General features: G+C 39.4%; 4 protein-coding genes across 7 annotated transcripts; 2 read left to right on the top strand and 2 right to left on the bottom strand.

Annotated features, from left to right (window-relative positions):
- The first annotated feature begins 4,072 nt into the window (after positions 1 to 4,072).
- Positions 4,073 to 7,109, top strand: LOC122653275 (protein SOSEKI 3). Its single transcript, XM_043847249.1, has 6 exons — positions 4,073 to 4,559; positions 4,660 to 4,729; positions 4,838 to 4,953; positions 5,099 to 5,987; positions 6,566 to 6,871; positions 6,983 to 7,109. Exons 1-6 carry the CDS (start codon positions 4,373 to 4,375, stop codon positions 7,050 to 7,052), a joined length of 1,638 nt encoding a protein of 545 aa, XP_043703184.1. The 5' UTR covers positions 4,073 to 4,372; the 3' UTR covers positions 7,053 to 7,109.
- A 5,745-nt stretch (positions 7,110 to 12,854) lies between these two features.
- LOC122650087 lies at positions 12,855 to 14,962 on the bottom strand. The gene is made up of 2 exons (XM_043843388.1): positions 14,562 to 14,962; positions 12,855 to 12,992 (listed from the first exon to the last, which is right to left on the bottom strand). Exons 1-2 carry the CDS (start codon positions 14,861 to 14,863, stop codon positions 12,935 to 12,937), a joined length of 360 nt encoding a protein of 119 aa, XP_043699323.1. The 5' UTR covers positions 14,864 to 14,962; the 3' UTR covers positions 12,855 to 12,934.
- Positions 14,963 to 38,896: 23,934 nt separating this feature from the next.
- LOC122649807 (alpha carbonic anhydrase 7-like) lies at positions 38,897 to 53,436 on the top strand. 3 transcript variants are annotated; one of them, XM_043843046.1, is made up of 7 exons: positions 38,897 to 39,053; positions 39,191 to 39,408; positions 39,733 to 39,839; positions 39,961 to 40,063; positions 40,175 to 40,339; positions 51,552 to 51,605; positions 53,318 to 53,436. In XM_043843046.1, exons 1-7 carry the CDS (start codon positions 38,954 to 38,956, stop codon positions 53,411 to 53,413), a joined length of 843 nt encoding a protein of 280 aa, XP_043698981.1. In that variant the 5' UTR covers positions 38,897 to 38,953; the 3' UTR covers positions 53,414 to 53,436. The 3 variants fall into 3 exon arrangements, with proteins under 3 accessions (XP_043698981.1, XP_043698982.1, XP_043698983.1); XM_043843047.1 differs by lacking the exons at positions 39,733 to 39,839; positions 39,961 to 40,063; positions 40,175 to 40,339 and adding exons at positions 50,821 to 50,927; positions 51,027 to 51,129; positions 51,235 to 51,399 and having other exon boundaries at positions 53,318 to 53,430; XM_043843048.1 differs by lacking the exons at positions 51,552 to 51,605; positions 53,318 to 53,436 and adding exons at positions 41,318 to 41,371; positions 41,570 to 41,697.
- A 2,317-nt stretch (positions 53,437 to 55,753) lies between these two features.
- LOC122649484 (E3 ubiquitin-protein ligase RZFP34-like) lies at positions 55,754 to 58,637 on the bottom strand. 2 transcript variants are annotated; one of them, XM_043842666.1, is made up of 13 exons: positions 58,631 to 58,637; positions 58,295 to 58,404; positions 58,119 to 58,206; positions 57,915 to 57,974; positions 57,433 to 57,465; positions 57,263 to 57,340; positions 57,129 to 57,172; positions 56,996 to 57,036; positions 56,811 to 56,893; positions 56,544 to 56,635; positions 56,361 to 56,430; positions 56,225 to 56,266; positions 55,754 to 56,132 (listed from the first exon to the last, which is right to left on the bottom strand). In XM_043842666.1, exons 2-13 carry the CDS (start codon positions 58,393 to 58,395, stop codon positions 55,980 to 55,982), a joined length of 885 nt encoding a protein of 294 aa, XP_043698601.1. In that variant the 5' UTR covers positions 58,396 to 58,404; positions 58,631 to 58,637; the 3' UTR covers positions 55,754 to 55,979. The 2 variants fall into 2 exon arrangements, with proteins under 2 accessions (XP_043698601.1, XP_043698600.1); XM_043842665.1 differs by lacking the exon at positions 58,631 to 58,637 and having other exon boundaries at positions 58,295 to 58,487.
- Between the last annotated feature and the right edge of the window lie 2,311 nt (positions 58,638 to 60,948).

Below are 60,948 nucleotides of genomic sequence, written 5' to 3'. Positions count from 1 at the left end.
CTCTTTATAAAATAGCTAAAATTAGAAAAAGGAAGAATAGAGATTTCAACCAAGTGAGATGTATAAAAGGAGAGGATGGAAGAGTGTTTGTAAGGGATGAGGACATTGTGAGGAGATGAGATGAGTATATTTGTGAACTTCTAAATGGAGGAAGTTCGAATATAACAAAAGCGGTTAATTGCATTATTCATCAAGACACCATACATCATAGATATGTACGAAAGGTTGGTGTGGTGAAAATTAAAGAAGCCTTAAGAAAGATGAAAGTAGGCAAGACACTAGGCCTGGATGAGATCCCAATAGAAGTGTAGAAGGCCTTAGAAATATGTGGGGTTTATTGGTTAACCAAGTTATTTAACAAGATTATGATTACAAGGAAAATGCCAGATGATTGGAGAAGAAGCATTATAGTTCCACTCTACAAAAATAAGAGTTATGTCTAGCTGCAATAATTATAGAAGCATAACACTAATGAGTCCATACTATGAAATTTTAAGAGAAGGTTATTGAAGCCCGTCTAAGAAGAGAGACTCCTATCTTGAAGAATCAATTTGGTTTTATGCCAGGTAGATCCACGACAAAAGCTATCTACCTACTAAGACAGCTCATGGAAAGATGTAGAGCTAGCAAGAGGGATCTTTATATGGCCTTTATTGACTAGGAGAAAGCCTATGATAGAGTTCCTAGAGATTTAATCAGACATGTTCTTACGAAGAGAGGGGTGTTGAGTAAATTTTTAGAGATTATTAAAAGATATGTATGAGGGTGTAGTAACTAGTGCGAGATTTGTGGGAGGCCGGAGCAAGGAATTCTCAATTACGGTTGGGTTACATCAAGGATCAGCTATAACTTATTTGTTTATGCTTATCATACATGAATTAACTAAGAACATCCAAGACGAGGTACTGTGATGTATGCTCTTTGCTAATGATATTGTTTTGGTGGATGAGACAAAAGTAGAGATTAACGCTAAGTTAAAGATGTGGAGATCGATCTTGGAAACAAGAGGCTTTAAGATTAGTAGATTAGAGACGGAGTATATGATGTGTAACTTGTCACACTATGATGGATGATGACATAGTGAAAATAGAGGAGAGAGAGATACCTCGAAATGACTATTTTAGATATCTAGGGTCTATCATATATAGAGAAGGTGACATAAATGATGATGTTTCACAAAGAATTAAAGTGGGATGGATGAAGTGGAGAGGTGCGACCAGAGTACTGAGTGACCAACACATTCTTTTAAAGTTTAAAGGAAAGTTCTACAGGACCATTGTCCAACCTGCTATGATGTATGGGGCAGAATGTTGGGCAGTTAAAAAGTGTCATATAGAGAAACTATGTGTTGCAGAGATGAAGATGTTAAGATAGATGTATGACAAAATTAGGAAGGATAAAGTGAGGAACGAACGTATTATAGCTGATGTGGGAGTTGCCCCAATCAACGACAAGCTCCAAGAATGTTGACTGAGGTGGTTTGATCACGTGTAACGGAGGCTAGGGGACGCCCTAGTAAGGAGGAGTGATCTGATTCCGATTGAAGGAGCTAAAAGAGCTAGAGGCAGGCCTAAAATGGCCATAGGTGAGGTTGTGAAGAATGACATGCATAGTCTGGGTCCTGTGCCAAGTATGACCTTAGATAGACCCTATTGGAGGAAAAAGATCCACGCTATCTCATACTCTCTGTATTTGGGTACCATGCACTATTCTGTATCTCATGGATTTTCTACATATTTTGTTGAACTTCAGTATCAATATCAGATACACATTGCTACTTCTAAGAGGACAAACCAGCCCTAGTGAGGCTAATTTTGTGTTCATTTGAAACATAGGAGATCCTCGTACCTCTTTTGACGACCTTTCTTTAATGATGTTAGAGCAACCTGGTAAGGAACGCCACCTTTCTTCAAATCTGAATAGCTTCTTCCCCTTCTCCTTGAGAGGATAATCAAGAACAATGAGAGGAAAGTGATGTGACCCACAAGCTAGTTTGAAGAAAAATAAGAGTTAAACAAAGTCAAACCTAGGGGAGGGTAAACTAGTACTCTCTTTTCACCTCACATGAAATGACCTTGTTTTTTATTTTTTAGGGGGAGTGAATTTACTAATGATGATAGTCGTGTGTACAACCTATAGGGACCTTTATCACCTCCAGTTGGCTGCTCGGCCCAGTTCCCCAGTTCCTCTAACAAAGAGGGGCTGAAATGACCTCTCTACCCATGCCCAAACACTCTGCCCGGGTGGGGTCCACCATCCCCCTATTAGAGGAACTGGGGAACTGGGCCGGTCAGCAAACTGGAGGTGATAATTTTCCCAACCTATAGCTTCAAACTTACAAATTGACATGAAATGATCTTGTTGCCTTCTTAGGTATAAAACCTTCTCATTGTTCACCTAATGGATGATACAATCTTCTATGTTAGGGGAATGAGCATCAAATGTAACTCAAATCTAAAGGAAAAAGGACTTTGTTTGGGAGTGTAGCTCTAGTGTCCAGATACATGAGGGCATCGAATAACAGCCCCATCTCCCATGAAAAGTGAAAATCTTACTCTTGTTAATGTTTTTTAGTGCGCTCCCATCGGTCCCCATACTAGCGTAGGGGGACACCATGCTCTCGAACTAAAAACTCTTCCCTTAAATTTAAATAAGGAGTACTTTCTACCAAGAAAAAAGCCCAAGATAATGGATGTTTCATTGTAGGAGAAAGTTTTCCTCTACCAATGGATTAAGGTTCACCACCCATACCCTCCCTTTCTTATACCCATCCCATGATACACAAACCCATGAGCAAGGAATTCTTCATTCACTTGGGAGAAGAAAACTGCCTCCTTTCATTTTTTGAATCTTGAAAGAGAATGTGAGAGGGACCCTTAAAAAACTAACAATAATAATGGTGTTGGGGGTGTCGAATACTCCTAAGGTTCTCCAGGTTCCCAATCCAATGTAGTAAAAATAAGGTCAACTTTATAGATTGCCGCCCCCTGCGGAAACTAGAGGATGGGGATTGGAGACACCAAAGCCAAAGCCCCACAGTCCAAATTCAAAAAGGCTCCTCCCAAAACCACATAATAGTGCGCGTCTCACGGTCACCACATAAAGTCTGACCTAATCTCTTCTCTTCACTTAGCTCCGCTCTAACTACTAAAACAAGTGAGCCTTCAAGTCCCAAAATCGAGGTCATTCCTGAGTGGTGCGTGTGTGATTGACCTCTCTCTTCTTCTCTCTTCTCAAATCTCCTCAATCTCACCTATTCAGGCACTTTTTTTTGTTTTAGTCTTGTTAAAAAGGGTTACCATACCTCTTTGTCGTAACTTTGTCTTTGGTCTTTACTCTGATGTCGCATTCAAAGCCCACGGCTTTGCTTTTGGATCTTTTGCCTTTGATTTCATCTCAGTTTCGATCTTCTTGTCGTAATAGCCGTGTCTTTATTCTTTACTCTTTAATGTCGTTTCTTATAGTCATGGCTTTGCGTTTTGGATCTTTCGATTTGATTTCATCTGAAGTTTACGTCTCAGACAAGTTAATTAAAAAGCCCTGAATTCACTTTCTTCTTTCATAGAGTGTACTACTGTAGGTGAAAACTGGAGTGAAGTGACTACTTGAGACTTGAGAGACATACAGAGAGCGAAGGAGTGAAGAGGAGAGGCGAATCTGTGTCTCCTTACCTCTCGTCTCTTTCACCCCCCTCGGTGAGCTCTGCATTACTCTTCTTCAGCTCTGATTCTTTCACAGTAGGCAAAAAAGCTTCTTTTATTACAGAATAGTTACAGTACTTGGGTTTATCAATGCTTTAAATGCGGGGGTGGTTCATTTTCTTCATACTTCGTCGTTTTACCAACCATACCCACATATGAAATTGAAAGCAGCTCCTCCTTCCCTCCCTTCTCAGGTACATACATTCACTTCTTCTTCTTCTTCTGCATCGGTTGTTCAACAGTTGCATCCCTAAAAAATGAAAAAAAAATGAACTTTTCTCACTTTGTTGTGGATGTTGAGTTCTTGAACTGCTAAACCCAGTTGCAGAAATGGGGATTTTTGCTTCATTATCTTTTCTTTCCGTTAATCATTCTTCTGTCTCTGCAATCTGTGATTTTGGTTCTTCTTATGTTCAGGGGAATGTATCTGATTTGTTTTGTATTTCAGAATTGATGGTCGAGCGTGGGCTCAGATCTACCGGCTGCCCATAAGATTATTAGCTTTTATTGAACCATTTTGTGATGGTAGTTTATGAGGAACTATGAAATCCTTCGACTTGCTTCCGATTCCGCTTGGCCTCTGATTTCTTCTGCTGGAGGCCTGGAGCTCATGTGTTGAGGGTTTTCGTTTTGGATCCATTTTGGTCTGAGGTAATTCTTAAGAGTAGAAAATGGATGGCCGGATGAAGAAATACAGGCAGACGAGCCCAGAGAGGGCAAGAGTTTGGAAGGAGCCTTCACCTAAGCACCAAACTAGAAAAGTTCCTGTTGTTTACTATCTATGCAGAAATCGACATCTCGAACATCCCCATTTCATTGAGGTACCGCTCTCATCGCCTGAAGGACTTTACTTGAGAGGTAAGTAACAAAAGCATTTTCGTGTCATCCCTCTGCTCAACTCTCCTCTCGCTTTTGTTATTTTAGCAATTTTGTTTTTTTTAATAAATTTGTTCTGCAGATGTTATTGATAGGCTTAATGTTCTTAGAGGAAGAGGCATGGCTTCCATATACTCGTGGTCTTGTAAGAGGTGAATGCCCTGTCAAATATTGTTTTTCCTTGGCCTTGTCTCCACTTCACCTTTCTTTTTTCGGTTCTTCTTTATTCACATTCTTATTGGATGCTATACTTGATGAAGGAGCTACAAAAATGGTTTTGTTTGGCATGATCTCTGTGAAGATGACCTGATTCTTCCTGCTCATGGAAATGAATACGTTCTCAAAGGTTCTGAGCTCGTTGAAGAATCTAATTCAGGTAAACTAGTAAGGAATTCTCGTCCTGATGCTTAATCATTTATTTATAATATAATGGAGATCAAACAGAATGGATAACCTCAAAGAAAGATTTTTAACTCTTTCCCCCCCCCCCCCCCTCTTCTTCCCCCTGCCCTCGTTACCAGGTCGTTTCCATCCGACTGTTAATACAAGGTTGAAGAATCCAATGCTACTACAAGAACCCACGTCTTCCCGTAGCCTGGAGGCTTCTTCATCTTCTTCAGGCATGATGGTAGGGAAAGGGATAAAACCTTCCCAAGACGATGAAATCTCTCCTCCACTCCAACGCCCAAGCCCCCTTGTTATGTCTCCAGATTCTGTAGTTGGAAACAACCCCCCGTATTGTGGCTCTAGGAGCTTGACAGAGTACAAGGTTTGTAAGGGAGCCCAAGCAGCCGATGCTTCAACCCAAACTGAGGTAATAAGTGTACGGAGAGACAAGGCCGGAGAAACTTGTACAAGAGGTGTTTCAACTGATAATGGGTCAATAGAGCTTGAACGCAATGGGAGTCATGAGAACCAGATTCCACAAGCTAAAGAGAACTCTGAGCTATGTAGGGATGAGATTTCTCCACCGCCATCTTCTTCGAGCACTTCTTCTTCTGGCGGAAAGGCGGAGACTTTAGAGTCTCTAATCAGAGCTGATGCTAATAAGATAAATAGCTTCAGGATACTTGAAGAGGAAGGCGTTAGTTTGCCCTCCAATATGAAATTCAAACCTTCAAACATGTTGATGCAATTGATCTCCTGTGGGTCTATCTCAGTGAAAGATCACAGTTTTGGCCTTGTACCTACCTACAGACCTAGGTTTTCTCATTGTAAATTTCCCTCTCCATTGTTTTCTAAAACGATCATGCTGGGAGAGCTTGACTGCTTGTCAGAGAATCCAAGATCGAAGGGGTTGAGTTTGGAAGACAAAGACTATTTTAGTGGAAGCTTAATTGAGACTAACACTTACAGGGAGGGAGATGGACTGACTGTTCTCAAAAGGTCTTCCTCGTACAATGCTGACAGGTAATTCTGATTCCAGCTCTATATTGTAGTTCTTGGCATTTCTCTCGAGGGGATGAAGTTCCAGAAATGTTGCTTAAACCCAGGAAATGAATGTGATCACCCGATTTGGTGAATTCTGGCTAGATGTTTGAAGACCAACTTTCTTGATTAATTAGTGGGTTTGTCTCATTCAATAGTTTCTAGCTTTGTTCTACAACTTGGGTGGCAAATTCCCAATCATGGGCATCTTTATGCCATTTTATTTAAGTAAATATTCTGTTGAATAGTGTTCAAAGACATTAACAAAAATTTATGATAAGATGCCTCATGCAGAATCAGATAATTGCCTATTCCTTTGGAAGGGACCACTCTTGTGATCTGCTCTTGTTCTTCTATTTGAAATAGATGGTCTAGTCTTTTGTTTCTGTTTAATATTAATTGGGTGCTCTATTATGTGGATAAAGAGCCTGCAAACTTCTTCAGTCCCGCCATCCTCCTGCTACAATTCTTTCTAACTTGAAACATGTTTGTAGTTAGGATCCTATAAACTTCTGTATTGTCCTTTAAGAAGGTGACAACAATAACTTAAAAAAGTGCAGGACTTCTGAGACATTGGATTCAGCAGCAGGTGACAAAGAGAGGGAGACTGATGTTGTACGTTCGAAATGCATCCCTCGGTCAATCAAACCCTCATTGGGTAAATCCCCAAGGAATGAAACAATGAGATCCCCTGTTTCAGATGCACCCAGGAATTCTTCGGCAGCTGCAGAGGATTCACAACCCCTCTCTCATGGTGCATGCAATGGTGGCAGCAGGAGAATCACGGAGCCTTCCACTGGGAAGAGACCATCAAAGAGACTAGACTCTTACAGGGAAGAGGAGAAAGTGATCAAAATCGAAGAAAGTTAAGTTTTGATTCCTCCTCTCTTGCTATGTACTAAATTGGATGTCAGATCACATACATGTTGATGGTTTTGTTCTGGTTGATTGAAACTATGTTTTGCTTATTCATACAGGCTTGCTTCAGGAGCTCGGATTATAATTCAATCCAAGACCCCTTGTGATGAGAACAGAGGCACCTTATAGGGAGGTGGGATTGGGATGGTTTTCTGATTTGTTTCTTCTCTACAGATAGTTAAAAAGGAAAAGTAATGTTATACTAAATTGTGGGACAGTTAATGGGGGACTTCAATATTTAGTTAATGCAGGAGACTTGTATAGTCTGTGTTAGAGTAACCGTGGGTTTTGTTCCTTCTTTTATCTTTCAGCAGAAGGAAAATGGGGGGTTGGGGAAGTTTGCTGGTGACTGCAAATTCAGGAAAAAGGAAGAAAACTGTAGAAGCAGAAAAAATGTTTCAAGTTTTGAAGTGAGGCATTCCGATTGTGAGATTTGAATTTTTGTACTTTTTTTTTTTTTTTTTTTTGGTAACATTTGAATTTTTGTACTTGTTTGAAAGGATGTATTAGAATCTAATATATTGTACTTTGTTTCTGTTGTTACATGATCGTTCCTCATGTCCCCCTGTTTTGTTTCAGAAATCAACTGAAGTGAAAATTGAATGCAATCTGGTCATGTTTCTGGATGGTGAGATTTTTCAGGCATCCAATGTGGTCCCCCCCCTCCCCCCCCCTCCCCCTCCCCCTCCCCCCTTTCTTACACACACACTATGTGGGGTCACATGTCTAGGGTGGTGTTCATACAAAACATTGTAGAAAGGAACCTTTGCCCATTTTAACTGTCAAAATGGCAACTTTTTTTTGATGAAGACAAATGGCAACTTGGTTAGAAGTTAGAACATATCAGTAGATATCTACATCATCAGCTAGTAGTCATTATGAGATTGTTAAAAGGACAAAAGGTTAAAGCTCTCTGCCCAACACCTCCTTCCCCCCCCCCCCCTAATAAATAAATAAATAAATAAATAAATAAATAAGAAAGAGTGTTAAAAGCTCAGCTATAATGGTCCGTATTGTTGAAAGAGATTACAAAATTTGACTTTGTTTTGTCACCTGTATGATTGAAATAGATTACAAATATCCTACAATTGGAGTGCCAAATCATGTAGTTCAATTCTACCAAAACAAATCATGTGGCCCAAAAGTTTAAAAACAGAGCGTTTCAACATGTCCCTTTAATGGTTATCCAAGGGCTGGGCTGGCTGCCTATATGCCCACAAGATCCGGCTCCTCTCCAATGAGATTGCCAAATGAGTGTCCAATGAGGTATCCAATGGCTGGGCTGGCTGCTTGAGCGCTCACAGGATTCGACTCCTCTCCAATGAGGTGATTGCCCAATGAGGATCTGGGATGGGCATGTAGGCAGCCAGCCCAGCCATTGGATGCTCACTAGGCACTCCCTAGGTGATGCGCTCGCTTGAGAGGAGCCCAATCCGTGAGAACATAGATTAAGGCATCAATATGGTATCAGCTGGAGACTGATACGTATATGATAATGAGACCAATTGTTGGTATCGGCCGATACATGGTTTTTTATTTTCTCCTTTTCATTTTTGAAATTCCGGCCGATCCTGGTCTGATAAGGCTTCCTTCGTAGCCCATCATGGAGACCTTCACCCCAAATAGAAGGGATTTAGGAAAATAAAGTTGAAGGCAGATGCTACGTGGGTGGGAGACTACATTTGTGTCAAGTATACAAGTATATACAAGGTGCTACCTGAATGCATCATAGTTCTTGAAGAATCATAAATTACATGGAACATGTCATGATCCTTCCTGAATGTCATCTTGTTAAACCATGATTGACTTTGAGGTCTCAAACCAGAAGAGCTCAGTAAACTGAAACTGAAGGGTTATCAAAACATGATACAGCTATTCAGCAACGTTTATCAGAACAACTATAAACTAATTTTTGAAATGATGAATGTGGGAGCACCACCTCAGCACCACCTCAGTGATGTTGGTTGTTTGAATAAGGAAGGAGAGGGGGGGGGGGGGGGGCAGTAGGAGGAGTCTGGATCATCCTCTGTTTACGCTACATGAACAGCCAATAGCAATCCAGTTAGAATTGAGAACCCACAAGGTGCAAAATACTACAAATATCCTCCATAAACCCTGTATTTTGTTCATAACCCTGACAATTTCCATTCTGCATCCTGATTGGATTGCTACAAGGTTCTTCCATAGGTAACATCACAGGTGATCCAAACTACAGTTGAGGAGCATGCCTATTGATAAACTCATCAGACATTCCTATAATGTAAGTTCTTTTGGACCTTACTATTAAGCAGAAGTTTCATCTAAATATACACTAAGAAGGATCTGGCTCCTGTCCAGCCGTGGCGGGAGCTGGACGGTCTAGCCCCACTAAACGACAGCAAAATCAGGGGTGGGATAGTCATTTCACAGGTGGGTGGACCATCCAGCTCCCATCACCTGGGACCCACCTGTGAAATGACCATCCCACCCCTGATTTTGCTGTCGTTTAGTGGGGCTGGACCGTCCCTCCTTTTCCATCAGATCCTAAGAATACACTATTACTTAACAATCTTCTCATTTCTTCTTCCAACTTAAACCACCATTAATAATACCGTCTCTTTTCAGGAAAGCCACCTATAAGATAGCCCCTCCAGTACCATTATCCCTTCCAAATGTAGAAGTTTGGCTCACAATTAAGCCATGATGTGGCCCTTGTTTGGCCTTATAGCATGGCTAGAGAGCCAGCAATGGACCCTAAGTTTAACTTAGTCTTGAGTTCATATATTTGTACTACAGTTCAACCTAAACATTAAACCTATTGTTGAAACTGATAGTCATTCAATTGCAACAAAAGATTAGTGGCTTGTGCTGGCCTGCCCCATGACAATGTGCACCTTACTGTAGTATAAGTAGAAGCTGAGATACACTAATCAACATGGTTTTTTTATAACTCAGATAATAACTTACTGAATCAGCTGATTCGACTTAGACCTGACCAGGCTGAGTCCAGACAAGTCTAGCCAATTCCCAGTCGGTTCAAATCGAATCGGAATTGATGGAGACCGATCCCGTACCTGATTCCGAGCTTTTAAACCTTGCTAATTATAACCAACACTATCTTGATTCATGTGGGGGATGTACACAAAAAAAGGAGAGGGGGTGTTCTAGAACCAATTCACTTAGACATACTCAAAAAAGAATGGTTGGGGGTCAGCCGGTCAGGAGAGAAACAAAAATAGTAAAATGGGAGAGATTACTCACATCAAGAGTAGTTGTCAATTGTAGAACCGCAAAAGAGGTCACTCCACGGTACTTGCAAGTAGGGATGTAAACGGATCGAATTCGGTCGGATAATGACATTCTCATATTCGTATTCTATTATATTTGGATGGATTCGGATAATTTTCGGATAGTGCTTTTTTGAATACAGGTTCTCCTAAATGGATATGAATAGGGATCGAATACGATTTTTCGACTATCCATTGACATATTTACCATTTTTATGATGAGGGTTAGGGTTGAAACTTGAGAGTTCAGTAACTACCATTTCTTCTAGTCTTCTTAGTCTTTTAGTCTTTTACGTTTTTAACTTTTGATTTTTTAATAGATATGTAATTCCATGTATCACATTGCATAAAATAACATATATAAACCAATAGCAAATCCAGAAAAAGAATCACATTATCTTAACTTATAAATTTATAAAAATAAGCTAATAAAATCCAATAAGGTAATTTAAAATGATAGGCAAACACAGAGTTATATTTCAGATATTTTATTACCGTCGGACTGCTAAACGAATCGGATAATAATCGCTCGAATAAGGGGATTATCATATTCGTATCGGATTAGTTTCGGATGGATTCGAATTCTCCTAAACGGATACTAACGCGGATCGAATACGGATTTACGAATATCCATTTACATCCCTACTTGCAAGAAAGTAAACTCTTAAGCTCCAACGAACCACCCAATTGTCCATGGCCCATCTTGTATGGAATCAATCCTCTATGATCTGAGCAGTTACCAAACCCACCCCGGACTTCCCTGGGTCGTGCCTTAATATGATTCAATTCAGGTGCCCTAGAAGATGAAACAGAGCATCGGTGGCACTGCATTGTGTCATTACGAAACTTTTGTTAAAAAAAAAAAAGGCAAGAAAGCGACATGGAATCAAACCCAGAAGAAATTTCCTCCTGCCCCAACCTTAAAAAAATGGGTGAAGCGAGGAAATGAAGAGAAACAACACTATAAACACCTTCCACTGCAACTCCACTTAAACAACACAAAGTCCCCCATCCCATGAGGAGGGAAGAATAGTTGAGGATGCTCTACAGTAGAACCCAAAAAACAAAAAATTCATCAAAGGGGGAATTGAATTTTCAGAGAAGAAATAACAAGGCTCAGATGAAAATTTGAGAAAAGCTACAAAAAGCAGGGAAACATATAGGAAATGTACCTTTGAATATATTTCTACACCGCACTCTGACTCCAGTCCCTTTAACCCGCTCAAGCTTGTTATGATTCGATACGACATCTGCAAAATAGAACAATTCAGGAAACAAAAATCTAGACGTTGAGAGATACACTCATACACCCCATAGCATCAATTCTGAAACCATCCAATGAGCAGAGCCTTTCTCTGCAAATTTCCTCTTTAACTCCCAATTTGGCCAACTAGCTTCGCTCTTCCTGCGAGACAGAAAGGTGGTCTGTGTACACGAACAAAAATATAAAAAGGATGAGGTGGGAGAAAAGAGGACTGAGGACGCGCGGGAAATCTGATATGCTATTTTCCAATCCAGATCTTCTACGGCACGCTGTCCGTAGCAGCCTGAGCGGCGCACAAATAGGGCGTGGCGCAATGATCGCCTTACCCCTGCCTGAGCGCCTTGCCCGAGCAGGGGTAAGGGGGTTATTGCACCTCACCTTATTTGTGCACCGCTCAGGCCGCTATGGGCAACGCGCCATAGAAGATCATGATCCACTATTTTCGAGTAAGTGTGGCCGTGTGGCTGCTCTGTGGTCCCGGATCCTCTCTGGTGCAGCAGGGCGTCCAACGCATCGAATGGTCAAGAGCACTTGGGCACGCAGCCCACCCAACACACGGATGCTGGATGGGGCTACGTGCCCAGGTGCTCTGGCCATCTGATGTGTGCTGGACGCCCTGTCGTGCCACAGAGGAGCCCCATCCGTTGTCCTGGGGACCACTTTAAATTTATGCCCACTTGAATGCATAGTTTTAGGCTGTGTTTGGAAGAATAGAAATGAATAGAAAAGAAAATAAAAATCCTCTGCGTGTTGCGATGTCTGAGAAGACGACTTTTAACTCTACTTTGGTAGGTGAGACAATGACGGTGAGAAGTTTGGTTGTTAAAGGCTCTCTTAGATTGTATTGAGAAATTATTGGTGGAATTTGATTGTCGAGAGCTCATTTTATATTTATCTAGAACAACATCGAGCATTCCACTGGTAGTTCAACTAGTCATTGAAGATATCTTGCATTTCTAATCATATTTTAGAACTTGTTCTTTTCATTGTATTCTTAGAGAGATCAATTTTATTGTTGACTCCTTAGCAAGGAAGGTCCTATTGGAAACGTGAACAATAATATAACCAAATTCCACTCCATGTTTGGAGGAGCCGTCTGGCCCATTAATTGTGCGTTCTCCAGTTCTAATGAATAAATCTCGTTTTACCCCCAAAAAAACATTAAAATCAAAATCAATATTTTATTTTTATTTTTATTTTTCGAATGACGAAAAAAAAAAAAAAAAACTATAGAGTACCAAGAGAGGAAAAAAAAACATCAAACCACTTTAGTTGGCGAGCTTGGAGAACTTCTGAAACAACTTCATCAAACCTACATCTTCCTTCTTTTTCTTCCACTCCTTATGGCGTTTCATCTTGCCTTCCTCAGTTCTTAACATCCCTTCATCTTCTTCATTATTCTTCTTCCACCCCTTCTTATGGCGCTTCATCTTTCCTTCGTCGAATCTCATCACCCCTTGACAGTCTTCCTCCTCTTTCTTTCAGTACCACTTCTTATGAAGCTTCTTCTTGCCTTCCTTGAATCTCATCACCCCTTCACCATCCCCAAGTGACTTGTGATGATGAAACAGAGCTGCTGGAGATTCTGATTGTTGGTTCGTGCAAATCATAGATAATCATCTGACGCCCAACTCGCTTTTAGAAGGAGAAGGTTTTTCTTCTCATTGGTGAAGGGAAATACACAATTGAAATCTAATAATTACTCTCCTTATAAAATGAATGTTCGAAGAACATTTGGCATGGTTCAATTCTCGGAGACTCATCCAAGTGCTAGAACTGAGAGTGAAGAGATTCTCTTTTCATCGTAGGTGGAGGAAAAATGGGTCCCAAAGAGAGATCATGAGTGAAGAGATTCATAGCGGGTGAAGGAAAACTCGATCCAAAAGGAATATTCAAGCTTGAAATAAACTTGAATATTTTCTTTATTCTATGAATAAATTATGTTAAAGTGAAAATATGGGAAAAAGAAGTAGACGGTTACATACTGTTAGCTTGTACGTCTCTGTCATAGTCGTTCGTCTCTTTTCTCTCTTTCCTTTCTTTCCTCATTAAATATGCATAGAGGTTTCTTTCTTCTCATTAAATGTATTGATTTACTATTTGTCATTGACTTGACGTATGAGATTATAATATAAACAAAATGATGTGTACATATCTCTCCCAAAACATACATATAGCAAATTGGAAAAACTCATTGACACCGCCAAAACAAATATGTATTATTAATATATGACTGGAAAGAGTATGGCACACCGTCAATGTACCATAAACTAGGACCCTCTTTATCTATCTATCTCTTTCCCCATTGAAATGACCCTCTTGCTTCTCTTGTATTATGCTTCGTCTTGCACCTCCTTTGGTGCTGCCTGATAGCTTACTGCATGGGCAGTGTGTTTATTCCTCTCCCTATATGAATTGTCTATTAGTGATAATATACATTTTTTTTGGGTAGAAATGACAATATACATTGAATACAATAATAATCAATCACAACGGATCTGCAATTCAAAAGTCAATAATTCAAATTTTCTTTTTATTTTTCAAATCATAAAATATGTCACATATCACAAAAAACAAAGTCACAAAAAACAAAAGCGCAAGAGAAAAAATCCACCAAGGGAGGGACGAGTATACCGCCCACATGCTATAAGCTAGTTAATGACACCAATGAGACTCTTTATCCTCTCAATTACATTGCTTGTACTTGACGTCAAATACATCTAACAAAGGAAGTAGAAATGACTATCCTACCCCCCTGTCTGAGGTGGGATCCACATGGGATCCATCTCCCTCTATTAAATGTATTTGACATCATGTACATGCAGTGTAATTAAAAGGATAAAAATTCCACCAATGAGAGCGGGCATCATACAAGAAAAGCCAGGATTATTTTACTGAGGAAAGAGAGAGATACACACAGTGGGCATTAGCTCCCTAGTATAACGGCGGTCTACCGGCCTTTTTCCACCCCTTCAGCTGAAGTGTTTGGAGAACTTCCGGAAGTGCTTGAAGAACTTCCGGAACAACTTCATAAGACCTTCGTCTTCCTTCTTTTTCTCCCACTCCTTATGGTGTTTCATCTTGCCTTCCTTGAATCTCATCATCCCTTCACCATCTTCCTTCTCTTTCTTCCACTCCTTCTTATGAAACTTCTTCTTACCTTCCTTGAATCTCATCATCATCCCTTCACCATCTTCCTTGTCTTTCTTCCATCCCTTCTTATGGAACTTCTTCTTGCCTTCCTCGAATCTCATCATCCCTTCACTTTCCCCAACTGCCTTGTGATGATGAACACGCTTCTCGTCAAGAAACCCTGCCGTCCTAGCCTTGATCATGTCGTCACCATATGGAATCTCTTCTGCAGCGATGCGTGGCTCAAACTGTTTCTCCATCTCCATCTCCATCTCCATCTCCCTCTCCTCCCTCTCATGATGATGGCAGTGTGAGTGAAAATGGAAAGAAAAGGGGAAGCGGAAGTGGAAGTGGAAACCGTGTTTCTTGTGCTTCTCCTTCTGATGATGGCAGTGTGAGCGGAAGTGTAAACCAAAGGTGGGTTCAGATTCGGCAACGATCTCTTTGGAAGCAAAATCTTCATTGGGTTTCTCAGGAATAGTAGGGAGGGTGGCTAAATCTGTAAAATGATTTGAAGAGAATATTGCCAATTCAGAGGCTGATCCAGGAGTATCGTTAGGGTTCCATTCGATGATTTGATTGTCTGGTTGGTTAGGTTGGAGGTGATCACGGGAAAGAACGGCGGCCACTGCATCGGATCCTGGCAGCTCAGCGATGGCGTCGGTAGGTTTAAAGCCGGCAATTTTATCGGAAGGAAGGCGTATGATGGGGTCGGTGGTTGAGTCTGTGAGATGATTTGAAGGGAAAATTGCCAATTTGGAGGATGAATCCGGAACCTCTGGTTGGTTAGGTTGGAGGGAATGAGCGTGGGAAAGAAGGATTAAGGAGAAGATGAGAGTGACGGTAACAGCAAGTCTGGCCATCGTGACGGAGAAAGCCCCGGCCGGTGCAACTTTCTTTTGGAGAATTAAGGAGAGAATTGGTTATATTTTATAGATGGAGAGGGATGCGAAAGGTGAAAACTAGGCCGTTCTGTACTGGGATGGGGTGGGAGTGTTTACGTAAGAAACAATCCACTAGTATGAAATTTTTTTAGGGAGGGGATCCCACGCTTTGCCAATGTTGTTTGTGCTTTCGAAGCACACCAATGAAGAGGAGGAGGAAGGGGCAATGGGGAATCGGTTAGACTCTTTAAAAAGGGGTGTCAATCAGTTGGTTCAGGTCGGGTCGGTTTCTACTTTTGTTGAGTCGGTTTTGGTGTCTGAATGGTGAATTTGAAACCAAATTAATAAGGAAAGTTTGGTTTCGATTTAATATACATATTTGTACAAAATATGGGAATAATTTGATTTTTAATGGGTTTCAGGTTGTTATGGATTTCTTATCGGGTTAGATCAGTTTGGTTTCCATTTTGATATGTTTTGAGCCGTTTTCGATTTCCAATGTAGTTTGTTTTGGTTTTGAGGTTGTATACAACCCCCAATTTGAAACCTACTCAATAAGACCTTGGTTTGATTTGGGTCGAGCCATTTTGGTTCGGTTGGGGCCGATTTACCGATTCTGTCCCACTTTTGACACCCCTAGTTTTTAAATGTGTAATCAATGATGGAATCGCTCAGTCAAATTCCGATTTGAATTATTTTGAATTGGTTCGAATCAACTGATTCATTTTTTGCCATATAGAGGTGGAACTGTAATTGGTTAAGAAATCGACCCGATTCAACTAAAAATACAAGGGAAATGGTCAAGGAATTAGAATCGGTTATGGAACCATTCTAATTCCAATTCAAGCTACATCGATTAAGATTGGTGGAAATCAGCATTGGTATCAGTCGATTTTGTTACAAATCGGCTGTCCCAACTCTCGGTTCTGTGAAGGACTCGGCTCCTGTCAATCCGGGCAGCAGTGCTGCATGTGCAGCACCTGAGATGAGGCGGTGCGCATTTACCATCTTACCCCGTGTCCAATGCCTTGCTCGGGTAGGGGTAAGGCGGTCAATGCGTCCGCCTCATCTCAGGTGCTGCACACAGCTGCATGCTACCCGGATTGACATGATCTTTTTGGTTCTGTGAAACCTTGCTCAAGAGAGAGGAGAAGGGAGGGTTCTTTGTGCAAGCAGGGTACACTGCACCTCACATCCTTTTCTTTTTTTTTTTTTTAAATCCATTCTTTCTCTCTCTCTGGCGCTTATGCCTTAGGTTCAAACAACCTTTCCCTTAAAAAATACCAGTGAATTGGTGTATGTTACACACGGAGTATACAATAATATCCCCTTTTTTTTTGTTGTTTTTGTTTTCTGAGACCACTTGGTATGAAATATAGAGGGAAAAACAACATTTTCTGGCTCGATTCGCCAGCTTCAAAATCTGGTGATTTGGACGAATTAAATCTGGTGAAGGCGAATCACATTATTTGCCAATTTTTAAATCCATTATTCCCCTATATACTAGGGATGTAAATGGATATTCGTAAATTCATATTCGATCTGCGTTCGTATCCGTTTAGGAAAATTCGAATCCGTCCGAAACTAATCGGATACGAATATGATAATCCCCCTATCCGATCGATTATTATCCGATTCGTTTAGCAGTCCAACGGTAATAAAATATCTGAAATATAACTCTGTGTTTGTCTATCCTGTTAAGTTACCTTATTGGATTTTGTTATCTTATTTTTATAAATTTATAAGTTAAGACATTGTGATTCTTTTTCTAGATTTGCTATTGGTTTATGTATATTGTATTATGCAATGTGACACATGGAATTACATATCTATTAAAAAATCAAAAGTAAAAAAAGTAAGAGAATAAAAGACTAAGAAGAATAGAAAAAAGGGTAGTTACTGAACTCTCAAGTTTCTACCCTAACCCTCATCATAAAAATGGTAAATTTGTCAATGGATAGTCAAAAATTCGTATTCGATCCGTATTCATATTCATTTAGCAGAATCTGCATTCAAAAAATCACTATCCGAAAATTATCCGAATCCGTCAGAAACCGATAGGATATTATCCAAATCCGTCCGAATATAATCGGATACGAATATGGTAATGCCACTATCCGACCGAATTCGATCCGTTTACATCCCTACTATATACATAGAGGATCTTGTCGGTTTGCCCTTCTTCTCTCCAACGTCAGTTACACTAGTGTTTCTACTACAGTTATGTAAATCTTCTCTATAGTATCTCGTATATAATTAAGGGAGAGAGAACGCTCCCTGGGCCTCTAGAGCTTGGGATTTCTGCCTTTCCATGGACCCAATGCGGTACTTTCATGCGTTTTTGTGTCTAGGCGCAAGAGTCATGAAAGAGCCACAAGATCAGGTATCGTTGAGAGAGAACGCTAGCTGCCTAGGCCTCTAGGGCCTGCACATGCACATTGGCAAATGGGAGTGTGCGCCCAAGCAATCTCTTGGGTGGGATTTGTGCCTTTCAATTGGCGTAGTGCAGTATTTTCATGTGTTTCTATGTCTAGGTGCGAGAGCCACGGGACTAGGTAACATTGCGAGAGAACTTAGTTTGGGCGTCTAGAGCCTGCACATGCACACTGGCAAATAGGAGCATGCACACAAGCATCACCCTGGGTGGGATCTCCGCCTTTCCATGGAGGTAATGCGGTACTTTCACGTGTTTCTATGTCTAGACATAGGAGCCATGCAGGCCAAGCGACCAGGTAGCGTTTGTTTCCCCTATAAGGAAGCAACAATGCTATCTGGTCGCATGTGGTATGCGGCCCTTGTGCCAAGAAACAAGGCCGAGCAAAATGACCACCACTTCCCTTGGAAAGACGGAAATTCCTAAAGCTAAGACAGTCATTTTGTGCGGCCTTGTGTTTGGGTGCATAGGCTGCCCACTACACACTACTAGGTAGCTTTCTCTTTCCCATTTTTTTTTTTTTTTTCACGGTTCTTCCAAGAGTCCAGCTCACATTCATGTACGTGAACATACGAGAACGACTCACAGCCATCAAGATAGAATCCACCTTACGGGACCCACATGGGATGGATTCCATCTTGACGACTGTGAGCCGTTCTCGTCTACGTGAACGTGAGCCCAACTCTTCTTCCAATTGGCCCATGGACCAATCTGCCCCACCCTCTTATTTATCTTCTCTTCCCTTGCAACTTTTCCCTACCTTTGAAGTCTTATTTGCCTTTTAAGTATTTTTATTTTATTTTCAGGATTACCCCCATCCTATATAACTTATTGCATGTCACCCTCGGTAGTGCATTTAAAGTTTCATTTTCCATTATATCTCTCCATAATCCGTTCTTTGTTTAATGGCCATTTAAGATTCTCCTTATTTAAAGTCATCCCATTCTATTATAAATTTTGATTTATTTATTGTTTAATCAATTACAAGGTCACTCCGGTTGAAGATTGGTGCTGCAATTGTATCTTCCAGACCCGCGTGATGTGCAATGATCAATTACGCAACATGGTGATTGATGGAGATACTTGCACTAATGTTGTTTCTGAAGATGTTATTCATAAACTGGAATTGCAGACAAAGCCACATTAAAATCTACAAAGTTGTATGGGAGAAAAATTCTAATTTCAAGATTACTGATAGATGTTTGCTCATATACTCTATTGGTGGATTCATGAATATAGTATAATGTAACGTCCTTCTGAAGATGTGTCATATTCTTTTTGGTCGACTGTGGCCATTTGATAAGAAGGCAAAACATTATGGGTATGCGAATATTTATTCCTTCAAGCACAACAATGAAAAAATGAGGTTTCTTCCCTCTAAAGATATCCTCAACATTAAGCTCAAGAAGGTAGCGAGATCATTCATCCTCTAGTGTGTTGACTCAGATGGCCTTAGTCCTTATCGAAACTCGATAATGCAAATCTCTCATTTGACTCTTTTTCTTCTTCTTCTTTTGCAGACCATTTCTTTCCCTTGCCAAATACTATAACTCCACCCCCACCACATCTGCTACGCGCCCCACAGCCCAACCCCACCTCACCCCCCTTTGTTTATCCCAATCGCCTCATCCCAACCCTCTTCCAATTAAAGGACCATCTGATAGTATTAGCCTAAGGCTAATTGAAATTCTTGGACATATATATGGTTAATTAACTACTGATCAAAGGAATAATTCCTTTTTCTATTCAAATTTCTTGTCTTACATTACATCTCAAAAGCTTCCTCTATAATTGTACAGAGAAGAAATTTAGATCTAAACCATAGAGGGTTTAAATGGTAAAAAAAAATAAAATAAAAAATAAACTATGAATAAGCGGTGCTGTTGAGTTCAATGACCGTCAGTTTCTATCTGGCGAACATCGAAATGACAAGCAAGGGAAGACTAAAATTACAATCAGAAGAGAGGAGGAAGGTTGAGATCGATAGACAATGGTCGGTAGCAGATGTGGTAGGGTGGGGTTGCAGTATTTGACGAGGGAGGGGAACAGTCTGTAGAAGAAGAGGAAGAAGATGAGGTAGTGTTTGTGCAGTATTTGACCAGGTAGCCTTCTCTTTCCCAAATATTAATTAACATTAAGGATAAATTAAATTGATTTCAACCTTAAATATTGGAGTAAATATTAGAGGTATACACGTTACACAGAGGTATGCCCTGTAGGATGAGTCCAAGTCCTTTGTGCACGTACATGTGAGAGGTAACCACCTGTCCCATCTTTGCCATTTACAAGGGGAGGAAGAGTGTTAATGGAAACAAAAAGGGCAAGTATAGTTACCTGTCACATGTACGTTCACCTGTAGGGTAGCAGCTACGTCGTTGCCACTGGGGTAGTTATCCTAAGGATGTAAATGGATCGAATGCGGTCAGATAGAGGCATTATTATATTCGTATCGAATTATATTCAGACGGATTCAGATAATATCCTATCCGTTAGACATCTTTACCATTTTGTTGATGAGGGTTAGGGTTGAGACATGAGAGTTCAACAACTACCCTTTTTTCTACTCTTCTTAATCTTTGATTTTCTTACGTTTTATACTTTTGATTTTATTTTGTATTTATTTTAATAGATATGTGATTCCATGTATCACAATGCATAAAACTATATATATAAACAAATAAAAATTCTATATAAAGAATCACATTATCTTAATTTATAAAATTATAAAAATAAAAAAATAAAAAAACTTAATTGGATAGACGGACACAAAGATATATTTCACAATTTATTACTGTCGAATTGCTAAACAAAACGGATAATAATCAATCGGATAGGGGGATTATTATATTCGTATCCGATTAGCTTTTCGACAGATTTAGATTCTCTTAAATGGATACGAATGTGAATCAAATACGGATTTTCGAATATCCATTGACACTCTTAAATTATCCCTGTCATAAACTCATAATACCGGATCTTGATGCTGGCCTCCTAGAAAGGTGAAACGTTAGAAAACACAAAGTACAGGGAATGTTCACATACGTGAACGATTCACAACCGTCCAAATGAAATCCACTCTGTGGGAATGTTCCATCGGAACGGCTGTTCACTCTCCTTGGAAACACACGCCTAAGACGAAAAGAAATAAAGGGACAAAAAAGCACAGCAACTAGTCCTATTCTTTACCGTTGTTATATGTTGAAGCCACCTATTATGCCACCAAGAACACGATGTACGCACCGATAAAGGTTCACAACCTGCAAGAGCACCAAGTGGCCGGTGATGGATACAATAGAATTTGCCAAACTGAGACGTTAGAGGTTTCGTTTATTCTTATATAACTTATAGATCTCTCTGGTAGTAATCCAGATTCTTCATCACGCTGCAACATGGCCGCATGCATCCATTATATTCGACCTTATTCCTCTGAGACCGGAGCCATCAAAATGGCACATGTACATATCTGTTCACACCAACCCTTTATCAAGGCACACCTCTATTTCTAACCCTATACAAAATTACTGTGTGAAAACTACTATGTAATATGCACAAACACTACATATCTATCAGGGCTTTTCCTCCTGAGGTGGAAGCTGATCATCTGCGGGTCCTGGTGGGCTATTTTCCCAATCACCGTAAGATTCCCTTGGAATGTTATGATGGTTATTCAAGGAAGCCTGGCTCTCCTCCACACCCTCCTTCCCCATCTTCTGGTACTGCTTTCTGCTGATCTGTTGCTCCCATGTCGATGATCCAATACTGCTTACCTGAGCTGTTCCCAAAAGCTTTCTGCCTTTGCTGCAACCCAAGTTTGCTGCCAATACAGTAAGTAGCAGAAGTAGTGAGAGTAAGAAGCTGCTCTTCTTCATGACTGGAATTGGAAAGATGGCTAACTAAGCTTTTAACTTTCTTACTCTTATAGAGTTAGTTCTTGTACTCTGTATTGTCCAAGAAGTAGAAGAAGAAGATATGTACGCTAAACATATAGGAGAAAGGAGAGAGTGAGAGAGGACAAGTGGGTATCAATAAAAACTAAGAAATATTTATTGTGGGGATTCCACTTTCCACCATTGCCAGATCAGAGCCCAGATTTGGTGGTGAAGAAATGATACTATGATCTTCCTTCTGACTTCCTTCCCTTCCCCTTTTCCTGTACATATAAGGGGATTCGATCTATTCTATTCACTACTAATGATGATGGAGAAGAAGATGGTTCAATCACGTTTGGTTTGATTTGTTCCAAAATGAGGAATTCCCTACCTTTGCCATGTGAAGGTCGGTCCCATTCCCTATCATCTTTCTCTTGATATTTACACATGTCTCTCGGAGTTTCTTTTTAAGTTTTAATTGAGATAGGGCTTTCTAGGGTTTAACTTTTCTATGTGTAAGGAGGGGAATACACAATTGGTCGTTTGGAATTAGCAGAGATTTTATTTGCAGGAATTAAATAGATAGATTGATGTGATAGAAGTAGGTAATATCTAATATGGTTTAAGAGAATATTTCCAACACTCAAATTAGGAAGCAACAAGTGTCTTAGATATTCACCTCTTGTAATTGTCAAAAATGTCCTTAGATACTTTTCCATTTCTTGTGATATGGCCAGGTGGCCCAATCACTAATCCTTAGTCAGTAGTGGTAGGTAATGGTGCACTTCAACAAACCAGAAAGCTTTCACTAAACACAAAAAAAAAAAAAAAAACCAGAAAGCCCCACCTTGACTGGACGGTTGGTTACTGTTTTGGGAGTTGGGATCCTCTCTGCATACTTTTACCTGCATGTGCAATATTTCAGGGGCCAACACCTGTCTCTCCAAGGGATTTACTTTTCTTCGAAAAATTGGATATTTGTTTTTAATACTTTTACCCTGGGATATTGGATGGGTCAAGAATTGATATTGGCCTTTGCCGATTGATTTGGTCAAAAACTGAAAGGGCAACATGAACCGGAGTTGGTTCTGGTGTAATCATCCGATGCCTAAGTCAGTTTTGTCATAATCGATTAAAGGGGAGAACGGATTTAAGAAGAAATGTAGAATCAAATCAGGGTTTTTCAACATTAATCGAATCACGTCCAAAGCTGATTCTAAGATATGGGATTGAGTTTTTCTCCCCCCCCCCCCCCCTCTTACCAAGTGTTTTCATTTGATTTTTATAAACGATCAGAAAGAGATGCCATAATGTGACATAATGGGGCTTTGAACCCACATGCGACCTAAGATTAGTGTGACTTGATACGTTGAGCGTGACTTGATACATTGAGAAGGGATGTAATGGGCACGTGAACGATGGAGGTCCGTTCCCCATCTCCCGTCTCCCAATACCGAATGATTGACAGTTTGCACCATCCTGATGTGTGTGTTAGATGCAGTCTTTACATGCTATGGAATAGTGGGCTGGCCACTCTAGTTTCCAAAGACTTCTATGAATCAATATCAAACTCTGCTTCTTCATGAACCAACCTCAAAATTTGCCACATGTCATCCATCTGTGGAGCTACCTTTTATTGACACATCACTGATACTATTACAATCGACCGATCCAATACTGATTCCTCAAACCATAGTCCCACCTACTCCATTTAAAGGATGAAGAATGATATTTATGGAAGCAAAAGGGACATGTTTTGGCACCTGAAATGTGCGTGCAAGTGAACCATGCAGAGGATTTGAACTCCTACCTTGGTTGGTACTGAGTTCGATTCCAAGTAGGATGGAAAGTAAACAAGATTAGACCATATTTAACACAGGGCAAGAGAACATTAATTAGTCGTGTAGCGCCTGCACTAGCACTATGGCCAATGAGAGTATGCATAGAGGCATTGATTTGGAAGGGAATTTCAATTTCACTAGGGGTTGAATGGTCTTTTAACGCATTCCTATGTTTGCATGCTACATGCAGGAACCACGCAACCAGTTAGCATTCTTTTTCTCTTTAACAAATTCGTTATTAATTCAGCAAAAAATTTGAAAATTTAGGATTTTTTTTTTTGGTTTAAAATTTTAGAATGGTTCACGAATAATACAGTAAATGAATAGTCTACCTAGAAAATTTTTTGGAGTTCAAAATTTTGGTCCTTGCAAATAATTAAGTAATTCAATAATTAAATTCTTCAACTAAAAAAACTCATAATAATTATGAAAATTTAATAAAAAATGTAAAAATTGGAGCTTTTTCATACCCAATATGAGAAATATAAATTATTAATTTTCAAAACAATCCAACATGCATCCATAGACTCATAGTTCAACTTTTTTTGTGACTGAAGATTTAACAAAAAAGATTAAATTGTAAAATTATTTTCCCCTTTTTTTAATAATAATTAGAAACAAAATATTCCTGAATTATCATTCTTCTAAATCACATAGTTTTCAAAACTGGGTCGGAGGACGTGCCAAAAAGCTGCCTGGTTCCGTTCATATTGATTTTGAAAGAAAGGAGTAACTAAATGAGGAAAATAATAAATATAATAATATATACTAAAATACAAAAAAAATAATAAATATAAATAAAATAGCTACAAAAATTAAAAACGAGACCATAGTGGGAATTAGACGGGAAAAGACGGTGGTTCCCGTTTTTTTCCTATTTGATCCACCTTTTTAAAACCATGTGGTGAATTATTTCAGAATTATAAACTACTACTATGATCACGAGTCCTACCCATACATCAAATTACTCCCCTATCCTTATATGACACTTATATCATTTCATTCCTGACATCCAACAGAATTTCTTAATTCCCATGACATTCCCATGACTTTCCTTATACAAAATCAACCAAATGGGGTGGGGTGCTTTCTAATTCTGGCTGTACGACGTGGAATATCACTCATTTGGCGTGGGGTTACTCCAGCTTCCTCCACGTTTGCTATCACCTCTTCTATGTGATCTCCAGGTGTCGCTGTAGTCATAACAGAAACGGAGGTGGACTTGAGGCGAGCGCAGTTCAGAGGAGGGGGTTGAGAATTTCTGAAGAATTGAGTCCCAAGGGCTGCTCGTCGCTGCAATTAGAGGCCAAGAGCTCTGTATCCATAGTTGTAATGGAAGTCCGGCTTCTTGTCATATCAATTGTGAGGTGATCGAACAGTGCTTTTCTTTTCCTTGTTCATGATAGAAATAGCAGTGGCAGCCGGTGCAAGACCATTAACCACATAGGTTCGTTCAATCAGGTTTCATCGGACGCTCTTAGTTGCAGACCCATAGATGGTGCGAACCCAAGAAGTTCAGTGGTCGCGGTGCTCGTTCATGGTTCTAGAAGTGTCCTAGATTTGATTTCTTCTTCTTTCATCAATTGGTTCGTAAATCTTGTTCTAGTCACAGATTTCTTCTTCTTTGTTAAAAGACAAAAGGTATTAATGATATTACAGTCTTCATTGCAATCTCCACTTGTCAGTTTTGGTTGATGAGAGTTGTTTCTATAATGAGGGAAAGGCTTTTAAAGCTTGGGCTCTTGTCGTTGTTTCATGGGCTAACACATGCCGAGGATTTTTAGGGTGCAAATACTTTCCTGGCTTCAGCTAGCCTGGGTAATACATTTTTCTGAATCTTGAGTTTCACTTGAAGCAGAGTGAGGAAGTTCGCCATGGGTTGATGGGGTATGGCATAAATGGATGCCAGGGCATGGGACGGGAGATGCTGGCAGCAGGTACTGGGAGGGGAGAGGGGGAAGGGGGGAGGGAGAGCTGAAGCTAGAGCCAAGGAGAGAGGGGAGAGGGAGAGGAATAGCCGGAGGGGAGGGAGACGGAAGCGAAGAAGAAGAGGCGAGGGAGAGGGGAAAGGAGGAGAAAATTACAAAAACACACCCACTTAAAAAAGAGAGTGACATATAAAATTAAGGGTAAAAAGGAAAATAAAATATGGTTACAACATTGTGTTGTAACGGAGTCGGTTACAAACAGCTTTGCCCTTAATTTATTTTGAGAATTTTCTTTTTAAAATTTTAGTGAATATAATTCAGGAATTATTAAATTTGGCAACTAATTTGTTTTTTGTTTTTTTCTACTTCAAAACCCAAATACAAGTATACGCTCACATCACTTGCTGACCATTCCGTTCCTTTTTTTTTTTTTTTTTTTTTTTTTAATTTTTGACAAATCTATAACTCAAGTTTATGAGCTTATGCAAAAAGTTAAATCTCCAAACCTTCTCTTTTCTCTCTTCCTCTGCTCCTTCTTCTCTTTTGCCTCTTCTCTTGTCTCTGCTTCGTCTGATTTCTCGTTCCCTGTTTTTAGAAGGCGTATCGTTGGTCTGACCTGCCGGATATGGCTGAGGGTACACGTCTGAGACAGCTCGATGAGTCGATCAGGCAACTAGGAGTAACGTCGACAAAGCAAGGCGAACGGCTGGATGCGCTACACGAATCAATCAACGTTCAGCGGCAAGCCCTTACAGATCTGGTGGTTCAGGTGACCGCGATGGATGGTCGGCTCGAATAGGTGCTGCGGGTGGCGCCACCAACCCCGGATCAACGCCCCGGAAATGACGATGCGCGGCTAGGAATTCTGGGACCCCCACCAAATACTCCACCACCAACCACCAACCACCAATCTGATCCCAACCAGAACAATTCATTTGGAGTTCCCTCGGTTTGACGGAGCCGATCCCGTAGGCTGGATCTTTAAGGCGGAAAGGTTTTTCGATTTCCATGCTGCACCCACCGAGCAGCGATTGCTAGTTTCATCCTTTCACATGGATGGCTCCGCTCTACAGTGGTTCCAGTGGATGCACCGTAATGGTGAGTTCACCACCTGGGAAGCTTTTATCAGAGCATTAGAAATTCGCTTTGGACCGTCTGAGTTCGATGATCCCCAAGCATCCCTGGCCAAACTAACGCAGAGCTCTACAGTACCAGATTATCAGACCAAGTTTGAGTCGCTGGCTAATCGCATTGATGACCTGCCTGCTTCCTTCCTCGTGAGCTGTTTTATCTCTGGGCTTCGTCCAGAGATCAAAAATGAAGTTATGGCCTTCAAACCGACGTCCATGGCGCACACGATCAGTTTGGCTCGACTCCAGGAGGCCAAATTAGCAGAGATGCGTCGGCTTAACCCCAAATTTTCCTACTCGTCGGCAAAATCGGCAGCGCCATCTACGGCGATTCTATTACCCACTCCGATATCTCAGATCCACCCAACCACGAAATCGTTTGCGACAATACCAATTAAACGGTTGACCCCGGCGGAGATGCAACAGAGACGAGAGCGTGGCCTTTGCCATAACTGTGAGGAACGATTCACGCCGGGCCATCGTTGCAAAACCCGGCAGTTGTTCCTATTGGAATACGATGACGAGGAAGCACGCGAGATAGAGCTAGCACCGGATTTCACACTTCTGGAGCCTACCGAGCCGCCCCCAGACGGAGTGATGTTAACAACTGAACTATGATACCACTCCATGACCGGTGAGATCTGTCCAACGACTTTCAGGTTCACTGATTATATTTCTGGGCATCCTATACAAGTTTTGGTTGATGGGGGAAGTACCAACAACTTTTTTCAGAGCAGAGTAGCTCAGCATGTTGGTTTAATTGTGGAAGCTGCCCCAAATATTACTATTATGGTAGGAAGTGGGAATCGATTGGTCTGTGAGGGACCAATCAAACAGATTCCCCTAAAATTACAGAGTTATACTGTGTTTGTTGATGCATACGTATTACCCCTCTTTGGGGCATATTTGATTTTAGGCGTGCAGTGGCTGGCTCAGTTGGTCCCCATAGTGTTTGATTATGGTCAATTAACACTAGAATTTCAGGTTGAAGGCACTACGGTCAGACTGGTAGGAGAGCCTCGCCAGGTGCCAGCCCAATTGCAATACCACACCCTTTGTCGCTTGGTGGAAACCCAAGCTTATACAACATTGTTCAGGTTGGAGGTTCAACCAACTACCTTGTCGCTGCCCATTTGTGACCAAACCGAACTGTAGGTACTTTTGGAAGCTTATTCCACAGTCTTTAAAGAACCTAAAGAATTACCACCGGTGCAAGAACAGGACCATGCTATTCACTTGGTGCCAGGGGCCCAGCCTGTGAATGTGAGGCCCTACAGGTACCCCCATTTCCAGGAGGGGGAAATTGAGAATCAGGGGACTGCGATGCTCTCCACGGGTGTCATACGCCCTAGTACCAGCCCCTTTTCATCATCGGTTTTATTGGTTAAAAAGAAGGATGGGACGTGGCAATTTTGTGTAGACTATCGGGCCTTGAATGCCATCACTATTAAGGACTTGTTTTCCATACCCACCATAGATGAGTTGTTTGATGAGCTACATGAGGCGTGCTATTTTTCCAAGGTGGACTTGCGGTCCGGGTATCATCAAATATGTGTTCGATGTGAAGATATTCACAAGACCGCATTCCGTATACATGAGGGGCATTATGAGTTTGTGGTAATGTCCTTTGGGCTCACCAGTGCTCCATCCACATTCCAAGCAATGATGAATTCTGTTTTTCATCCATTTTTAAGGAAGTTTGTTTTAGTATTTTTTGATGACTTACTAATCTACAGTCCTATTTGGTAGGCCCATATGCAGCACCGTCAATTAGTGTTGCAAACACTTCAGGCCCATTCACTGTACGCTAAAAGATCCAAATGTGCATTTGGGCAGCAGAGCATCGATTATATGAGCCATGTAGTCTCGGCCCAGGGGCTGGCTGTGGATCCAATAAAATTGATGCCATTATCTCTTGGCCCATACCCAGCAGCATTCGAGATGTTCGTGGATTTCTGGGTTTTACGGGGTATTATCGAAATTTCATACAAGGATATGCAAACCTCGCTGCTCCCCTAACCGAGCTGCTCAAGAAAGGGGCTTATCGGTGGACTGAGTCAGCTCAACAGGCCTTCTTTGAGCTACAGATGGCCATGACCTAGGCACCAGTATTGGCATTGCCAGACTTCTCTTTGCCCTTTACCATAGAAACCGATGCCTCCTGAGTGGGAGTAGGAGCGGTGCTGTCTCAAGAAGGGCACCCAGTGGCTTATTTCAGCAAGAAATTATCTCCCCAAATGCAGGCCTCCTGGGCTTATGTCCGTGTGATGTTTGCTATCACCCAGGCGGTGGCGCATTGGCGACAATATTTATTGGGAAAAAAATTCCTTATCAAAACTGACCAGAAAAACCTTAGAGAACTCACCAACCAGGTCATTCAGACCCCTGAGCAGCAGCAGTGGCTTTTCAAATTGTTGGGTTATGCCTTCGATATTGTGTACAAGCCGGACCACGAGAACAGGGCAGCCGATGCCTTATCATGCATACCAGAAGGAGAACCCTCTCTATTTGCATTCTCAGTTCCGACATTTGATTTTCTTCAAGATTTACAAGTGGCAGTTGCTTCATCACCTGAATTTCAGCAAATACGGGAAGGGTTAGATGATACCCCAGCTTTATTTCCAGAGTACACCTCTTTCAAAATGGACTGCTATATTTTCGTCATCGACTGGTGATTCCCTCTGACTCCAATCTCCGTGAGAAATTTTTATTTGAATATCATTCTTCACCTCAAGGAGGACACACTGGTTACCTGCGCACTTACAAACGTGTAGCACACAGCTTGTATTGGGAAGGGATGAGGAAGGACGTCCAACGTTTTGTGTCCGAGTGCGCAACCTGCCAACAAATGAAATCCTCAAATTGTTCCCCAGCCGATCTGCTTCAGTCGTTGCCTATCCCTGAACTGGTATGGGAGGATGTGTCGATGGATTTCATTACGGGGTTACCGCCATCGACAGGGAAGACGGCCATTATGGTGGTAATTGATAGATTAACAAAGTATGCACACTTCTGCCCCCTACCACCTCATTTTACAAGTCACAGGGTTGCCGAGGTCTTCACGGCTGAAATAATCAAACTTTCTGGCCTTCCCCGCTCTATTGTGAGCGACCGGCATCCCCTCTTCATCAGCTCTTTTTGGCGTGATCTTTTTAAGCTCCAGGGCACGACATTGTCTATGAGTATGTCATATCATCTTCAAACCGACAGCCAGACGGAAGTTCTCAACCGCTGCCTCGAAATGTACTTGCGCAACTTCGTCGCCGACGAACCGAAACAGTGGGTAAAGCATCTTCCCTGGGCGGAATTCTGGTATAACACGGCTCATCACACTGCGACGGGCACCACCCCTTTCCATGCTCTCTATGGTCGTCCCCCACCTACCTTGCTCCGCTATATACCAGACAGCTCTAGAAACTTAGCTGTTGATCAGGAGTTGCAGACAAGAGACCACATTCGCCGCGGGCTTAAATCCAATTTGATTCGTGCCCAGCATAGAATGAAAATGTAGGCTGATAAGAAGCGGACTGATCGCGAGTTCTCTGTGGGCGAGTGGGTCTTTATTCGTTTACGTCCTTACCGCCAGCAGTCAGTGGCTTTCCATGCCAATCAAAAACTCTCACGCAGTTTCTTTGGTTCTTTCCAGATACTGGAACGCATAGGTAAGGTGGCCTATAAGCTGGATCTTCCTTCGTCTGCCCAGATACACCCTGTTTTTTATGTATCAGTCCTCAAGCCCTGTGTGGGAGACCCTGCAACCCAATCCCAAGCTCTTCCTCCATTCTCGGCAGAGGCGACCGCCACTCCTACCCCGGTGGCAATATTACAAGTTCGTCACATTACTCGTGGCAGCTCCTCCATCAAACAAGCCTTAGTGCAATGGCAGGAGTTACCTCTGGAGGACGCTTCGTGGGTGGATTTTTCGGTTCTTCTAGACACGTACCCCAACCTCAACCTTGAGGACAAGGTTGTTTTCCCAGTACCAGAGTACCAGGTAATGTTATGACTACAGCGACACCTGGAGATCACATGGAAGAGGTGATAGCAAGCGTGGAGGAAGCTGGAGTAACCCCACGCCAGATGAGTGGTATTCCACGACGTACAGCCAGAATCAGTAAGCGCCCCACCCATTTGGTTGATTTTGTGTAAGGAAAGTCATGGGAATGTCATGGGAATAAAGGAATTCTGTTGGATGTCAGGAATGAGATGATATAGGTGTCATATAAGGATAGGGGAGTAATTTGATGTATGGGTAGGACTCGTGATCATAGTAGTAGTTTATAAATATCTGTAACTCAAGTTTATGAGCTTATGCAAAAGTTAAATCTCCAAACCTTCTGTTTTCTCTCTTCCTCTGCTCCTCCTTCTCTTTCGTCTCTTCTCTTCTTTCTGCTTCGTCTGATTTCTCGTTCCCTGTTTTTAGAAGGTGTATCAGTTTCCCTGCCCCTGCTCTACCTGCACCTCTTGTATATCTCCAAACCCACTCCCACCTACGATTGGTTAGAAAAGGGTCTGATCCAAGATCGGGCCTTGATACATTCTGGTTATGAAAGACTCTTCTTGAGAAATTGAACCAACTCGCTCTTGAGATTCTCACTGCTGTCCTCATCAAGAACGATGGGGGGGGGGGGACTCAAGCTGACCCATTTCGGTCCCCAATGGCCATGTGATCTTGTCCAGTCAAAAAAATCGATGGAAATGAAAATGGAAGTCCAGAGCCATCCAACGAATCGTAACCTGTATTTATACTCCATACCTTTCACAGTGAAACAAAAGTAAATATTTTGATCCTTCAGTGCCTAAAAGATACTAAAACATTGGTCACTGTTCAAATTTCATAAATCACGAACATCCTATGTTTTCCGACGAAGATGGAAACCTTGCCGTAGCTCTTTTGTCTGTCCTTTGCTCATTGGTAGTTTCACTGTGGAGACTATGGACGTTGCTTAATGCTCACTTGGGGACTATTTAGTCTAATTGGGCACTCAGATAAGAAGGGTTGAGAGGAATGAGGGAACTACTGCCGCTATCGCACAGTCAAAGACGAAGGACAGTAGAGTGCGCGGTGGAGCGATCGACAAGAGATGACGGAAAAATCCCATCAGAAACGTAGTTGCAGGTTGCAGCTGTGGTGCCCCTCTCTCTCTCTTACATTGGGAAATTACCTTACTAGACTTTTTATTACTTAATCACATCATTGAATGGAGGGCAAAAAAGACCGGTTACAAATTCTGTTTGTAACCTGACGCACCCATAAATTAAACGATGAAGAAGAATGACTCCAGAATGGGTAACTTAGAATGGGTAACTTGTAACTAGTTAAAGTAGTCTAATATCCACAACTTTGAGGGACAAACTCAAATAGTGGGCTATTCAAGGCCCATGTATCAATCGATATGGAGTGCCCATTGCCAAACCACCAACATAATCCCCAGTAAAAGGATCCCACGGCCCATGGGAATGTCACACTAGGCCCAATTTGTCTATGAAGTGAGCCCAACCAACCAAAAGGAGGTGTTGGGGAAGTCTACTTGGCAGGGAAGTTGGGCCAAGATAGAAGTGGTGTTCTGTTAAAGCCTCCAATAAGTTTCGTAACAAAGACAATATTGTACAACTCAACCCTGGGCCTGGGGTCTTCGAAGCCCGGCCCATCAAATAAGGGGGTGTTTTGAGTGATGGGGGAAGAAATGAAGAATTCCCTAAAAACTCCGCATAAATGTGGCTAGTTTATGTATTGACCATAAAGGGTATATGCAATATAGGGGTGCAAGTTTGGCCCTGTCGGCCCAAACCTGTCCTGGCTCGCCCTGAGCCCGAAGAAGACCTGGCTGAGATACCTGACCCTGAGGGTGGGTCAGGGCTGGAAATTTCTGGCCCTGAGTCAAGGTCGGGTCGGGTCGGGCCAGGATTGAGAGAGGCCTCGGACTTAGCACCACCCGACCCAGCCCGATGTTGATATACTGTATATATTATAAACTTTAAATGTCACACATATTTTGCTCCTGCTACTTTGCTGGGCTTTACCAGTCCCCGGCAAGGCGGGCTTCTATAAGAGAATGAGAAGCTCTCAACATAAGAAAACGAGAACTACACAAAGCCCACTAGAGTTCATTAGCGATCTGTCTCATTGCAGGAGGAAGGAACCAGAGCAACCATTGGAAGGAAGCCTAATGTTTATTATATAATATATTATATTTGAAGATAATAAGTGATAATATATTTATTATAGTGTTATTTTATGTAAAATTGATCATTTTCTCTCCAACCCAACCCAACTTAATCTAGTCCATGCATCTCTCCCTTTCCCACACTCCATGATCAAACCCAATCAAGGTCAGCCCAGCCAAACCCTGAGGACGGGTTGCAGCCCCAATGCAATCAATCCTTGTTTCATAAATGAGATTGGCCTCCAATGAATTGGATCAAAATCGGAATTCGTCAAAACCCTAGAAATTGGAATTGAGAAGAAGACATGGTTTGAGGAATTGATATCGGATTGATCGATTCAAATTGGTTTGGTGAAGACCGATACATATTCCCCCGGATAAGGTAAAAATAGATATATATATATATATATATATTTTTTTTTTGTGAAGAAAACAGTGGTAAATTTTTTGAAGTTAGAAGTTGAAGTTGAAAGAAAGGTGCAGGTGGATGACTCATGCCTGCAACATTTCAAACATGAAAAATAAAAAGAAGTCTGAAAGTCCAAAATACAGAGTCATTGCACACCAACCTCGGCAACCATAAAATGGGAAAACCTGACTTTGATTCATCTTTCGTTTCAACATTTTCTCTTCCCCATTTTCTTCTAGCAATCAATAATTTATAGAGATCACATCCACCTTCTTTCTTATGAAACGAAGACCCCTGTGACCCCCCATTCCCTTCTCTGTTTTGACTCAGCTTTAAAGGACCGAAGACCCAATACAATATTGCACAAAGCCACCAACCAAGGGTTTCGAGAGAACTTCTACTACTAAGATTTCGCTTGTTTCCCAAGTTGGCAATTTCTTTAATTTCGTCAGGGCAGACATCATTTAAACTTTCATATAAAATTTTTGGAAGGAGGATTGTTGTCAGGCTGCGTGCAATTTGGATCTTCTACGGTCAGGTAGGTAGCGGCCATTGTGCTGCCTACACCCAAGGGGTAGGGCCATCAATCGCCTATTGATAGGGGCGTAGACCCCATCCAGTCAAGGTGCTCAGGCAGTGGGTAGGGTGGTCATGTCACCCCTGTCTAGGTGTTGGCAGCACAATGGCTGCTACCAACCCAACCATAGAGGATCAGAATCCGACTGTGTGGCCCCTGCATCAAATCATGCAACGCAGCCTTCTTATTATAGATAAAAAAAATCCTCTTATTACCTTTTTAGGGAAAAATATCTCTACTTGGTGGTGTTTCCTACGCCATCTCACAGGGCACCATGAGATGACGCCTCTACCCCCTGGGTAGATACCCAAGCGTGCTCGCCTATTGGTCCAGACTTAATCCAGTTTTGAAAGTTTTTTGTTTAATGTACTTGCGAGTTTGAAAGTAAACTGTGAATAAATTAGATCATTAAGACTTGCAAGGTTGGCTTTAATTTGTTTTTTCAAGTCTAAAGAGCAGCTGGGAAGTGGGTATAGAACTCTTATAACTTGGATCACATGATTCAAAATGTTCTAACCTTCCATCTTACAAAATATTAGTCACAGAACCTCTAAGGTTGGACAGATTCTTAGTATCAAACAAGTCCTTTCCGTTGGTATCAATTTAATTAAAAAAATGAAAAGTGATAACAAAAGCAGCATTAATTAAAGGAGTTAAGTGTGTGATTATATGAACTACGGTGGGACCACCCTCTATGTCTTTTTTCCGATATCCAATTGTCTCATGTAGCTATTGTAGTAGGAGGGTTTGAAAATTATTCAATCATTTATGACTTTATATCCAAGTGAGAGTGCAGAGGTCATGCGACCAGGCAACGTTTTTTTTTTTGGCATTTCATTGCATCGACACAAAATTGAAATAAATTGTTGGATGACAATTATAAAATATAATTATAATTTTGAGGAAAATTAATTTAGTTAAAATTAGAGATAAAATGTTGAAATTAATTACTTCCAACAAACAACCCCACTTGAAAATTTTTCTCTTGTATTTCATTTCACTTCCATTTGATGGAAAGATGATCTGAACTTCGTCTGAAACTATTTTCAGCTAATGTGTGTCATCATTCAGAAAAAGAAAAAGAAGGAAATAAAGAAAACGAAGGTGGATATTTATAGTTAGACTTCGTCTGAGTTTACTTAGGGAAACAGAACGCATCGCCCCTGCACTCTGACACAGAGATGCACAAAATGACCATCACATCCTCTAAAATCCCAGAAATGATAAGGAATGCGACAAGGGCGACATGTTTGGTGCGACAAAGTTCATAGATTATGATAGATGTTTCATCCAATGGGATTGGCTTCATTGTTGGGCCTGTTAGCTAGAGGGTCCAGTGTGTGAAAGAAATGAGGAAAATTTCCACCCACCCAAAGAGTTTAGAGGAGATGTGAGAATTGGGATCTTTATCCTCTCAATTACACTACCTGTACTTGACGTCAAGTACATCTAATAGAGGAGATAGAAATGACTATCCTAGCCCCCTACCCAAGGTGGGGTCCACATGGAGTCCACCTCCCTCTATTAGATGTATTTGATGTCAAGTACAGACAGTGTAATTGAGAGGACAAAAATTATGAGAATTGGGGGAGGACAGAGAAATTTATACCATACACGAGATAGGTGCAATGTGAGACCACCCAAGGCAGGAAAATGACCCTCAAAATCACAAGGCCAAGCAATGAAACGAAAATGTACAGAAGCAAAGTGAACACTAGACCTACAATATTATTCTCAATAATAGAAGAAGCAGTCAGTCAACAGTCTAACCATCATTATTCAAACTGAGACTACTGAGGTACAATAAGAGATGACTAAATGTAGAAGTATAAAACTTCCATAAAGTAAGGGAATGAGGTTCTAGCTAAGTGGCCGGCCTCCACCACATGGGAGTGGTATAAGACTACGGAGACAATGGTTCGACTCCTACTCCTACCACCATCACCATCAACAACAACAACAAATTCAGTCTTATCCCAACTTAATGGGGTCGATTACATGGATCCAAAAAAAGAAGAAGAAGAAGATATCAAGAGGTAAGAAGCACAACCTAACACAACGGAATAAACTCAGAAATTGGGTTTGCGACATGGATCCTTGTCCTCCAATCTGCTCTGTTCGATGTCATACTTGGAACAAGACCTAGCATGTCCTTCCTCACCACTTCTACTATGGTCATTTTAGGTCTGTCCCTAGCCCTTTTCGCTCTTTCGATCAGAAGAATAACACTCCTCCTTACAGGGGCATTTGTAGGCCTCTGTAGAATATGATCATACCACCTTAAACGACTCTCTCAGAACTTGTCATTTATCGGTGCAACTCCCAAGTTTTCTCTTGACATATAGTAATACTAGTAGGTAGGCATAATAAGTGTGGTCTTGTGCCCCTTACACAAGCAAAATTGATAAAAAAATAAGAAGGATTTTATTTTATTTTTATTTAGATAATCATTGATGTCACAAGGATTTGTGATATTTTTAGAAGTCGTCACAAGACAATATTGAACCTTCCATTTTTATGGCTTTTCCTATCTATACTGTTTATGCTCAAAGTTGGGAGAGGGAATTGTAGTTGAATAGTGGTACATGCACATAGACATAATAAAAGGGTTGCACACTAATACATTAAAAGTATTTAATTGAATTAGAATTTGAAATTTGGCACATGGCTACCTAAGGTCGTGTCCTCTATATCCAATGGTTGGAATATACACATCATTTGTCCACGTGGCAGAATATGTGTAAATGTTTGGAAACATAACCAATTAACCTTTACAACAAAAATAATTTTCTCTTTTCAATTTATATGATTTTTACCTTGAAATCAGATGAAGCCATTTTTTTTTTTTTTGGGTGGTTTAAATGAAGGGGCAGTTATTATCACTACCCTACACTTAGCCTATATTTATTAAAACTACCTTATCTTAAACTTCTTTTCTAATACTATCCTGCTTTTAAACTTTTACATCTCTTTTTACCCTCATTTTTTTAAATACCCAGATTACCCTTCCTTTTCACCTGGTAACTTGCTAATCTATTTAACCTACCATTCATCTTCTACTTTTTACTATTTTTGTCATTAAAATAGTAAAAAATAAAGCATCCACCCGCTTCTTCTCTCTCCCGCTTTTTATTCCATTCGGTTTTTTTTTTTGTTTATTCTTCAATTTTTTTATTTAATTAATTTTTTATTCAATATTTCATCCTCATCATTCTTCTTTGAATAGATCATGGTTCTAAGTATTGGTATCATATAGCCCGTATCGAGGGATACGTACCGGTTTTGCTAGTCATTGATACCGATACTGTGCCGATACCGTATTGGTAGCACAGTACGGACAAGAGGTAAAATGGTCAGAAAACTCATTTTTAAGGAGATTCAGGGATAATTGCCCGATACAGCCTATCCAGGCCGATACAGTATCAGTATCATATCGATTTTGCAGGCTATCGATACCCATTCCGATACCGTGCACTAAAACCATGGAATAGATCGACTCTCTTCAAAAATTGTAAAAAGTAAATTGAATAAAAAAGAGGAAGAGAGAGAAGAAGTGGGATGCTTTGAAGAGAGTCGATCTGTTTCATGGTTTTAGTGCACGGTATCAGAACGGGTATCAGTAACCTGCAAAACCGATACAGTATCGGCCTGGATCGGCTGTATCGGGCAAAATTACCCCTGAATCTTCTTAAGGAATGAGTTTTCTGACCATTTTACCCCTTGTTCGTACCGTGCTACCGATAGTATCGGTATCAGTGACTAGCAAAGCCGGTATGTATCGTCCATTACGGGCGATACGATACCGATACTTAGAACCATGATCTGTTCGAAGAAGAACGATGAGGATGAAATACTGAATAAAAAATTAATTAAATAGAGAGATTGAAGAATAAACAAAAAAATAACCGAATGGAGTAAAAAACGGGAGAGAGAAGAAGTCGGTGGGTGCTTTGTAGAAGATGAATGGTAGATTAAATAGATTAGCAGGTTACTAGGTGAAAAGGAAGGACAATCTGGGTATTTAAAAACATGAGGGTAGAAGGAGATGTAAAAGTTTAAAAGCAAGGTAGTTTCAGAAAAGAAGTTTAAGCTAGGATAGTTTTAGTAAATATAGGCCAAGTGTAGGGTAGTGATAGTAATTGCCCCTTAAATGAAAGATGAAATCTATCTCTTGATATTTACTTTGACAAGAAGAAATGTAAATTTTCTACAAGATGCTTAGATCCTAAATCTGTTTGAGATTTTTTTTTGTGTCGGCATCTCGAAGACTAAATAATGAAAAGAAAAAAGTTCCTTAGGCCACGAGGGGAGGGTATGCTATAGCACACCCTCTCTCTCTCTCTCTCTCTCTCCCTCCCTCCCCCGTTTTGTCAAATCTCATTGGTGTGTTCTCATACGTCGTTTGCTCAATTCTCTAAGCAAACAACATAGAACAACCTACAAATAAAGTATGAACTGTATGATACAATGATTTTGTACATGAGAGGATAGCAATGTCATTCCATGTGGAGTGAGAGAGAGAGAGAATGCTATCGTACCTTTTACTTAAAAAAGAGGTGGGAGGGGGGGGGGAGAAGGTTTTGTGCACAATCATGTATGATGTATGACCATGCACAAAACCTTTCCCCCATCGAGTGGATGATCATGCATGACCGTACACACAATCTTTTGCTAAACCACAAAAAAGAAATTTAAAAGAAAATTATTCTAGAAAAGAGCATAGGGAAAATTCATTACACGTGGCTGTCGGTTTCATGATGTCGGTAGGACTGCGGAATTGCTAATTATTCTAAATTTGTAATCTAGTTATTTAGTTTAAGTGGTGGTGTTAAGGGTCAAGACTTAATCCAGTTTTGAAAGATTTTTTTAATGTACTTGCGAGTCTGAAAGCAAACTGTGAATAAATTAGATCATTAAGACTTGCAAGGTTGGCTTTATTTTTTTCAAGTCTTAAGAGCAGCTGGGATGTGGGAAAGAAACTCCCTTAAGATTTTTTGGCAATTTTCCGACCTTTTCAGTACCTATTTAAGGTAACATTGGCTACCCGCTGCTCTCTCATTACTCCTCTTCATTTCTTCATTTATTGCTGTTTCTGCAAATCAATCCATCGTTCATCCTTGCTTTGCAACATGATGAAGCAACTACAGAGTCCCATCTTCTCTAGTATTGCTGGGTTTCTCTTTCTACTTCTGATTTTGCAGTTAAGACCCACCATGTCCCAAGAAGTTGGTAAATGATGAGAAACTAACCCCCCAGTACCTTATTTTCATATATATATTACAAGTATTTGTTTTAATGTTTCAGTGAAATGGGTTGCTGCACTTCATGCTTTCTAACTATGATCATGATTCATTTGGGCTGTGCAGAGGATGAGAGAGAGTTTGATTATTTGGTAGGGAGTAGTAAAGGACCAGAGCACTGGGGAGAGCTTCATGAAGAATGGGCAGCTTGTAATAATGGAGATATGCAATCTCCCATTGACTTGTTGCATCAAAGGGTGGAAGTGGTTCCTGAATTGGGGAAGATAAAGAGAGATTACAAGACTGCCAATGCAACCCTCAAGAATAGGGGCCACGATATAATGGTAATTATCAAATCAAATCACTTCACCTAACAGCTTAATTTGGATTTATGACTCTCAATTTCAGGGTAGTAATCTCTGGAAGCTATAAGGCCATGAAGAACTAGTTGTATAGATTATAATTTGGAAACAGAGAATATGAAGTTTTATCTGATCACTTTGTATGTGGATTTGCTGTATCGATATTGTTTATGAACTTAAATTGGATTGATTTATCCCAAGTGTAGGAAGCAGAGCACATGAGTGAGATAGGTTTTCCCCCTTTAATCTTTCTGTTAAGTATCACAATTTATGACTCTTCTTTGGTGCTTAATTTCATGGACGCAGCTTCAATGGGAAGGTGACGCCGGATCAATCCACATCAATGGTACTGATTATAAGCTCAAACAGTGTCACTGGCACTCTCCTTCCGAGCACACCATTGATGGCAATAGGTGTTTGTTTATTAACTTCGATCTCTACTTTTTATCATCTCTCTCTCTCTCTCTTTTTGAAAATAAAAAAGGCTGACATGATTAACCTAAGAGTACATACCCTTTTCTAAAATTTCCACAGGTTTGCTATGGAGGTGCATATGTTTCATGAAAGCTCAAATCTCAGCTTCGCAGTGATTGGAGTCCTTTACAAGATTGGGCGACCTGATCCCTTTCTCTCTGAGGTAAACAATCAAACAACTTCAAACCCCCTCAACAGAATCACATCTCTGTCTCTCTCTATCTCTCACACATCTGTAGGGTCATAATATGGGATGTGTTGTGTTTCTTGGCAGTTGGAGGAGGAAATACAGGCTCTTGCTGATACCCAAAACGAGATTAATGTTGGGATGGTTAATCCAAAACACATAAAGTTGGGTGGAAGGAAGTACTACAGATATGTGGGTTCTCTCACTACTCCTCCTTGCACCCAAGGTGTCACTTGGACTATCATTAAAAGGGTACGAACTCTTCTCTCATTCCTTTATTGTTTTTTGTTATTTTTATTTAGAGATAGAGGATAAGCGAAACAATATATGTAGGCCAAATGTTCTCTGTGCCGGGCTGCGCCCAGATACATGGGGGCCGGTGGGCGAATGACCATCTTGCCCCCTGGAATGACAGACCCATGTGTTTGAGTGCAGGCTGCGCTGCGGCACAGTGAACATCAGCCCATATATTTAATAGAAAAAAAAAGGTGACTCACATATTTAATGGCAAGAAAAAGAGGAAAGAGACTATGAGAGGGAAATACACATAATGTACAAAATTTGGCTATTGCCCAGGTTGCACCATGTTCCTGCTGCTCGAATTCTATGCGTCGACTTGGAATCCATTAGGGTATTTTGAAAAATACCAAAACCTAAGGGGGTATTTGTGAACGGTGAACCCAAAGGGGAAAGGAATTGTTCCAATTTGGCGTCTGCCATTGGGGGCAGTGGGAACATGGGTTGCGGCCAAATTTTTTTCCTTCCTTTTCGTATTAAAAAAGATTCTATTAAACAGGCGAGGGCAAGAAGAATGGATTACAAGAGGATCAAACCTCTGACCCAACATCTATAATCATAATCATAATAATAGTAGTAATTAAAAAAAAAAAAACTGTCTGGTCCAAGTAACAAAGAAGTCTAGAATATTCAAAAATCATAAACAGCAAAAAGATTAATACAAAGTTTTCCTCCACCCATACAGGATGGATCACCCACCATCCTAGGGTTTTAGTATGTTCCAAAATACCTTCCGATACCCATTCCAGTCCTCTCCCGCCCTCAGTGAATGGAATCCCATTCACCGTGGATGGAGGGAGGGAAACTCGGTCCGATTCGACCAATAACTCAGACTGTTTCCCCTCTCTCTATCTCTTCCACTTCAAATTAGTTCCAGATATTATTAGATATGGCATTGCCTTATAGACTTACAAATCTGAACTGAACTCACAGGTGAGGACCGTATCCACAGATCAAGTGAAGCTATTAAGGAAGGCGGTTCAAGATGTAAGTAAATACATTTAAACCCAGTTGGTATATATATGTCAATGGGTTCACAATCCCAAATTTTGTTGGAATATATTTGAAATCATTAGGTTAATCTGGTCCAACCATTCCTGGTTCAGCATGAAGTACAGTTTTGATAACTATATATGCAGTGTTACATACATATGTGATATAAACTGGTGATTACTTCCTCTGCAGTATGCAGAATCGAATGCGAGGCCATTGCAACCACTGAATGATCGAATGATTGAGTTCTACGAGCCCAAGCAGACTTCACCAAAGCATGATTGACTTTTATAATCTAAATTCATTGCTCAATTTTGATCTTCATTCATTCTACAGACAATAAAAAGGAAGCTTATTTCCTATTTAGTATTGCAGTTGGGCAGTTACTTATTAGGGGGAGTACATAGGGAGTTTAAGACATTTATTAATTATTATAGTGCAAATGTATTGGGGACTTTTGTTAAGCATTTCTTGTAATGATATTGTTTATATTAATTGACTTCAGAGATACTACAAATAATATGATAGAGGAGATCCTTTGTTGAGACAAAACTGGCTACTTATCCTTTTTCTTTTTCAATTCAACCAAATGTTGTTGAAAATTTGAGTAGCTTATGTGATTCAAAAAACTTGATTTTGAAAAGCAACTATACTTTTACCAACTATATTTTTACCAATTCTACCAAAAAAAAAAAAACATTTTTACCAAAAAAAAAAAAAGCAACTATATTGATTAATATTTTATTAAGATATTTTTGTTTAGTCCCATATCAGAAATGGATATTTTTATGCGGGTTTCGTAAGATTATGTATTTCTTTATAGGGATTTTCTTATGACATTCTTAAGGTGTCAAATAATTTGTAACTATATTTTTTTAGGACAAGAAATCTCTACTTGGTTGCATGGTCTTTACACAAGCGTCTAGGTCAATGGGTCAGCACGTCTGGGTATCGACCCAAGGGGCAGAGGCATTATCTCACGGTACCTTGTAAGAGGGCGTAGGAAACACCATCAAGTAGAGATTTTTTCCTTTTTTTTTTTATTTATTTATAGATAAATTATTTCACATGTGTACTTAAAAAATGAACCAAACAATGAACTCTTGAAAATGGACATAATGGAAAGTGCACCTTCAAATTATTTGAAAACTCTCCTGTCTATTCCATAATAATGGATGAAAATATATACAAGAGAGTATCATCTAAACATGGCAAGAGTTAAACAAGACAACAGAATTAAAGGCAATATTACATTCATGGAAATGTACAGATTGTCAGAATATCTACATAATATATTACAACTAAATATGATTAATACTCATATTTGTATTTTATAATCTCATTACTAAAATACGCAATGTGACAACTATATGAACAAAATGCCCGATTCTGTCTCTAGTTCCTAACAATTTCATGTCTAACCTTAGGACAACCAATTGCCTAAATTAAACTACTATAAATTAATATTTATTTAATTACACTATTTAAATGGGGTTTGACGTACAACTACAAAATATAATTATAATTTTGAGGTAAAACCACATGGTTGGAGGTAAGGGTGTCAAACGGTGCGGTTCTGGTTTGGTGCATATTTTACAAGGTAGAAATCAAAACCGCATCGGATAACAATCACCTAAAATCAGAATCGTTTTATATACAGTGCGGTTTTAACGGTTTCTATTCGATTTTCGTTATCCGATTTACATGCAGTTTGTAATACTGATTTCACCTTTGTACTCTTTAATTTTATTTTTCATATCCTTGTTATGTGGGTGAAATTATATTGTTTCATACACATCTAACTCTAGGCAAAGTTCACTTAGATATGTTAGTTGCAATGATAATTTTAATTAAGTGATTACTCAAGGCCGCAAAGTACCGCAAGGGAAACCAACCTGAGGACATCACCAATCCATACCCTCTACTGAATTCATTAACAAACTCCACTAAGACATGCTTGTACTAAAACCTTCTGTCCCTTCATAAATTTGGCACTCAAACTGAAATTCAAAAAAATCTCAGTAAGGAGTCTTAATATTTTAGAGTGCTTAACCCCATTCTTAAACAAATAAGAATATTCCTAATCTCGATTTTCTACCCGGTTTCTAGTCGGTTAACCGATGGTTTTCCGGTTTTGAATCAAACCAAACTGATAATAGAACCTACGAAATCAGAATCGCGTCGTTTTTATACAGTGCGGTTCGATTTGATCGTAAACGGTTGGTTCCGGTTCCGACAATTGGTTTCAATTCCATTTTGACACCCTTAGTTGGAGGGCCATGAGTCAAGGTCTGGCCGGGCTTGGGTCCAGCTATGGGGACTTAGGGTTGGGCTGAGGTTTTAAGAAACCCAGTCCAACCGACCCTATTGCAGCCCTAGAATATTTTGATTCTGAAGCTGTTCTAGAACAATTCAAACCAATTCTGATCCGATCCCAAATCTGAATTAGTTGAGACTGATCCAGATCCCAATTCCAAGTTTTTAAACCATGTTTGTAACTAGTTGAAGTAGGCTAATATCCAGAATTTTTTAGAATTTTGTATTCAATAAACTTAGGGCTCTCATTGTAAGAGGTAAGTTTCAGTGTTTCACTAAAAGAATGAAATAATAGCAAAGAATAAGATCAAACATGAATAACTATTAGGCAAAAGTTTTCATGCACGGCCGATTATGTACACGACGTGCATTTAATGCAATCAAATTGGCATATAATGTCAATGTAAAATGTCATAAAACCCCTAGACCCTTATTTGATGGAGTCCATGAGAGCATCTCCCATGTATGAATACCTTCCCCTAACAATTATTTAAAAGCATATTGTAAGAATCAGTTGGAATCGAACTCAATTGAGTCCGATTTGAATTGGTAATTCACAATCCGATTCCAATTCCTAGTCCCATTCAGGGTTTTAGTGGGATCGGTCTACACCCTTGGACCTTTCCACCTTTCCAAGGGGTACACGCCCACACACAACACTAGTTAGTGCGTTCGTTTTCACTTATTTATTATATATTTTTACCCTGGATCGTATCCATCCAACGGTATAGGCTCGATGAGGAATCGAAATTGGTCTCCACCAATACGATAACAATCGACCAATTCAATACCAATTCCTCAAACCATGGTCCCATTCCAATGCCTCTAAGAAAGTACGGATATGTGAGTTGTGATAAATATCCTATAGGACCAGATGGCAAATTAATTGAAAGAATTTTAGTGATCTACAACACAATAAATGTGGGATTTTTTTGTTTTTTTTAAGAGCAGGGGAGGGATTTGGTAAGACAATAAATGTGGAATCACATATCGTATTAATGTGAAGTTGCAGTTTGAATTTGAGGAATGACTTATCTTATTAATGTGAAATTGAAGTTAAATGAAAGGTGCAGGTGGATGACGCACGTTTGCAAAATTTCTGACATGAAGAAACGAAAATAACTCTGTAAATTCAAAATACAGAGAGTCATAGCACACCAACCTTGGCGACCTTAAAATGGTGTAAACCTGACTTTGATTCATCTTTCGTTTCATCATTTTGTATTCACCTTCTAGAGTTTTCAAAGGATGGTGTATCCGTCTTGGTACAATAGTTAAGTTGCGCCATTGCAATCTATTGGTTGCCGGTTTAAAACTTGGAAATAATCTCTTCAGCGAAGCAAGGGATGTGAGGCTGTGCACGGTTAGCAAAAATGTGTTTCCATTTTTTTTTACCATTTTAAATACGTTGTCCAAATATACTAGAAAAAATGGTAGACGAAAAGCATTTCCATTTTAAACATGTTTAAAATAGATTTAAAATATGTTTCTATTTTTTAACATTTTTTAAGACCTTGGACTTGTCAAACAAGGTCTTACGTAATTGATCATATCTCTTTGTTCCGAACTCTGATCGACTTTATTCTTTCCCCGACATAAAGATGATTGGAAAGGCTACATTTCCCATTATTTCACCTTCAACTCAAGATCAATGCACGGACTTCAAAATTGAACCACAAACTGATGCATCTACTAAAAATGGTTTCTAAAACGATGACTCCCAATGTCAACTAAACATAAGTGTGTTGATTGTGTTGACATCAATGAGCAACACCATAGTGAAGCCACATTGCTCAGCTTTGTACATTATGGTGTATGAATTGGGAATTGATAATGAATGATATTAGATGACATTTTTTGGAACTTACAATGGGTTGTGAAATATTTATGGATTAATTTTGGATGTTACAGTGTTTTTGAACATTAGAAACATGTATTTCAAATAAAAGTTCATCAATTTATATGAGAATAATGCCATTTTTTAAAATATAAATATTTAAAACACAGCATCGTACGTTTTCTGTTTTTTACTATTCTCTGTTTTCTTGATCATTTTATTTGATCATCAATTTGTGATTTTTTACCGTTTAAAACCCATACCGTCCGTTCTTATTTTTTTTTAGGTTTCTGTTTTTGCTAACTATGGGCTGCTTACATTTGCCCAACCAACTGCCTCAGTAATTGTTTTCTCATAGCTTAGGCTCAATTGGGATCTTTTGTATGTTGTGCACTTGGGCTATAGTATGACTAAATGAGATTAAAAATCCTCGGTAGTGCAGGCATCTGGCAGTGCACTGCAGTGTGGCCCTGAGAGCTCGACACATGGGCGAAGTTTCATGTAACAGTGCAAGCTTGATGTAAGGCAATTTTTTTTTTTTCTCTTCCTTCTCTAACTTGGCACCATTGGATGTCACATCTTCCATGTGTCGAGCTCTCATACCTGCACTATAGTGCACCACAAGATTAGGGCACTACAGAGCATTTTTAGGGCATCTGAAAATTTCATCTCCATTCTGTATGAAAATCAACGGGAGAGGATTTTTGTTTGTGTGAGAATGGGATCGAGAGGCTTTCTCACGCCCCTAAATGTGGAAAATACCCACACCACAATTATATCATGGGAAATGACTTCGTGTCAACATGGGGCCCATATGGTAGAGACAAAAAGAGAGAGAATCTTAGGACCAGTACAAAACCACATGATCAAGATGTAAGAGGATGTGGGAAAGCATCCCACTGACCCACACTGCCGACATAAGAATTTTTTTACTAAAATCAACATATGAAAAATTGCAAATAAAAAAGATTTAATAGTTTTGCAAGCTGAGTTGTTCACCTACAATCAAGGTTCAAAATTCAGGTATTGGATTCGGTATCAGTTATGGTCGAAATCTTTTTGGATCGGGATTAGATCAATACAAATATCCAATCTGAGATTACGAACCATACCTACAATTCTCTTTTCACCAATCTTCGTTTTTTATAAGCAAACGGGAGGGAGGATGTGAACCAAGAGGCTTGAATCCAAGACCTCTCTCTGTAGCAATGGGCTTTTTCACACCATAATTTACCAAGTGCGCTAGGCACTTATTCACAACCCTCTTTTTGATTGTTAGAAGAGCGTAAAATGATTTTAGCCCTCCATCCACGATGAAGCTTGAATCCAAGACCTCCTGCTAGCAATGGGTTTTTTTGCATCACAAATTACCAAGTGTGCTAGGCACTTATTCACAACCCTCTTTTCGATTGTTAGCCCTCCATCCACAATGAGATAATTTTTTGTTTTTTATTTCATTGTATGGAAACAAAGTTGGAACAAATTGTTGGGTGACAACTAAAAAATATAATCATAATTTTGGGGCAAGTTAAAGTCAAAATTAGATATGAAATGTTGAAAATAAAAAATTGTAGTTCCAACGTAGAACCAAACCCTATTGAAAATTTCTCTTTTTCATACTTCATTTCACTTTCATTTGCTGGAATTCTGGTTGATGATCCGAACAACCCTCTAAAACAATATTCAACTAGTGTCTGTCATCATTCAGAAAGGAAAAAGAAGGAAATAAAGAAAACAAATTCGACTTTACCAAAAAAAATAGAAAATTTGAATTAGACTTCGTCTGATTATTTTTTTTTGGTAGGAGATTTCGTCTGATTTATAATCAGAGAAAATGTTCTCTGTTGGGGAGGCGCAGCCACACCTAGACATAGACACAGTGGGGGGGGGGGGGGGGAGAGGGGGGAAATGACTGCTCCACCTTCATGAAAAGGTTAAAATTACGTCTTTCGAGATGTCAATGCACATGTTCTCATTGAATGTCGCAAACGGGTAGCCTCCTATGCTCCCCACAGAGAACACTCTCCCAATTAAATTTTTTTTGGTAAACTCTCCCAACTAATTAGAGTTCACAGAATATGATAGATGTTTGGTCTAATAGGGTTGCCTTTGTTATTGGGCCGTTTGTCTGTCATCGAACTTAAAGGTCAATCAGAAACAATGAATTTCGCTACAAAAGAATTGGCACTTTTTCCTGGTAAAAATCATGTAAAAGGAACTTCCACATGCAAAATTGATTTAAAAAAAAACGAGTTAGGATTATATTTAGGTAGTTATTGGTGTCACAAGGGCTTGTGATGTTTTAGAAAATCACAAATAAATTTAAGCCTCTATTTATATAATTTTTTGTATTTAAAGTCCAATTGAAAATTGCAAGAGTGCATAATAATGGTTCACACATATACAATGAGATGCATGCTAATACATTTAGGTATTTGATTGAAATAGATTATAAAATTTGAGACATTTTTGAACAATCTCATTTCCTCTCTATCCAATGCTTAAAAGAAACGTCATTTGCCCACGTGACAAAATAAACATCTTGGGACAGAGACCTTTATGACAAAAATATTTCGCCTCTCATTTTATATGATTTTATCTTAGAAATTAATTGGAGCCATATTAAAAAATTTTAAAATAGGGATTGAATTCCCTATCTGGTTGTATAATGTACTAGCACCTCTCTCTCTTTTACCCACCCACACACACACCTCTCCCACAACCAGAGGTAGATTCTCTCTCTCTTTCTCTTATTATACTAGGAGGTAAATATGTCATTTCAATGGAAGGATGAGAGACCTAGACACAACGTCACACAAGGAGACATCAGCATATGCTACACTACCTAGGAACGCTTTTTCTATCATTAAAAAAAAACATACAAGGAAAAAGAGCGTTAACAACCAGATAACAATCTCTTGCTTGCGGTCAAATGCTTCTACACGCACTCTTATGACCCTCATGCTAATGCAAGCACTATACGACCAGATAACAATCTCTTGCCATAAAACCCATAAATTAAATAATAGGCAAAAGATCACACCCGCATCAGCATTGACCTGGATATATATATATTTTTTATTTTAAATGGGGTGGAGCAATAATTTCACCATCTCCGGTGTTTGGGGCCTTGGGCATCGTTATTTTGGACCTGTGCATCTAGGTAGTCGGGCTGCATGTGCAACACCAGATTCAAGGCACTGCATTTTGACCGCCTTACCCCTGTTTGAGCAAGACGCTTGGACAAGGATAAGGCGGTCAAAGCGTGCTGCCTTGAATCTTATGTTGCACATGCAACCCGACTGCCTGGATGCATGGGTCGGCGTTATTTTCCAAAAGAAAATGCAATTTTTCTAATGGATGCCGGGATCCTGAATATTTTTTAGTTTTTTAATTTTTTTTGTCAGTATCTCAAAGTTAAAAAAACATAAAATAAAAAAAGAGACTTAATTAAGAACCAAACATTCTTGGTCTTCTTGCGAGCAATCCCATCAGACGTGTGCGATCAGGACACGAGAGGCAGTATAATACACGTGGTTTGTCAGAGTTGGGGGTGTTGGACTACAAATTTCTAATTATTCTAATTCTAAATTTATAATCAAATTTAGTTAAAGGAGTGATGTTAGGGGTTAAGACTTAATGGAATCTTACAAATATTTGTTTAATAGACTTGCGAACGAGTCTGAAAGCAATTACTTTGTTATCAAAAGGGTTTTTGTTGTTGGGCTTCAAGTCTTCAGATCATCTGTTTATCAAGAAAAGAAAGTCTTCAGATTGCGTATGTGTTGATCTCTTTCAGAGTTTCAGGTCAGTCAGCTAAGAACTACTCTACTCGTTTTGAAAAAAAGATTTTCTTTTCTAAATGATTGCGTATGTGTTGACGATCTTGAGGTCAACAGGTGTGTATCCCCAAAATCTCCTCTCGGTCTGGAACTTGGAATTTCGTGGAATTCGAAGGCACCAAGAAACTCACAAGGGTTTGGCATTTTTCCGATCTCTGTACCTATTTAAGGTAAGGTTAGCTACCGCTGCTCCCTCATTACTTCTCTTCATTTCTTCATACCCATCTATATTGTTGCTTCTGCAAATCAATCCAATGATGAAGCAACTACGGAGTTCCATCTCCTCTAGTATTTCTGGGTTTTTCCTTCTACTTCTGATCTTGCAGTTAAAATCCATCACCTGCCAAGAAGTTGGTAAATGATGATAAACTAACACCCCCCCCCCCCCCCCCCAGTACCTTATTTCCATATATATTTCAAGTATTTGTTTTAATGTTTCAGTGAGATGGATTGCTGTACTTCATGCATGATATCATCTTTCTAACTATGATCATGATTCATTTTGGCTGTGCAGAGGATGAGAGAGAGTTCGATTATTTGGTAGGGAGTAGTAAAGGACCAGAGCACTGGGGAGAACTTCATGAAGAATGGGCAGCTTGTAATAATGGAGATATGCAATCTCCCATCGACATGTTGCATCAAAGGGTGGAAGTGGTGCCGGAATTGGGGAAGATCAAGAGAGATTACAAGACTGCCAATGCTACTCTCAAGAATAGGGGTCACGATATAATGGTAATTGGCAAATCAAATCACTTGATGATCTAAAACAGCTTTGGATTTATGACTTTTACTTCAGGGTACTAATTACTCCATTTGTTTTGATTGGGTGCTCACTGGTTCACATATTATGGAAATGGAAGTGCCCATTTCTTACTTTTTGATACAGAAAAGCCAAAATTCAGAAATCAAATGGGATTTGGTCACTGTTTGTAGGAGTGATGGAAAATTGAAGTTCAGAGAAATTAATCTCCGAAAGTTACAAAGCCATGATGAACTTGTTGTATAGGTTATAACTTGGAAACAGAAAATTTTAAATTCTTTCTGATCACTAGGTGTTGATTGCTGTATGGATATTTTGTATGAACTTAAGTTGGATTAATTTATCCGAAGTGTTGGAAGCAGAGCACAGCAATAAGATAGGTTTTTTCCCCTTTATTGTTTTTGATAAGTAACACAAATCTTTCTGATCTCTCTCTCTCTCTCAGTATGAAACCATAGACTTCTAAAATTGTATTATTAGTTGGTGAGAGTTTGGTGCACAGATTGGGGAACCACAGCTGGTTTTTGTTTAAACAAGAACAAGTAAACATGCTTTTGGGATTTGGTATAAGATAGAAAAATGTTTTAGAGAGACAAATAGGTGTCAAATTGTCAACGCAGTAGTACTATGTAGTCTAAAATCTAACTATATTTTATCTTGTTTTATATGCTTAATTTCATGGACACAGCTTCAATGGGAAGGTGATGCCGGATCAATCCACATCAATGGTACTGATTATAAGCTCAAACAGTGTCACTGGCACTCTCCTTCCGAGCACACCATTGATGGCAATAGGTGTTTATTTACTTCTCCACTTCTCTTCCTCTCTTTGAATATCAAAAAGGCTGAAATGATTAACCTAAGAGTACACACCCTTTTCTAAAATTTCCACAGGTTTGCTATGGAGGTGCATATGTTTCATGAAAGCTCAAATCTCAGCTTCGCAGTGATTGGAGTCCTTTACAAGATTGGGCGACCTGATCCCTTTCTCTCTGAGGTAAACAATCAAACAACTTTAAACCCCCTCAACAGAATCACATCTCCCTCTATCTCTCACACATTTGTAGAATCATAATATGGGATGTGTTGTGGTTTTTGGCAGTTGGAAGAGGAAATACAGACTCTTGCTGATACCCAAAACGAGATTAATGTTGGGATGGTTAATCCAAAACACATAAAGTTGGGCGGAAGGAAGTATTACAGATATGTGGGTTCTCTCACCACTCCTCCTTGCACCCAAGGTGTCACTTGGACCATCATTAAAAGGGTATGTTCTCTTCTCCCTTTTTCTTTAATGAAACAAAATTCTAAAAGGGTCAAGAATATATAAACCCAACTACTGCCACTACTTCTTCCAGTTATTAGATATGCTGATATGGCATTGCCTTGTAGACTTACGAATCTGAATTGGAATCACAGGTGAGGACTGTTTCCGCAGAGCAAGTGAAGCTACTACGGCGGGCGGTTCATGACGTAAGTAACTACGTTCTAAAACATCAATCTCATGTATTTTTTTTTGCTTTCTTTATATACATTATAGATGCATTATATTTAACCCCTGTTCCATTATTAAATTTCCCTCCCCCGTGAAGCAGGAGAGTTCATCCATGACCTCTTGGGACCATGTTTCGTAATCTCGGATTGGATCGGTCATGACAAATCTTGAGATATGACCAATCTGGCAACGTATTTCTAGATTGGTCAACTCAATTGGATCGGCCAATCCGGTTCGATACTTGTCAATTTTTTTGGGTTTTTCGATTGATATTTTGGGGATTTTGACCAATTTTTGAATTACTGACCGATACATACCAATTTTTAGTATTTTATTAATAATTTTGATCGATCCAAGCCTGAACCAATAAAACCTGGATTTTGATCATTTTACCCAATCCATGCCGATTTTGATCGATCCAGATCGGTATCAGATAGATATCGGCCTTGAACAATCCCAAATCCAATACCTGGATTATGAACCTTGCTTGGGACGCCATGTTAAATACAAGTTTAGATTCTCTGCATATATGTGTATACTGCACATATGGTTAGAGGATGTCATGTGTCCTCTTCACTACCATTAAGGGTGCATGAAAGGTTATTTATGAGAGTGAAAGGACACTTGACATCCTTTATTTGTACAAGCACAAATCAAGTTCTCGTACGAGAACCATTTTTGTACATTTTTTCCCGCACAGATGGAATCCACTCACTCAATTGGATTCCATCTGTACGAGAAACAACGTACAAGAATGTCCATCCTCTAACCGTACATCCAAAGGAACATTTGCATCTGTGAAACTTATGCCATATTGAGACCGGCTTGGCTGGTTGAACTAAAAACTTCTCACAGGGCCGTGGTGGTCAGGCTGGCTCGAAGGCAGCTGCATTGCTTACCCCCTAAATGGCCCAGTAGACTCGACAATGTTCTTTTCGACCACCTAAGCGGCACCAACAGATAAGGGTATCAATTTAGAATCGAAATCGGTCGTTTAAAACTGAGTTGAATTAATTTGCTTTGGTTTTGGTTTTGGAAGCTAGAATCGTTTTTCGGTTCAATTCAGTTTTGATTTCATGATTAAAACCGTTAAACCGAACTGAATTACCTATTTTCAAACTGAATAAGAAACTGGGTAAAGTTATATTCTTTTTTAATATTACAATCAAATGTGTTTACCAAAAAAAATAAAAATATTACAATCACATGTGGATGATAAATTATATTCCTTTTTAATATTTTGAAAAGGTTTGATGGATATGACCCTAACAAATAAGGGTTTTTTTGCTGGTAAAAATACAAGAAGTTAGCCCAAACACCTAAAACATGACCTAAATCGAATATGAAACCGAATAAGGAACCAACTATTAAACCGAGTAAAAATCGAACCGAATTAATTCGGTTTTGGTTTTGAAAATGTGTTTCTATTCTTGTTTTGGTTTCTACCTTTTATATCTTAAACCGAACCGATTGACACCCTTACCAGCAGACCCGTTTGGCAAGACAATGGGTTCAAATTTCCATATTTGGTATACCTTGACCATCATTGGATTAATCTGGTCCGACCATTTCTGGTTCACTTTCCAGTACCATTTTTATAAACCATGTAGGTTTTTTTTTGTTTTTTGTTTTTTGGGTGGAAACCATGTAGATTTTACTTACTGATAAACCGGTGATGACTTCCTAACAGTATGCAGAATCGAATGCGAGACCATTGCAGCCACTCAATGATCGAGTGATTGAGTTCTACGAACCCAAGCAGACTTCACCAAAAAATCAGCATTAACCAAAGCATGAGAGTTGTGACTTAAAATTCTAAATTCATTGTTCTCGCTCCATCCGCCCTGCTCTTCTGTGATGTTTGATCATCGACGAGAACAGTTTAATGGAGTTCGGCAGTAGCTCAATTTTGATTCTCAGCTATGCAGTACTTGTTCATTCATTCTACAGACAATAAAAGGGAAGCTTATTTCCTGTTTAGTATATATGGCAGTAGGGAAATTACGTAGGGAGATAAGACATTTATTATAGTGAAAATATATTGGAGAATTTTGTTAAGCATTTCTTGTAACGATATTGTTTATTAAGCTTGAAATAATACGATACATCCATTTTTGAGACAAAACTGGATACTTCTCCTTCTTCTTTCTCTACTCAACCAAATATTGTTGAAATTTGAGTAGCTTAATTATGTGATTCAAAAAAACACTTGATTTTGAAAAGCAATTATATTGATTAATCATTCATTTACATAAAGAGAATTTTTTTATACGGGTTTATAAGATTATATATTTCTTTATAGGGATTTTCTTGTCGACAACTCGACACCCTTCAGGTGTCAAATATTTTGTAATTATATTTTGGGAAGTGGTTCTTTGTCCGGGAGTGCGGCCTATGCTAACACTCTCTGTGCCTATCTCTCTTCTCCCCTAAACAAGGGATATGGATGTCTTTTCATGTGGAGAGGAAAGAGATACACACATGGGAGCGCAGCTGTGGACAGAGTTCTTTTTCCCTTGTATTTTCTATTTTTTAGTTAGAGCAAAATCCTATGATTTAACAGACAAAATATGAATCCAGGTCCTATGACCAGAGCAAAGAAGGATCAACTTGCTGCTTGTTGGTTTGGCACATTTGAATGCATTAATCTTAGACAATATTGGTCCAACAAGGTTTGATCTCATATTTGTCCATTTGGTCAGCCCAGCCCAGCCCAGCCCAGCCCAGCCCATGTGCATACATGTGGCTGTGAGAGGATTCTGACCATTTGAAGATCTTCTGAAGTTGTCATTGTCCATTGTGTGATGAGAGATAGGAGAGAGAAAGAAAGAGGCTTTTATTCGGCATTAATGGAATGAAATATGGAAGAAGAAGGGGTGGAGGAGAAGGTTTGCTCTTATCCGTACTGACCTAACCAGATAGAGGAGATACCATAAAATCCATCAGTGATCTCACCTAGATAATTGTTAATTTATCAGCATAAGCCTGATAATCCACCAAAAATAGAAATATAAATATAAATATCAAGAAAGAGTTCAGAATCCATAGACTTCTCTTACTAAGGGGGTAGAAGAAGATGGTGATGATGCTTGTGATATTGATCATTGTAAAATCATGTCTCTTGATTAGTTAAGTGCAGTAAACATGAGATTTCTACGCACATGGTGCCTCATTTGTATGCACCAGTTTCCAAAAACCAGTATATGAATTAGATCAAAAGCTCAAGAGTATTTAAATTTCCTTTTTCTCTGTAGATTCTTGTTCACATTTTTGGAGTTTGGTCTTATTTTCTTTTTGGAAAAAAAATCTTCATAAATAACCATGTTTTGATTTGTACATTAAATATTTTATCTAGAGCCAGAAATTGTGGATATGTTTTAGCTCCACTCAATTTTTTTCCCCTTTCTATTTGATGCAGTGAAAGTCCTGTTTCCTTCTATTTTGGAATAATATTTCTACTCCATAGGTTGTAAACTTGCTGATAATATGTGCCAATTTTTTTTTCATGGAACTGTACCTTAAAAGCTCTTTAATGAACCTGTGTCTCTGCTGTGAGGTGTTTACTGAAAATAATACATAGGTTAAACGCAGTAGTCTCAAATTGCTTTTTATATGTGAAATTAGGATTTGATCGAATTCAGATTGGGGTTTCTATGGCATTTTGGCTAATTCTTGCCAATTCGAATCGGCAAATGGATCGACCCCGATTCCTCAAAACCCTGCTTTTGATCAGTCCTTTTATGAGCACATGGATATTCAATGCTGTCTTACTCAGGTGAAGAAATATTGCGGGTAACCACTCCCTTTTCTAAGGATGACAAAGAAGTTCATGATAAATCTATGCCCCACTTCTTTTAAATTAGGTGAATGGAATGAATAAAGCGAAAAAATTCAAAGGGGATTTGTCTACCATTTAGTACTGTCCTGCTCTGTCTTTGTTTTCAAATTTTTAACTTCTCCAAGTCCTTTCTTGATCCCAAGCCAAAAACCATATCGACTAGCACTTGTTAGACTGGAGCCTGCCCTTCAGAAAATGGGCAAGAGATCATGTCAACAATCCAGTAGAGCTCAGGAGCAACAGCAAATCACGTTCAATGACTTGAGAATGGTTGTATAAATAGAGCACAGCATCTCAGTATAGTGATGTGGAGTAGCCATTTCTCAAAAACCAGCTCCCTGAATTCCAAATAATAACCCCTTCAGAAGTATAGTATGATTACTTTTCTCTTGCTTCCTTCCTCCAAAGCAAATTTTACCATTCAATAGCGCATTCATTATGGCTTACCATTCACACAAGAAAAATGATCTCCACAACAGGTGCTTCCCCGAGAATGCTTTTGATCAACGATTTATCATCTACTCATTTCTGAGATCCCTGATGAGCAAGAAGCAGGGCCACCTTGTGTCTGCCTAGTATTGTATGACTTGCAGCTTAGGCACTTGTGTGCCACAATATGGAAACAGATGTTGGATGATGTTCCACAATCATTGCACAGGATCCATACCTAATCAGTTAATAACAAGATATCAGTTTAAGAAACTTGTTATCATATTTGAGCAATGCAAATACAAAAACTCTGCATTTATTGTCCCTTACCATCTTGTTTTGATATATTTCAGGCATAGGTGTTGAGGCAATCTACATTGAATTTCAGCCCGAGTTAGGAAAAAAAATTTTAAATAATAAGCATGCCTACACAATTCCAAAACAGATTTATATATCATAAATATACCTCCTTATCAAGTTTTTCCCACACTCTTGACATGTCACAAACTGATTTTGAGCAAACAGGACATGTGAACCTGCGATCAATATGAAACATCACACTTTATTTCTCTTCCTTTTCAAGGAAACAGAGAATCAAACACAAGTGAACACAAGGTAAAGCACCGGGTCTCCTTATCAAAATACTTACTGGAGGTGCCGCATCATCTCGTTCAGACAGTCCAAATGTATTGTGTGTCCACATCGTAAGGCAGTAATCTCTTTTGTTGAATCAAATATATACTGCAAGTACAGATGATGGTAGAACTCAAGCCTGTGAGAGTCCCTTTTCATTTTTTTTCTTGATAATAAAATTTTGCAACTCTAGAGATAAGACTTACGAAACAACAAAGACAACCAACTGAAAGTCTGAAAGGAAAGGGATGACAGAGAGATTCTGTTTCCTTTTAATTTTCACCTCAAAGCAGACCGGGCAATTATGGTGCATTGCTCCTTCCACACAAGGGTGTGAATCCTTCAACAACCTCGAATAACAGCATCCTGAGGTAGGAATTCCAGAAAACCCAAACATCAATTAAATTACATAACATGATGGAGAAATCAACTCCAATTAGCATCAGAATAAGGATCATTTTAACTTACTGCATTTATTACAGTGGAAGAAGTTCTCCTGGCCTCCAGTTCTGTAACAGAGGCAAAGAATAGACAAATTAGTCAGAATTCATGGAAAGCTTGGGTTATTAATTCTTTTAGATATTAGGGGAAAAATATTAACCTGCAAATTCCACATTGGTCACAATGATATTGGTTCTTTGAGACCTGGCATTGGAACCAGCTCGCTGAGTTAGAAACCATTTAGATGAGCAAAACAACTTGAAGTTCACATAAGAAGCTCTTTGAAAGACTTACATCATCATCAAAGAATTTGCATTTCTCACAGAAGTATTTGCCCATGCAAACCCCACAGTTAATACACTTCTGTTGAATCTGGGATAGAAGAAAAAGTGAAGATCAATCCCCAATCACAATTTTCATCTCTTATTTTCATCCCTGAATTATATTTGTGTAAGAAGACTTACATCTTGTTCTGTGCCACACAACGAACAGAGGACCTGAAAGTTGAATGACCCCAAAAAAAAAAAGGTGCATCAGTTTTCCAATGCAAAGTTAATTAAGTGCCTATGAAAGAAAAAAAATGGCACAAATGTGATGGTGAAAATCTGGTTAACAGGATATATCCCTAAAAGAAGTTAATGACTATTATGAGATTCCAAAGAACGTGAGGAAACCAACAAAAAAAGAAGAAGAGGCTAAGGGATTCCCCTGTCCCCAACTACACCCCAACCACAAAATAACAATGATAATAGTTGAGCCATCAAAAGTGAGAAAGAGGACAACAAGAAGAAGTATGAAGATTTCCAATAATGGAGTATCTGTTATTGTTGTTCAAGCAGATTTTTATATCAAAATCAAGATATATTGTGGAAACTAGTAGGAAAATGAGATTAATCATTAACTGCTACAAAACTTTTAAAAGAAAAAAGAATGTGAAAAAACCAACCTTTTTCACTTCATGGCGAGGAATTTCATGTCTATCGAGTGGATCAACTTCCATCGAGTTCTGTTTCAAGATATCCATCAGTAATTCAATATAAATACGGAAAAGAGTCAGCAAAATGAAAAAGGTTAACCCCCACCCCCTTTTTCTGTAAGTCTCACTATTTAATGGAAGAAATAAGAAAAGAAAAGAAAAAATCATCTCTACCTTAGCTTCATTATGGCAATGCCTGCAATCGAAAATCTCATCACAGCAAGGGGCTCTGATTTTACATCTCCTTCTGTAATGTGCACACCTACACAACCAATTGTCGTTCAAAAATAAAATTCAAATAACCCGCAAAAAATAAAAAATAAGTAGAGGAAAAGAGAACTGATAAATACCCGAAATCCCCAAATCCAAGCTCCATCAATGATTCTTCATTCTTACGAGGCTCAATAGATTCAGATTCATGAGACAATTGGGTCTCGAAACAACTCGACATTCTCTTCAGCTTAATTTCTTCTTTAGCTGAGCACCAACGAACACCCCCAAAAATCAACACAGAAGTAAAGGAAAAATAAAACCGAATTGAAGTTGAAACAAGGAGAAGATTAAAAAGAATAATTTATAGATCTTGATCTATAACAATCTCGGGCTGACAAGACAGCACATCAGCATTCGAGGAAATTTCTTAGCGGATTAGTAGAATAAAGAGAAGAAGAAAAGCTAAGAATGACCTGGTGATGAACAGGCGAACAAGCGAATTTGACGCAGTCGTCGATCTTTTCTTTTTCTTTAATCTTTCTCTTGTAAAGCTGGACTCTTGAAAGACTGTAGAAAGCGAGTGGTTGTGTTTGTCGAGATAGAGAGAGAAGAGAGAGAATCCTTTTTTATAACTACCGGGTCGGTGGTTGGCGGGAAACCCGCGTCGATCCAAACCTTATATTCGAATAAACTGAGAATTTACAGTTTCAGAACTGTTCTTCTCTTATTATTCCACCTGTTCCTGTGGGTAATCGGAATTTATATATGAACTTTTCAGGGGTATTTTAAGGAAAGTAGTGCTTTAGACCAGTAAATAAAGTTGGACGGTTGGACCTGAGCTGGAGTTCGTTGTTGGATGAATCATACATGATTCATGAATGGATCGGATTTCAGAATTGGAATCTGTTTGAGATGGAGACTTGGGAGAAGAGAGAGGGGAAGTGGATAGGTGCTGAGAATGAGCTGACGAGGACTGGGGCCCACAACTTATCAGCCAGAATGAACTTTTGTGTAGTGGAGCCCAATCAGGATAGAAACCAATGGATGAGATTGCGACGGTCAGCGTGTCGTTATGCTCTCAAAAAGCTTGGCTAGTCCCCAATGGTAAGAGAGTAGATCGCACCTGCCTCTCTACTGGCTCTGTCTCTGTCTCTGCGTCTCTCTGCCCAAAAGCCCCCCATGCCTTTTAAATGTTCTAAAAAAGTGAACCATCACTTTCCGTCTATTTTGATTAACCAAGGGTGTGTTTGTTTGTGAAGAAATTAGTAGAAAATAAAAGTATCTAAAATAGAAAAGAAATTAAATGAAATGAAGAAAAAAAATTTGTTTTTGATGTTTGGTTGAGTGGAGAAACGAAAAGAAAATTTGTTCGGCTTCCCATACAAGTTGGTGTACATGAGCTCCATTTGTAGTGCTCACAAGTCTGGACCTTGCTTGATAACGTACATTTCATTTTCTGGGTCATGAATCTATTTTAAATATTATTTTTTTTTGTATTTTTATTTTTGGACCAAATTTCTAGACAAAATAACGTATTTTGTGACGTTTAGTAATTTCTATTTTTCGACCAGAAAAGAAACATAAACACGTTTATTATACGGACAACATTTTTTGTTTTTTAAATTTCTATATATTTTCAAAAATAGTATTGAATACTCAAAAATTTTGGTGGACGTGGTGGTGGTGGTGGAGGTGGTTTTTTATTTTGAACATGATCAAATTATCCATGTGCTCATTAAAGAACAACTTCCGCCCCCCCCCCCCCCCCTTTTATTTCTTCATTTTTGTTTTTAAAATAGAGAAGTTCCAAATTAAATTAAGCTTATGTTTCTCTATTTCTCAATAACTTTTTGGTAATTGGTTCATTCTCAAGAACATAAAAAAAAACCAGAACTGACGGTAACAAACAGATTTCCATTCTTTATTTGTTCTCATGACCAAAGAGAGAGAGATAATAGAGAAACAAAAGTATTATCATGCGGATCGCTGGTGACTGGTTGAGCTATGTTCTTTCATTTATGACTACTTATGACTGTTGCAAAGATTTTTTTGTTTTTGGGATAAATTATGAATATTGAAAAGGATGGAAGAACAAATTTGGTTTAAAACAATTTCAATCATCAAGTTGAGGTAAACGGTTCATAAACAGTTTCCTGATTTTGAACCAATTTCCTAATTGTTATATATACTTAATAAGCCACACATAGAAAAGGGCAGCTTTACAAATCAAAGCAAAACCAAAATTTTTATATAAACATTGAATACTAGGTACTTCAATGCATCAACCCAACCATCCATTGGTTTCAAATTTCACCGCTACACTTCTATCAATCTAAAACATTTAATACTATTGTTCTGTTCTCTACAGTAGTCAGCTTGGGAAATTGATTCCCCTTCAACTAGAGATCTATTTTTTGTGTCAGAGATATAAATTTATCCTCTCAAGTGCACTGCACTTAAGATTCCAAGCGTTGGCCCAACACTTATGAATGTTTTGTATTTAAGAACTGCAACACCAATTAAATTTTCATTTTATTAAACACTTCATTTTACCAACAGTTGCCTAGTGCAGTTGGTGAGTTGTGGTTCGCTTCATACCCATGCTCACTAGGAGGTCTCGAGTTCAAGTCTCCTGACTGGTACCTTCCTCCCTCCCTATTCCCTCCCCAACCCCCTTTAATAAGTGAAAAATAAAAACTGCAACACCAATATACCCATTACTTTGACAGTCCTTCAACCAGGACAAAATACAATCCCTTGTGTTTAAATTTGACTCCTGACTCCTGTTCTT

This window comes from Telopea speciosissima, chromosome 2 (assembly GCF_018873765.1).
Source record: "Telopea speciosissima isolate NSW1024214 ecotype Mountain lineage chromosome 2, Tspe_v1, whole genome shotgun sequence".
NCBI classification, from domain to species: Eukaryota; Viridiplantae; Streptophyta; class Magnoliopsida; order Proteales; family Proteaceae; genus Telopea; species Telopea speciosissima.
This window is presented reverse-complemented; position numbering and strand designations above follow the sequence as displayed.

Coding starts and splice junctions, on each gene's coding strand:
- LOC122650087 (XM_043843388.1), bottom strand. CDS start 14,863: ATGGAGATGGAGATGGAGATGGAGAAACAGTTTGAGCCACGCATCGCT. Junction 12,993..14,561: donor AAAGAGAAGGAAGATGGTGA/AGGGATGATGAG, acceptor ACTTGGGGATGG/TGAAGGGGTGATGAGATTCA.
- LOC122649807 (XM_043843046.1), top strand. CDS start 38,954: ATGATGAAGCAACTACAGAGTCCCATCTTCTCTAGTATTGCTGGGTTT. Junction 39,409..39,732: donor ATAGGGGCCACGATATAATG/GTAATTATCAAA, acceptor TCATGGACGCAG/CTTCAATGGGAAGGTGACGC. Junction 39,840..39,960: donor CACACCATTGATGGCAATAG/GTGTTTGTTTAT, acceptor AAATTTCCACAG/GTTTGCTATGGAGGTGCATA.
- LOC122653275 (XM_043847249.1), top strand. CDS start 4,373: ATGGATGGCCGGATGAAGAAATACAGGCAGACGAGCCCAGAGAGGGCA. Junction 4,560..4,659: donor TGAAGGACTTTACTTGAGAG/GTAAGTAACAAA, acceptor TTTGTTCTGCAG/ATGTTATTGATAGGCTTAAT. Junction 6,872..6,982: donor GTGATCAAAATCGAAGAAAG/TTAAGTTTTGAT, acceptor TTATTCATACAG/GCTTGCTTCAGGAGCTCGGA.
- LOC122649484 (XM_043842666.1), bottom strand. CDS start 58,395: ATGTCGAGTTGTTTCGAGACCCAATTGTCTCATGAATCTGAATCTATT. Junction 58,207..58,294: donor CTTGGATTTGGGGATTTCGG/GTATTTATCAGT, acceptor TTGGTTGTGTAG/GTGTGCACATTACAGAAGGA. Junction 57,037..57,128: donor GACCAATGTGGAATTTGCAG/GTTAATATTTTT, acceptor CCTCTGTTACAG/AACTGGAGGCCAGGAGAACT.